We start from the raw sequence: 72,089 nt of genomic DNA on the forward strand, positions 1-72,089 counted from the left end.
CATGAGTGCACCTGGACACTGATGCTAATCTGTCATGCCTCAGAAGTCCATAGAAAATCTCTTCCTTCTTCATCATTCGCAATTTCTCCAAGAATCCAAGCCAACTGAATCCTCCAAGTGACTAGAACTGCTAGAAGAAGCATAGAAGCATGTAGAAAATATATGAGCATATGAACTTCTCCAATGCATGTAAGCTTTGAAGCTTCCATTTTAAGCTTGTAGCTTGTAGCTTCCATTCAGCTTGTCCAAAGACACTAGGAGAGCCTCAATTTAAAGGCCTCTAAGATGCATCTAGAGTGTCTCTAGAAATAGCTAGAAGATAAGCATGACCACCAAGCATGGGTCTTCTCCAACCTTCTAGATAAGTCTTTAAGGTTGTAGACACCATGTGCTCAAATAAAATGCTAACTTCTAAGTGTAGACAACTTATGCATTCTTAGAGTACAAACCCCTGTGTTGTCTACATGAAAACTCCCGAAAATTTGCCAACTCCTATGTGAAAAAATATTAAAATAATGCACATTAATTAATATAATATTTAATTTACTCTTTTCAATTTAATTTATTTATTTATTAAATCTTATGCACTAACTTTAATAATTCCACTTTTCAATCTTAATATATTTATATTTTAGTCACATTAAATCTAGAATCTTTTAATAATTTTAAATATATTTTCCACTTTTAAATTTCATTTTCCAAAACTTAATTGCTAAAATATTTATTAGCTTTAATAATAATATTATTTAGTCATTTATTTAAAAATGAACTCCAAATATATTATTATTAAAATAAATATTGTCACATTCCAAATTTAAACTTTTAACTTTTATTTTCAAATTTAATTAATTTTCCAATTAATTAAATAAAATATTAAAATATCATATTAATTTTCTATTAAATTAAACCATTAATTAAATCTTTTAATTAGGCTTAATTAATAGAAAATACATCAAAGACTTATAAGGTAAAAATATGAAAATCCATCATAGCCAAAATACATACAAAATCAAACCAAGAGTTTAAATCATAAATTATGTCATCTGACACATTCGAAGGGTACTCAACTTAGATACTTGTCATAATTTTCCAATTAGAACAAATGGCTTAAAGGATTGGGATTTGGACTTGAGAATTTATCTCCCCTCTCTTATCATTGAGATAGTGTGATAGGGTACGCTCATCCTGACAATTCAGGGAAGTCGATACCTGGTACCTGCAACCTGCATAAAAACTATGCATGTACAAGCACAATATATACTAAACTAAATAGGCAATGGTAGGAAGTGGTGCATCATGTAGATCCCGACTAGCAGGTGACTACGACTCCCTTCCTTAACCACATCACACGCCATACAAAAGAAAACACGCAAAGCAAACACTCACACTATACACATGCAAGTATGGGGTAAGTATCCATAAGAAAACACATATGATAATAAATCATCTTACTAATCATCATTAATAACTACAAACACTGAAAATAATCATTATGCATACATGAAATGCAAAATCTAAGTAATCTCATCACATATCAACTGAATCCATAGCACAATATTTGATAGTCTCAAAACAATGCTACTAATCAACAACATAAAACTAGCTCTAAAAGAGTTCAGCAATGAATACCAAATGTGAACTAGGGGCAGGCACTACAGAAAACAACTATTATTATTTTGTCACTGATGTCAAACCTGTTATTTTCTAGTAAGACAACTAATTATAAGATTCAAGTACTATTACTTAGTTCATTGATGAAGAGGATTTGATCAATAAGAGGTAACAATAGCACCTAGAGGAAAGGTTGAGTTATGATTATGTAATGAAGTACAAGGATTAGTTAAGATAGTGATGACATGATGTATTGATAATCTACTTAAGGTTATAAAATGTTGGCTACACTTAGAAAGTTTAGAAGAACAAGTTACACGAAGTTTGTCTGCCAAGCTTGACCAAATGGATAGTAGGTGCCAAGAAAAGTCAGTGCAAGCTGAGCAAAAAATCAATTGGAGCCAAGTGAAAGAAAATTCTAGTGGATGTTGAGCAAGACAATTGATGCCAAGTAAAGTTTAGTTGATGCCAAGCATCAATAAACTTTAGTTGATGCCGAGCAATGCAGTATGTGTCATGCATCAGAAGATTGATAATGCCAAGCTACTGTATTATATTAAAGATCGAAGATTCATCAAATCTAAGCCAAAAAGTTTGTTTTCTTGAAACTTGTGAACCAAAAGGAAGATAAGGTTGATGACCTAGTGGCAAAGAATTTGATGTAAACTATTTTTAGGTGAATTCAAATGGAATCTAGGAGAAGTTTCTAGAAAATACAAGATATGGGATAGATACATTGTATCCTACCTAATCCATCCAAAACCCTAATTTGGACAATGGAAAATGATCGAAAAAAATCCTAATTTCCTATTTATAGGAATGTCTAATCATGAAGCAAAAAAAATTTCATGTGTGAGAACCTAAGGAGGAGAAGGAGTTAAGGGTTTTGCTTCATCAAGTGAGCCAAGAGGAGAATCTGCAAATGACGTGTTAAGCAAGAAGGCTTAAGGAGATGAATGATTGAAGGTTGAACAAGCTATTAGAGTTGCATAGTATGAAGGCCAATTAGAATTGAGGACTGGACATAGATCTAAAATTTGCAAGAAAAGTTTTAAGTTGTATCAGATCAAAACTCTACTATTACTCTGTAATAATTGTATCAGTCTAGGGTAAATCCTTTCCAATTAAGGTTGACCTAATAGTCATTTGTAAATCCTTTAACCGGATGGCATTCCAAGTGAATAGCCTAAAGTCCTCTAAAAAGGCTCACTTTTAATAGGGTGATTGAAATCCCTTAAGAGGGTCATATTTAATAGTGTGTATTGTAACCTTTAATAGGGTTGGCCTTTCATAAGGCATCACTTTAGAAGAGTGAAAAGGAGTAGCATGTTACTAGCTGTTTTTCCCAAATTGGGTTTCTATGTAAATCATTGTCTGAAGTGTGCTGATGAATGTTTGTGTTTCATGCTTTACATTTTTGCAAGTTGATTTGATAGTAATATACAAGTTTTAGAAATTACATAATGGATGCATGCATGGATATGAATGTTTTATGGGTTCACTAAGTTGTGAAAATTTGTATTTATACATTTGGACCTTAGATAACTGATCCCCCCCCCTCTCAGTTATTCTGAAGTATTCTAACATTTCTAGGTTTCTCAACTCAAGGGCCTTTGAGCTAATAACAACCTTCTTTTTCTATTTTGATTCATGTGCCTTAGGAGCATTATAGTTCACAAATGAGTGACCTTTAAAGTTGCAATTTTTCAAGAATAAGGTAACATCCTCATATACTATGACATGGGTCCAACAACCCAACTTGGATTTGAGGGTAACAAAGATTAGTATGGCTTTGTTGATGGTTAAACTGACATAAAACCTAGTAAAGACCAAGTGCGATTTTGTCAAAGTGGCCATATCTATAGAGATGTAGTTGTCAAAAGAATCCCCCACCCACCGAAATACCTACTCATCCCAAAAATCAAGGAGGAGTCCCAAGAGGCATACAGAGACAAGAGCCATGTGACTAAGATTGGTTGATTAATTGAAGCCAGGATTCCACTTCATCATAGTGAGGACATGTTTTCCATATAACTAGGATTCCAAGAGCACCATGGAAAGGTCTTTCACTATGGTGAACCTAAAGAGAAATAATCCACCAAAAACTAATGAGGTAACCACACTCCCCTTAATTTTATACTATATTCCCACCCATATTTAGACCATGATGATAGTGGGTCTAAAATTGAAGAATCTCCCCACCAGAGCAAGATTCAAATCTACCATCGCTTTATCAATAATAGCATCTAGAAGGATGATTTTAGTCTAGTCCTTGTGAGTGGTAATAAATACCAAAAAGAGTCCAAGTGAACATTATCCCCCCTCACAAGCACATGATATTTTGTTAACATAAGATACCATAAAAAGTGATTAACCTACTACCAATTGATGAACTGCTAGAACCTTCAGTTTACTTTTCAAGATAATTTGGGTTCATTAGATGTTGTCAAATCTAATCAAATATTTTATTCTTGAGAATACATTGAATTTTATTAATAGCATTCAGGTTGAATAAAAATTTACAACTATGGAGTTTTCACCTAATTTAGAAGATATAGAGGCCATTGCATCTCACATAGTTTGCACACTTGAGAATATAATTAAGAGTCCTAATGAGTAATTTTAATAGAAGAGTATTGCATTAATCACAACTCAAAATTATCGCAACCTATTTATATTGATACAGCTCTTAGAGGGAAAATGATCCAACTTGTTTATATTGATCAAAGAGCCAAAAGTGGTGAATAATAAATTTCAAGCCATTTGCCACAATGCCTTGTAGACTGAAAGTTGCAAAGGAAATTTAAAGTGATTAGTTTGAGAAAGAAGGGCCAAGAAGGTAATGAATAACTATATAAAATATCTAATTCATTAATAAATTCACCTCAGAAATATTGTTCTATCTAGTTTATAAATTTATAGATATTTTAAAAAGCTAATTATCTAATTTAGTATTGGTGATTACAAAAAAAAAGTAAGGAAAAAACTCAAATTTGTTAGAAAAAACAACAAAAATAAACTAAGAAACAAAAAGAAACTTATATGTCATATTTTATTTTATGTGTTGTTGAGTGCATCACAATTGTTGTGGCCATAACCCTTAACATTTCCACTACCACCACAATAGCCACCATTGGCATAGTTGCACCCTCCACCACTATGGCTATTGTTGCTAATCTGGGCAATACATTCCACTAGAGCTTGTGAAATCAACAACCTTGGTATGACCATCACTACCTTTCTCTGCAACAAAATCTATGGATTGACCCTCAACCAAGCTCCTAATTTTGTGACTAATCTACAACAAAACTAAAATTTGGTCAATTATAACAGATTTCCACAATCCATGTTATTCAATATCTACACTTATCGGTGAGATTGTGTGTTAGTTTGACAGCATCAACGTTTTGGATCATACTTAATGATCCATCATTAGGATGAGAGAGCTAAGAGAAAAAACATAATAGGGTGTAGACTCAGGAAGAATAAAAAGAGAATAAAGCAGAATAAACAGATTTCTCTTTTTGTTCTTCCTGAATCTGCAACCTATTATGTTTTTTCTCTTAGCTATCTCATCCTGATGATGGATCATTGAGTATGATCTAAAACATTGATGCTATCAAACTTACACACAATCTCACCTAGAAGTATAAATATTGAATAAAATTTGGTCAATCGTCAGTGCCATCAACAATAAAGTGTTAGACAATCTCCCCTTTATATTCTAGTATATAGTAGTTCTCATCAACTTTTTCCAATTGGTTTCAAGAATAAGTATAATCTTCACATAATAATCATCATTATTGTAAACTTGCAAATGCTCAATTTATCTAATAAGAAACATCTTTACAACGATTTTTATTCCAAGATGTAAACATAAAAAAAAAAACTTAAAAGTAGTTATGTGCAAAGGCATGAAAATTTTGATTTATTTGAAACTAAAGCACAATTTATAGAATAAAGAATCGCAAAGTTTGAATCAATTATCTTTAGGGGTATCATATACTGATGTGGGCAATTTTTTTGTTTATTGGCATTACTAGAAATAATTCCTTATGTAATATCTTTTACACTCAATGGGTGATATCTACAAAAGAATATAATCTTTCTTGTATGCAAAAAAAAGTAATTATGACTTCAACATTTGCACCAAGGACCTAATTATCTTCATACAAATAATAAGAAACATGAAATTATATACATACCTTTGAGCTCCACCAATTTTTCATAGAGTTTCGTGCATACTTTTCATTCTTCTACAAACATTGATTGTAGTTCAACAAATTAAACTTTCAACTCTTCATGGTAATGAAACACAAAATAAAAAAAATATTTCAGTAGAAATTCCTTATAGGTTTGAGATGAAAATTTAAAAATAGCTCAGACATTTTAAAACTTATGTAGAACTTGCACACAAGAAATCATTGCACTCATATTAGCAAATGATGAAACACAAGAATCAACATTTTAAGATGCTTTAAAATAATCATTCATCAACATCTTCTATCTTTATAAATAATTCAAAATAATGTTATGATTGCAGAGCATATTGAGAAATAAATTATTTGAAGAGTAAAAATATGGTTCTAAGTTTCTACGTTGTGCTCATCATTCAACAAAAAAGTGGTAGTCAATACTGAGGATCATATTAAGTGGTTGGTTCAATTATTTTGTTAGAGTAATGACATATCCAATAGCATATCCAAATTGAATTTTCAAAGATAGGAACAAAGGAGAAGGAAGAAAAGCCTGCTAGAGAGCTACGAGTCAAGATAGATGCATGTGAATGAGAGGATAGTGGTTAGGATGTAGAGCTTGTAGCATACCTCCAATGTGATGCCTACCCCTAGTTTAGTTTCATCTTTCTTGTAGGCTTCCAAGAGTAAGCCTAAGTCTAGGGGGAGTGGATTTAATACCTATCCCAGGTTGAATTTTCTTGTTGTATTAACAGATTCTTTTAGGCCAATTTTCTAATTGTGTTTTATGATTATCGCTACTTGGTTAGCAGATTTGATTAGATGTGTTTTATACTCAATTGTTTATATGTGATGAGTTACTAGTTATTTAATGTTTTTATGATTATTCAATGATGATACATATATGCTCATATAGTGATTTTAGTTATTTTAGGATTATTTTTATTATGATATATGTATGTTCATACATCGATTTTAGTTTTTTTATAATGGTAGTTCGATTATTTATATGTGTTTTCTATAGTTACTTACCCCATACTTGCATGTGTATGGTGTACTTGTTTGTTTTACTTTATAATTGACATTCTTGATGTGGTTGAGGGAGGGAGTCATAGTCACCTACTAGTTGGGATCTACATGATATACCACTTCTTGCCATTTCCTATTTAGTTTAGAATATATGTGTTTGTACATGCATGGATTTTATGCAAATTGCAAGTACCTAAGACTTCTCTAAATTGCCAGGATGAGCGTACCCTATTGTAGTATTTCAATGGTATAAGAGGGGAGATAACTCTTGAGTCTGAATCCTAACCCTAAGCCAATTGTCCTAGAAAGTAGGACAAGTATCTGAGTTGTTTACCTTTCTGAATTCATCAAGTGATGCAAATTCGTGATTATAACCCTTGAGTTTGATTTAGTTTTATGTTTTGTATGATGGATTTTCATATTTGGTTTTGTGGGTCTATTTTGATTTTATGTTTTAATTAAATTAGGTTAAAAGATAATTTAATGACTTAATTTAATGGATATTTTATAAAGAAATTTGATATTTGATTATTAAGAAATTAATTAAATAAAAGAAATAATTTTAAAGATTTTATTAAAGTTCTAATTTAGGTGTACATATATTTATTTTATTTAATAATAATTATTTAGGAGTTTTGTTTTAATAATAAACTCTAAATAATATTATTAGTTGAATTAATAAATATATTATTAAAATGTCTCGTAATTAATAAGGGAGAGTAAGCAATTATTTAATAAAGTTTATTTTAATTAAATTGCATAAAGCATATGCATGAAATTAAAATATAATAAATTAAATAAAGAGAGGAAGCTAATTATTTAATAAAGATATTTTAAATTGCAAAAAGTTGTGCATGAAAATGTAAAAGATAATGATCATCGAGTTCCCTTGTGTGATTGCATAATCAAAGCCCCGAATTTAGGGGAGAACTCTTTATCAGAGATCTAGAGCTCATTTTTGGGGAAACTAGGTTTTGGAGAAGGGATTTTTCAAAGAGGAAGCTTTCTTGAAGGAAGGGGTTTTCTCACGTGCTTTGTGTGTTTTCATGTTAGCATCAGATTCAAGTAGAATCTTATGATTAATTTACATAAAAGATTTCCATTTTCCATTCTTTGAATCCCTATCTTCTTCGTGTCTAGATAAATTTGTTTTCAGAGTTTTTAAATGTGGTTGAAAACTTTTGTGTTGAAATCTTTTATGCCTTTTTCTTAATATATCTTTGAGTGAAGTAATTTGATTGAAACCCTTGTATATTTTAATTGTTCTTCGTTCAATTATTTGTATATGAGAAATAGAGATTTTGAACACTCATTCTTTTAAATTTTTAATTAGATGGGTCTTGGTTTAAAAATTGAATTCTAGAATGTAAAGTCGAATGCTTTTTCAGGGTTTCCCTATTAGAGTATTGTTCATAGTATATATATATATATATATATATATATATATATATATATATATATATATATATATATATATATATATATATATATATATATATATATATATATATAAGAAATTTATTTATGGAGGGGGGCATTTTATTTTGTTTCCATAAAAAAAATTCAATAAAATATATACATAATATTAAATTTGGTGGGCAAGGGCCACTAACCCCCCACCCACCCCTTACCTATCTCTCCCTCCCATGTTGATGGCAGGGACTACCGTAGCAGTCCTACAACAACAACAACAGGTACTGCTTATGTAGGACTTGCTACGATTATTGCAGGGCCTACTATGACGACCCTTTTTAGGCAGGCCGGTGAGCCTTTAAACACGTTAGCATTAATTTAAATTTACTTTTATTATTATTAAAAAAATTTAATTAAATTTTTTTAAATTATTAATTTTAATATTTAATTAGTAATTATTTATAAATTATTAAATATTTTATAATTTATTAAATGTTTTTAATCAAATTTATTTTTTAAATTTGAAATTAAATTAATTAATATCATTATTAATTAATTAATTGGTTATTGGATGTAAGTGAGAATTTTAAATAAATTTATATTATTATTATTAAATGGACATGGTTATTAGTAAATATCTATGGTTATTTTCTTAATAAATTGTCAATTATTATTTAATTATTTAATAATTATTATTTAATTATTTAATAATTATTATTTAATTCATTCTATAATCCTAAAAGAGATGTGATGTTGTGATTTAGTGATAATGAGTTGATCAAATTTAAAAGTGAATATGGGTTCTTTTATTTTGGAAATTTGTAAACTTTATCAAAACAAAATCTTACAACAAAATGTAAACGTGAAACCCTACTATTAAACTCAAGCTGTATGTTTTCAAAACCAAACTAATTATGAATTACACTGTTAGTTGTATGATTTCTTGTATGTCAAGTTTGGGGTTGACTTAGTACTTTGACCAAATCAAGATGTTTACCAGAGGCTCAAGAGTTTTGTTTTGTGATGTTATGATAATGTTTTGATCACGATCTTTTATACCTAACCATGGTGATGTGTTGTGTGTGTGCTATGATGAGTTTGATCGGATGTGTTGATGTGATTTCCAATTTCTTGTGTAGAACTAAGGTGAATGGTATGACTTTCCTGATATAACTTTTGAGTCTTTGATCAGTTATCTTTGGATTGCTTCCTCGTTGCTTGTATAGGACTAGGGTGATTATGTGATTTGTTCTTGGTGATGTCATGTTATGATGTGGATAGGTTTATGTGTACTTGATTTTTTATCAGTAGGATGATTGTAGTGGTGGAATGTGCAATTTCGATCAGTGATATTTCAATGCTTGTCAGTTGCTTTTTTAAGAACTGATGTATGGTATGCGGTCTTTTGTGATGCTTTTGCTTTATTGAACTTAGGGTAGGTTATCTGTATGTCATGTTGGGAAGTGGCTTGCAATGGAGGCCAAGGCCCTAAAGAGGCTGATAGGAACCCATTGTAGGTTATATTAATAAGTGATAACATTTCAATAAATTGGTTTAAAATGAATTAATAAGATATTGGTACCACAAAATGTCACTAGGGGGCTGGAGGATTAAAAGACTAGTTGGGTGACCTTAGAGCCGACTCATTAGTATGCCTTGTCAGTATGAAAGGATACTGGTGCCGCATAGAGTCACTAGTGGGCCAGAGGATTAAAGACTAGTCGGGTAACCTTAGAATTGGTTCATGCAATGACACTTGCCCACATGCATAATAGATTTCCTACATGTCTATGTTGCCTCTAGGATTAGTTGATACTTGTGTCTTGGTACCCTTGAGATAGTTTTCTTTTAGGTGATTCCTTGAACCTAGTTGTTGGTTTTAACTTTTGAGTTTGTTATCCTATTTGGGACTTGAGTTTATCTCCTTAGTGCAGTGGGAGTGGGCCTTTTTGGGTTCTACGAGGTCGGGTGGTAGTGCATTTTCTTATAGCGTTGAGATCTGACCGTTTGATGTTATGGTTGGAGTTCCCTGTTCTATACTCTCTTTCATTTGGTTCCTTATGTACTATGATGGATGGTTGTACTGTATTGTATTCTTTTTTATTTCATGGATCTTAAGAGATGATGTAATCTATTTTATGATGTATATTCTTTTAGCCTTTCATGCCCTGTGACTTGTATAGTGGATGATTGTGCATTCTGGTTTTGCCAAGTGGTATCCTATAATTGTATATTATTTATATAGATTCATACTTGTTGTTATCATATATTGGATTTTAGTATTAATTAAACTTAAATGTGATTCAATGTCATGGGACCCTTAAGGAGTGTAGTCTATTTTATGTTATGTGTTTGTGTATGATATTGCTTCTGCTATATTATTCTATTATTGTTAAGATATTATCTTTAAAAAAATGTTTGGAAAACTTAGTGGAACTTTAGGTTAACTTCTTTTGGGTGACATGGTGGGATGTTACATTCCATTTCATCTTTCCCTAGTTTATTTAGGTCTACAATGAAGGTGGAAGGAAGAATAAAGTAGTAGACATAGTAGCAAAGCCCCTAGTTGTTTACCTTGGTCCAATTGTTTAAGACTAGTATTTGCTTCTTTAATTAAGGCACATCTAGCCCTTGATCCATATATAGAGTTTGTTCAAGAGCCAAGATTATTCAATTTTCATGAAGGTGCATCATGCAATGGTCTTATGCCCTACCTTCTCATAATGTCTGACATCTAAACAAGTGTGTAGATGCATGGCTATTCTAAGCACTTGTTTTGGAATTGCATGCTAGCTAAAAAACACGACTGGCCACATGACATTCATCCCAAAATACCTAAATGCTAATAATTATCGCACCTTACCAAACAACTCTATATGTGTTATGATTGAAATTAGAATATGTGTCTTTTTAATATACAAGTGCTCTCTGAATCTAATGAAGATAAACTAGATAAGATGATAATGGATAACTACAATTGCTATTATATTATTATCAATGTTCATTGATGAAAATTTTATATTTTGAAAAATTGTTTATAAGAAATTTATTTTTTAAGATAACATTTCCAATAATTTAATATTCAATTTTTAAAATAAACAATAAATAAATTGATGATAATATCTAATTTTTAATATATATATATATATATATATATATATATATAAAGTAGTAATTAGTAATTAAAAATATATTTGATAAATTAATAGTATATTAAAAATTTATTTTGAAAACTTCATAAACTTAATATAATTTTAATGAATCTATTGTAAAACAAAAATTTTGTGAAAATTTATAAAAAACTATCAATTATTTTTAATAAGTGATTCAGAAAAAGTTTATTTATTTGTTATTTTAACTTATGAATAAGTACTATTTAGTTTCAACATTGAAAGTTTATGATGTAAACTTAATATATTCTAAACTAATATATTTTAATTAAAAATAATAATGTTAGAATAATAAATATAGTTTTTTTTTTAAAGTTTTATATATATATATATATAAAATTATTGTATAGTAATTATCTTTATAAATTCAATATTTTTTTGGTTACTACAATAATAATAATTTTTTAATAGAATTTAAAATTATATTTTTTATTTAAATATATCTTAATATCACCTATAAATATTTATACTTTTTAAAATCTTGATAGTTTTTACTTTTTACCTAGATCTCCAACTCCTCATATCATTATTATCATTATATTCCTGCACCTTTACTGGACCACTTTATATCTCTCTTTTCTCACCCTCTATATAATTATTAATTACATTTATTTCTATAACTTTTTACTCTATTTGAATTTCTCCTCTTATTCTTTATTTCAATTTCCATATACATTCCTTCCTTGCAACTCTGTACCTTTTAACTCTCTCTCCATATATCTAGTCTCCTTCATTTTTAACTTTTGACATGAAATTTGACCTCATGTTAAATTTACCTTACACTTCACTATTTATAAATGTCTTCTCTTATTCTTTATTCAATTTCCATCTACATTCCTTCCAACTCTTTCTCTATATCTTTGAACTCTCTCCATATATCTCTTGTCTGATTCCTTTCTAACTTCTGATATGAATTTTGACACACCGTGTCTCTTATTTAATTTACCTTATAGAATTAACTGATCTAATAACCCTCCCCTCAACTCTATGTTCCATCACAAACAAGAGACACAATGCATCAAGTTGTAGGCAAAAGAAAAAATATTTTAAAATAGGATGAAGTAGAAATGAACACAATGCATCAAGTTCTAGGCAAAAGAAAAAATATTTTAAAATAGGATGAAGTAGAAATGAACATAGAGAAGGGAGAGAAGAAGGAGCAAAATAATAGAGGATGATGAATCTTGAGATAGGAGATAAATACAGTGAAGAAATGTAACCTAGAGTATGAATGAAACACTTAACAATCATAAATGAAAGTCTTATGATTAATAGAAATATCAATATGGTGAGTGACAGGTGCAAGAAAAATGCAATGGTTTACCTCTGTCTCAAAGTTGTTGGAGCCACTTTGTATTGGGAACCTTATGTGGCTTGGGAGAATGCAAAGAAAGAACTTCCTGTGGAAAGAATATTTCTTAGACTTAGCCTCAAATTCACAGGACATTAAAATTTGTGGTAATGTACTACTAAACATTGGGGTTTTATCCAAAAGATGGAGTGGAAGGTTGCCCATGTTATGTTACTGGAACTTGCAAGATTAAATCTCCCGAATTTAATAAGCAATCGAGGGTAACTATCTTTCATTTGGATATAGACTCCCTCATGATCTCATATGGATGTGTTTCTAAAGTATTCTTTTCACAACATGTTGTGATGCGGGACATAGGCAGTTTCATGCTTAAATTGTCTCTATTTATAAGAGACAGATATTTTGCCCAAATGCTTATGTAGTAGCAAAATTTGTCAACCATGTGAACTATGAAAAATATTAAGATTCATTATGTTTTTGCCCTTCTTTTCTCATAAGGAATGAAGCAAAATACAATTACCTTTGATATCAAATGTAACATGAACTTTTAGTATATTTGGCCACTGAAAATTGTTCTAATTTAGTTGCATATGCGATTGACCTTATGTAGGTTCTATGCTTGAGAATGAGTGGAAGTGGAACAAGAAGCTCTATTTAATTTTTTTCTTTCTTCTAGTGAATACTTAAATGAAAATAGAGGAAAAGCTGAAAATAAATCTTTTGGGATCTATTTCAGTGAGCATTACAACATGCGAGAAGTTGGTAGCATTGTATTTGAAACATAATCAGCTCAAGGAAAGTATCCCATCTGAGCTTGCAGAAATACTGGCCTTGGCCACAACAAATATCTCCTACAACTCTCTCGCTGACACCTTTTCATTAAGCTTTGAAGACTGCAACACTGGAGATTTTCAATGTGTCTTACAACTACCTCTCTAGCACTATTCCAATAAATGAAGTTTTCAGAGCGGTGACAACTGATAACCTTGTGGGAAACAATGCACTTTGTTTGGGGGGATATTGGGCCCCTACCCAAGTGGTAGAAAACCAAGAATTTCTATAAGGGTCAGAGTGGAGTCTTAATTTTAATTTGTGTCCTAATTTTTAATAGCATTAGCCCATTTCTATACAAGAACTTCTCTAACTCTAGGGTCAAGTTCAAGGACACAGAAGAGTGGCCCTAGAGTATGATAGCCTTTCAGAGGTTGAACTTCACAACTAAAGACATATTGGACTATATAGAAGAAACCATCATTATAAGAATGGGTGCTAGGAGTACTGTCTACATGGAAGAATTACCAGGAGGAGAGGGAACTGTAGCTATCAAAAAGCCATGGTAAAACCACAAATATTTTGAAGTCTCATAGGCCGACATTAAAGTTGAAGTGGAAATTCTCTTAAAATCACAACCAATCCTGAAGGGATGTTGCAATTGTTGGACCCTTATGTTTTTGGTGTCTTGTGTGGTCATGTACATGAAGAAGTCATATTAATTTTGTAGATTACTCTCTTATGCATCACACAATTTTCCAAGGATCAACCCTCCATGAAAGATGTAGTAACCTTGTTGGAAGAAGCCAGGCTGTTAAACAAGTAGTGTTCTATTTCAAGCTTCAAGTTTGTTGTAAGAGTACAGAGAAACATAAACAATTAAGAGAAAAAGTCCTAAAGTAACAATTTAGGGTTATTGACAGAAGAAATACATACCATGGAATTTTTGGGAAAAAATCATAATTTGTGGGCTCTACTTTAGGATGAGGTAGTTACAACAAGGTATTATCCAGTCTTAGCTCAAAAGGAAGCGAAAGATGACATTCAAAAACAAATTCAAAACTGTAATGCGAAGTCAAAATTTATAGAGGAAACCCTCACTACGCTACAACGTCATATTATTGGATAAAAAAATAAGAAATACATAGTCAAAATTTACAAAAAAAAACCCTCACCACCAATGTCATATTACTAGATAACAAAATAAGAAATACATGTGTTGTCATACTACTGAATAACAAAATACAATGTCATACTAATGGATAACAAAGTTAAAAGAAATAGCCATCTCAAAAACCCTTGTTTGAATTTTGCAGAGATGTGAACCCATGTTTGAATTTTGTTTGAATTCTACATAGATGTGGACAAATTGTAAAGGTGGAAGTTCTACAGAGATTGTAAGAGACAAGAATGCTAGAGGAATGACTATCATGGCTTCATATTCTCCAGGAAAGTTCATGTCCAACCAAAAAGCTTCTAGATTAAAAATAATAACCAATATAATTGAAGGACTTATTGGAAGAGTTTAAATTTTATGTGTATTTATTTAAATGAAAATAAATTTTCTACTTGCTATTTTTCCTTTTAACCAATGAGAATAAAGATAATTGACATTTTCTATATTTGAAAAATATTTATAAATCTATAAACATAAAAAACATGCATCTATGTAAAAAAACAAAAAAAAACAAAAAGAAGAAAAAAAAATTAAATATGATTGGTTAATATTATTGGTCTACTTGCATCAAGCATCATAGCCATGCGAGGAACTTATAAATAAAAAGGAAATTATTTATGTCAAATAGCATTTAAAAACCTCTACATTTTTTATAATTGAATCTAGGCATGAGTAATTTAACCAATACCACATTACTTAATAGTAGGACTCCGTAATAGTGGAACAATGTTAAAATAGTCATTTGCCATAAAATGGAACTCACCTTGCAGCTTCCCTTGCCATGCACAACCTCATCATTAGCGTTGGAGCGTGAAAACTTCAAGGTAAAGGTTGTTCCTTTTCACTTCACTACTACTCTTTCAATTGGTTTTAGGTTTTGTCTGAATTGTCATGGCTGACCCTTTTCTTTGGATTTGGAGCAGTATGATGCCAAGAAGCTTCACGTTCACTTCATCAAAATTGGGAAGCACTCCGATGGCTTCCTCACAACTAAACTGGTTCAGATGTACAGGAAGTCTGGAGATATTGAGGTTGCGCTGTATATATTTGACGGAATGTCTCACCGAAATTTAGGGGCATGCAATGTCGTGATTGGAGTTTATGTCCGATGTGGAGAAGCAGATTGTGAGGCCTCGCCCCGACCCATCGTAGCATAGTGATACATTACTATTATTTTGATATTCACGACTCGAGATGTCGAGACATTCTCTGATGTTTAGAACATACTTTATTATTTTATGTTGTGTGATGTTACTTTCAGATATATTTGATGATTGTCTTTTAATGTTTCATGTATATGTATGTTGATGAAATCAGTAAATGTAGGATGGAGACTTTGATTTAAGAGATTTTAAATGTTTAAGAATTTAGCAGGATGAAGAAACACTTATTGATGTGTGTTTCAATTTATGTGAATTTTTTATTACATATATGTACATGTGATTTTTGCGGGACTACTGATGTGTGCAATGAGTGTGCAGATATTTTAGCCGAGAAACCCTATGGAGGAACAAAACTGATCTCTTTGTGCTAATTTTGGAAACCTTGTTGTTCGTAATTCATGTGTTTTATTGTGAGATATATGTATGTATCTTCTTTGTTCAGTGAATGTTAATGTTCGTAATTATGTTCTTTTAGTGTTGCTTGACACTCGTAAACTAGTTATGTTCTTCAGCATGCTGCTTAGGGTTAATTGTTTAACCTTTGGACCAAGTTGGTTTAAGTTAGTGTCAGTTTACTATTAGGTTCTTAATTGAGGTTAGTCATCCCTAATCTGGATTAGTGCTTAATTTGCATGTTAGAGTAGTTAGAAGGTCCTATTTTATTCCTAGATTTTATTTGGCTCCAAACCTCTTTCCTAAGGCTTAAAACTTGATATAATTATACCCAAAGGGTATGGGTATGGGTTAGGGGTCTTTTCCAACCCCTAAGCCCCTTTTATTGACTTTTGAGGTCACTCAAAAAGTCTCTTTTTGCCTTTGTGCGAAAATTGACCATGGTTATCTTGAGTTACCTCACCTCATCCCCACTTAGGGTTTAACCATAGTGTAGGTTGAGTTAGGAGTTTCTAGAATTGCTAGTGGGTGGAAGTAGTTATTGCTCCTTTTGGGTGGTTGAGTTGGAGGCTTATTTAGAGGCCCTTCTTGGACTTGTGGAGGTGGTTACCCAATCTCTACATTTAGAGAGGAGTTCTTGAAGATTGAAGGAAGGAAGGGGAAACTCTACTCAAACTTGTTCATTTTCCATTACCTCTTGTGAAGGTAGGAAATTCTCATCTTCCTTATTTAGTTTCCATGTTTGTTTCATGCTTATGCTACCTTGTTGTTGTTTCAATGTTTGTATGTTTGTGGGTATGTTGGAAAGTTTTAAAAACCATGTTATTTTGGATGTTTTCCTTTCATGTTTATGTTTTCAATTTTGAGATTTTTCTTGCATGGGTGTTTTGGTATTACTCACCCTTGGAGAGGGCAAAAGTGACCAATTTTGGGAAATGTCTATTTAGTTGGACTCCAACTAGTGTAGAGTCTGTTCTCAAGATGAGAAGAGGGAGAAAGGGTAGGGTGTTATGGCCCCCTACCCGTCAGCACAAACCTGGTATGAGTATGGCATGTTTAAATGACAGAACGGAAGTTCTTGGTTAATAGCCCCGATTGGGCATCTGATTTGGTGTTGTGCTTGAGTTCTCCTATTGGAAGAATCCACCTTTCCCTAGTGTTGATTCATTGTGGATCTTATTGTGAAAATCTTGTATGAATATGCATGTTTTGAATTGTTCTTGTTCATGCTTTTGGTCACCTGATCAGATTATGTTTCCTCCATGGTTCTAGAAATGAGTTGCAGAAAACATTATAAATCCCTTGATTATGATCATGAAGATAATTTGATTAAATTGTTGAAATTTGGGATTGAGATCCTATTGTAAATTGTATTTTAAACTTGATGTAAATGGCAACGAAGCTGAGTTTTCTTCCTAGTTCTTTCCCGGCTGAGCCTTTGAATCAGGTCGGCCAATAAAATTGGTGTTGAGTATAATTGCTTGTCATGTGATTTAATTGTAAATTTTAAATTTAGATGGATGAATTTTAAAATTTGGATGGAATTGATGATGTTTAAATTGGTAAAAATTTCAAGGTTTTCCTTTATGTTGAAAATGAAAATTATACCATGGATGTAGGTTCAGTTGATTTGAGCAAAATTTTCAAGTTCTTTATATGTTCATTATATGATTAAAATGAAATTTATGTTAAAGAAAGAAAAGAGGATTATAGTTAATAGTTCTATTCAGGATGTAAGGAGATCAAATTTAATCATGTACTTTTTTAGACATAAACTATTGTATCAATGTTTAAAGCTTTTCGAAAAAAAAATAAAATATATATATATATATATATATATATATATATATATACACACACCTTGAAAAAAATATATATGACTTTAAATCTACACTTAAAAAATTTCATCAAAAAAAAAAAATGTTGCAAGAGAGTAAAACTCTCTGCCTTTTGTATGGGAGAAAATTTAAATACCTCCTTGCAATAGAGAATATTCCCTAGAATATTCTTATTTTTAAAATTTTGAAATAATACAAAATAAAAAGAAAATATAGATATTAGTGTTCAAAAGTCACAAGGAAAATTCAAAAAATATATATATATACATATAGCTAAATATCTAAACTTACCTACAAAACTTTATAACATCAATGCTTACCTTGGACATCAGTTTTTGGAGAGGGCAGTTTTTAAAAAAAAATGTTTTATTCCTTGCAAAGTCAAATGTCATGATAGTGATGATGTCACCCTTATCACATCCACTATTGCTGCAGACCATGGAAAAGATTTTATTATGTTTTTGGAACTTTGGTTTATCACCTCCCTAGCAGCTTTGGGCGTCACTTATGTGCTGGCCTGCAAGTTTGGCCTTGGGCAAAGCGCTTACCCATGGCCAGCGCTTGGGAAGCGCTTGCCCAAGGACTAAGTAGGGCGTAGGGTGGTGTAAAGGGAGATAGGGGTAGTGTAGGGGGTTAGTAGGTAGGTTAGTAGGTAGGTTGTTTTATTATTATTATTTTTATTATAGTTTAGTTGTTCTTAAGTATTAGTTGTTAGTTTTATTGTGTTTAGTTATGTTATGTTGTTAGTATTAGTATTAAGTTTAGAGTTATGATATTTTATGTAATGATAGTTTTAAAGTTAATAAAGTTTTCTTTGTTGTTAGTTTTAGAACTAAGTTAGTTTAACATTAAAAATGTAATATAGTTTTAGATTTTAAATTAGTTAGCATTTTTTTTAAATATACATATATATATATATATATATATTGCAATATAATTTAGTTGCAATTATAGTTGTAATTTAGTTAGTTAGTTCTTAGATTTATTTAGTTGTTTTAATATTAATGTTAATTAGTCTTGGAATATTATTAGCTTCAATTTAGATATATGTAAAATTGATTTTAGTATTTTATTTACGTTAAATTTGTTTAGATTTTAGAGATGTTAGTATTGAATAGAATCTTGTTAATTTGGTTTTAATGAATTGATTTATTAAATTAACTTTGTTAAAGATAGTTAGTATTAGATGTGAATATTAATGGGTTTAATTAAAGATGGTTAGTCCCATGTATCAGATTTTAGTAGACTAATTAATAATTTGTTTAATTAATGATCGATATCAATCTTATAACAAAACTTTTAATATCTTAACGATGTATACCTCCACTAGAGTTTTAAACTTAAGATGTATTATAGTGAACCTTTACTTCTCTTGCAAGAATCAAATTAAACTCTAATTACTATAATAAAAATAAAAATAAAAATTTGTTGTGTGTTTTTGCCCTCGCAGCTTGGGCATGACATTTTGGTATCAGAGCCCGTGTTTCAACACTAGGAACCTTAAACCATTGTGCTTCCTAAACTTAAACTTTTAATTGTGTAGATGTCGCCTGTTACTTGTAGCTGGCGAGGCAGAGGTCGTAGGGCTAAGGGTGGTTGAGCGGGACAGGAGGATGGACCACCTCCACCACCACCAAACCCGAACCAAGACATTATAGATGCACTTCAGACTTTGATTGCTATAGTTCAGGAGAGATTAGTACCTGTAGTTCAGCCAGTTCAGCAAATTCTAGTAGTGGAAGCAGAGGGACCCGGAGGAGGTGGGCCTAGAGTCAGAGAGAGGACTAGGAGTCCCCTACCGAGGTAGTTAGAGGGTAAGGGTGAACACAAGGAAGAGTCCATACACTAGAGAGGAACCCCTTTTGACAAACCTCCTAGACATGTAGGAGATGACATCAGGGAATTGATTCGACTCAAACCACCATTGTTTACCGGTGCCACTGAGGGTTCAGTAGTAAAGGCATGGTTGTAGAGCCTACATAAGTGCTTTGGGTTACACCCTTATGGGAGTAATCTAAAAGCATGCCTAGCAGTTCATCAGTTGAGAGGGGATGCCTCCAACTGGTGGCATCAAGAGGAGATGATTGGTGGAGTGAGGATGGACACCCTCACATGGGAATCTTTCCTAGAAAGATTCCAAGAGAGGTACTTGTCGGAGCATTTTCGACAGAAACAGATTGAGGAGTTCCATTCTCTTTATCAGAGAGGCCTTACAGTGGCACAGTACGAGAGCAGGTTTCTCGAGCTCCTTCCTTATGTGTAATACATGAAGGACGAGAAACTTCGGGTGCATCGCTTTATCATGGGTCTAAATTTCTCACTTCAGGGCCTAGTTAGGATGGCATTCCCTACCACCATTAGATAGGCAATGGAGATAGCACTAGTTGCTAAGGATACTCGAGGTAGGCAGGAGTCACGGGATCGGTCTCAGAATCGAAACTCCTCCCAGCAGAAACCCCCTTGGAAAGGGAATCAAAACTATATAGCAGGGTCCTCTAAGGGCCAGCAGTCTCTGTAGCCAAAACCCAGCAGCAGTAGCAGCAGAAACCTTCTCAGGGTTATCAGGGCTCCAAGCCCAAGCAGTGGCAGTCATAGGGACCTAGGTAGGATCAGAAAGTACAAGCCCCATAGTCACAGTCAGTGAAGACTCAGTAGTCTTCTAGGGGTGGATACAGCGGATCTAGCAGGTCAGGAGGCCCACAGTAGTTTGGGTCACAGGGTGCACAATCTTATACTCACGGACCATGCTAGACTTGTGGTGGCATGGGTCATATAGCCAGGGAGTGTCCACAGGGACAGGCATCCAGTGGTCAGAGAAGGGCTTTTTTAGAGCCGACAGTTGGTGACATGGGTAGATCCCATAGGGTTTTTGCAGCGGTTGACAATCGCCAGGCTGAGCATTAGGCCACAGTTATCGAGGCTACAGGTATTATACAGGGCCGTATGGTTGCAGTTTTATTTGATTTCGGGGCTACTGACTCTTTTATATCTTCATTTGTGGTGGAGTGTTGCGGGCTAGTGGCAGTTAGACAGGATGTTAGTTGGAAAGTAGAGTTAGCCTCAGGAGCCAAAGTGTAAGTTAATTCCTTGGTCCGAAGTTGTCAGATGCAGATTGGAGACATGTCCACTAAGATTGATCTATGCATTACCCCTCTAGGCTCTTATGATGTTGTTCTTGGCATGGATTGGTTTTATGCCCACAGCGCCAAGATGGATTGTCGACAGAAGATGGTGGAATGTGTGGATGATGATGGTATCTCTAGGGAGATCTTCGGAGTGAAGAGGCCAGTGTCCCTTCGTATGATTTCTGATATGCAGCTTAGACGGTGCATGCGAAAGGGTTGTCAGTTGTTTGCTATCACTATTAGTGACAGAGAGAAAGATTCAGAGAGGGAGCCATCCCTTGATGATTTTCCAATCTTTCAGGAGTTTGCAGATGTGTTTCCTTCAGAGCTTCCTGGTATGCCTCCACCTCGAGCAGTGGATTTTCACATAGACCTAGTGCCAGGAGCTGAGCCAGTTTCGAGAGCACCATATAGGATGACTACTCATGAGCTTAGTGAGCTAAAGGCTCAGTTGGAGGAACTCTTAGAGAAGGGGCATATTCGACCTAGTGTGTCACCTTGGGGTGCACCAGTGATCTTCGTCAAGAAGAAGGATGGATCACTTAGGTTGTGTATTGATTATCGACAATTGAACAAGGTGACCATCAAGAACTGATATCCTCTTCCCAGAATCGATGACCTCTTTGATCAGTTGCAGGGTGCCCGAGCATTTTCAAAGATTGATCTGAAGTCGGGTTACCATCAGTTGAGGATTGTGGATAGTAATATCCCCAAGACATCTTTTCATACTAGGTATGGCCACTACGAGTTCACCATGGTACCTTTTGGCCTTACGAATGCTCCAGCTGTATTCATGAGCCTCATGAATGGAGTATTTTGTACATTTTTGGATAAGTTTGTGGTTGTGTTTCTTCATGACATTTTGATTTATTCTCATGATGAGAGAGCATGAAGAGCACCTGAGACAGGTATTGCAGAGACTGAGAGAGAATCAGTTGTTTGGCAGCTTGTCGAAGTGTGCATTCTTCAGACCTGAGATACATTATTTGGGTCATGTCATATCAGGTGATGGTGTCTCAGTAGACCCATCAAATATTAGGGCTATCATGGATTGGCCAGCACCCACCAGTGTTACTGAAGTGAGGGGCTTAATGGGGCTAACAAGATATTACCGACGCTTCATTTCAGGATTTTCTAGATTAGCACACCCCATCACATCTCTTCAGAGGAAGGGGAAGAAGTACGAGTGGACAGAGAAGTGTGGTAGAGCTTTTGAAGAGCTCAAAAGAGCCCTCATGAGTGCACCAATTCTTGCAGTACCAAATCCTGTTGCAGATTTTGTGGTGTGCACCAATGCATCTTTAGATGGTCTAGGGGCAGTCCTTATGCAGGAAGGGCGACATATTTCCTTTGAGTCTAGGAAGTTGAAGACTCATGAACTCAATTATCCTACTCATGACCTAGAACTAGCGGCAGTGGTTCATGCCTTGGTGAGATGGCGACATTTCCTTCTGGGTCATAGATTCGAGCTTCACTCTGATCACCAGAGCTTGCAGTACATATTTTCTCAGCCGAACCTTAATGCTAGGCAAAGAAGGTGGATGGAGTTCTTGTGTGAGTATGATTTTGATGTTCATTACATCAAGGGAAAGGAGAATGTGGTTGCAGATGCCTTAAGTAGAAGGCACCATGAGCTTTCATCTGTGACTACTTACACTGACTTGAGAGAGTGGATCTTGCAGCACTTACCAGCTGATGAGCTTTATGCAGAAGTTAGTCAGTTAGTACATTCTCAGAGACCCTTGGAAGGGAAGTTTGCAGAGTATTCTTTGGAGTCCGATGGACTTTTGCGTCATAGGGGATGTATGTATGTACCTTCCATTGGGGGTTTGCGCGAGCTCATTGTACTTGAGGCTCACAGAGCACCTTATGCAGCGCACCCCAATGTTAAGAAGTTACATGCAAATTTGAGGCAGTTGTATCATTGGTCAGGCATGAGAGTGCAAATTGCTAGCATAGTTGTGAGATGCCTTGAGTGCTAGAGGGTGAAGGCGGAGCACCGTCATCCTGGCGGGCTTCTCCAGCCGCATGAGATTGCAGTGTGGAAATGGGACACTAGATCTATGGATTTTATTGTTGGTCTTCCTATGTCATCTCGTCGCCATGATGCCATTTTGGTGACAATTGACACATTGACCAAGGTTGCCCATTTCTCACCCGTGCGTACTACATTCACAGCATGAGACATAGCTAAGGTGTTCTTGCGGGACATTGTTAGACTTCATGGTGTTCCCCGTAAGATCATCTCCGATAGAGACTCATTGTTCACTTCTTCATTTTGGAGAGAGTTGCAGTTGGCTTTGGGCACTAGGCTCAATTTTAGTACAGCGTACCATCTTCAGACCGATGGCCAGACTGAGCCAGTAAATCAAGTTTTGGAAGACATGCTACGTATGTACGTGATGGACCATCAGGTCAAATGGGAGGAATACCTACATCTGGTCAAGTTTGCAATTATAGTTGTAATTTAGCTAGTTAGTTCTTAGATTTATTTAGTTGTTTTAATATTAATGTTAATTAGTCTTGAAATATTATTAGCTTCAATTTAGATATATGTAAAATTGATTTTAGTATTTTATTTATGTTAAATTTGTTTAGATTTTAGAGATGTTAGTATTGAATAGAATCTTGTTAATTTGGTTTTAATAAATTGATTTATTAAATTAACTTTGTTAAAGATAGTTAGTATTAGATGTGAATATTAATGGGTTTAATTAAAGATGGTTAGTCTCATGTATCAAATTTTAGTAGACTAATTAATAATTTGTTTAATTAATGATGGATATCAATCTTATAACAAAAATTTTAATATCTTAACGATGTATTCCTCCACTAGAGTTTTAAACTTAAGATGTATTGTAGTGAACGCAGGAATCAAATTAAAACTTTGAGCACTCTAATTATTATAATTTAAAAATAAAATAAAATTTGTTGTGTGTTTTTGCCCTCGCAGCTTGGGCATGACACAGATGAGGCGTTAAAACTCTTCCGTCTAATGCAGATGAAGATGATAAAAAAGAGTCATTTTACTGCAAGCAGCGTTGTCAAGGCATGCACTGCCCTGTCAGTTTTTAAACATGGCAGAGAATTGCATGCCCACAATATAAGAAGTGGGTTTGAATTGGATATTGTTCTGTACACTACACTAATTGATATGTACTGGAAAGGCGTGAGCGAACTGGATGCATGTAAACTGTTTGACAAAATACCACTTTGAAATTTGATTCCATGGAATGTTATATCAGGTTTTGTACAGAACGGCTTCGAGGTGAAGGCAGTGGATCTTTTTCTAAAAATGCAGGAGATGGGTTTCAATCCCAATCAATACATCAATTCCAATATGATAAAGGTATGTGGAGGTTTGCTACTAGCAGAGATGGGTAAACAAGGTACATGCTCTTGTTTCTAAAGCTGGATTGGAGTCGGATGTCATTGTTGGGAGTGCATTAGTTGATGGTTATGTTAAATGTGGGAATATTGAAGCAGCACAGATTGTATTTGGGAGAATGTCTGGATGGGATGTAGTTTCATGGACCACTATGATTGTGGGCTCTATCCAGGTTGGGAGGGATGATGAGGCTCTTGAAATGTTTCTTTCAAATGCTGGAGCACAATCTCATGAAACCGAACCACTTCACATATTCAGGAGTCCTAAAGGCATGCTCCAATTTAGCTGACATGGAATCTGGTAAACAAATTCATGCACACCTTATGAAAATATTATTGGAATCAAATGTCTCCGTGGGCAATTCTCTTATTAGCATGTATGCCAGGTGTGGCAATATAGATGATTCGCGGAAAGTATTTGATCTGATGTTAAGGAGGAATGTGGTTTCATGGAATGCTATGATCACAGGGTATGCTTTGCATGGAAATTGTAAGGAGGGGATTAAATTCTTTACGCAAATGCAACTTGCTGGGATTAAACCAAACCATATCACATTTGTTGGTGTCCTCACTGCTTGCAGCCATGGAGGCCTTGTAGAGCAAGGTCGTAGCTTCTTTCATTCAATGACAGCAGATCTTGGCATTGAAGCAACAATGGAACAATATGCTTGTATGGTTGATCTACTTGGTCGGGCAGGTCTATTGGAGGAGGCCTTAGAGATGATAAGACAAGTCCCACAAGAACCTACAGCTCTTATATGGCGGACTCTGCTGGGTGCATGTAAAGTCCATGGTAATTTGGAACTAGGCTATTGTGCAGCACAGGCTCTCTTGAAATTGGAACCTAAGAATTCTGCTACATATGTGCTGTTGTCAGGTATGTATACTGCATATGGCAGATGGGATGATGTGGCAAATTTAAGAAAAATAATGAAAGACTATGGCGTGAAAAAAGGAGGATCCAGGGCACAGCTGGATTCAGATAAAGAATAGGGTATATGAATTTCTTGCAGAAGATAGATCAAACCAGCAAGTGGAGGAAGATTATCAAATTGACAAAGCCAATGAACGAGGTAGAAAATATAAACAGGACAGATCAAACCAATCAACAGAAGAAATATATCCAATTGATGATGCATAAGTTTCACAAAACAAATGGACAACGAAGGAAATATAGACAACAAGGTTGTGAAATATTGCTTTTGGGCCTATCAGCAGACCCCTTGAAGAATTTGGAAAAAGATATTTGACTCACATGCTACTCTGAATTTGCCTTGCAATATCATCCTAAACCGATGTTACACTTCTGGGTGGGGAAAGTCCTTGCATTTGTTGCTGACATCTATTAATTGAGCAGTGACTTTCATCTAGTACTGTTACATGGATGGCAGTACGTTTGATCATCTAAACACAACTTCACTGTACTCGTTAAACTACAAAGAAGTTATTTGAGCCCTTTCTCATCTTTTGCTTTCTTTATAAGAAGTTTCTAGGTCATATAGTAGGTTGACTTCTTTGGGAACTTATTAAGCACTTCAACACTCCACATAGAGCTGGTAAAGGAAGCAGAAATCTCACGGAAAAAAAAATGATCCATGCTATAAATGGTGGTCACCATCTTTTATAAGAAAGTCAATAAAGTTGAAACCATCTTGGAGAAGGTCAGGTAGTTGACTTTCTCTCATCAGAAATAATGCGAAATTGGTCCATGCTATAACTGTTGGTAGCACTATAGAATCTACATATTCCATCCCCAAATTCCACTGTGGAGGATACATTTCATCAGTAAACTTCTGATGAACTGTGACAAATTCATTACCCACTTTAGATTCTTCAATAGCAAGCAATTATGCAATGATCATAAACAGAGACTACAAAAACCTAGAATTGTTTGCCTTAGACATACGATTGAGCAAAGAAGGGTCAATGGAGGGAAAGCAGACATTATTATTAAAAGAGGTAACATCTCACCATAGTAGTGTGAATAGGAAACGTGAAAAACGAATACAGATTCACAATTGCCCAAACTTCTGTGGATTCTTAAATCATCGGTACGTATCTAATCAATCCGTGTATATATTTATAAGATTGCAGTGTGAAAATACAGATGTTTAATTCATGCAAAACGATTTCCTCCACAAATATTTTCTCAAAGGAATGGAGAGGTTCTGTGCCTTTGAACTGCAGTCTATGCTGAGACTATGCTGCCATAATATAATAGAGATCTTATGTATTTATTTTCTCTTTTCAATGGATGTTTATTAAGTTTTGTAATCTCTTTTTATATTTATTCTATTGCATTTTATTTTTAATTAAAAAAATAAAATTAGAAGTTGCAGAACAGAAATGTGCATAAAAGAGAAAAACTCCGAAATCATGGATGTTTTATTTTATTTGTAGATGAAAAAGAACGGTGAGATTTTTTTATAAACGATGAAAACGAAAATAAACAGAGATAAAACAACAAAACAATCTTCTGGTTTCTTCTTCGTCAAGTAAAAGCATCAATACAGATTATAACACAATGTAATTTAATAGCTGTTCCAGCAAACTTTTGCAAATTTAGGCATAGTTTCACAGTTAAGGAACTTAACAGCCAACTGGAACTGATAAACAACTCTGCAATTCTTTATTTATTCTGACACAATCTCTTCCAATTTCTATTACAGACGTATTTTAACTACGTAGGGTGACCCATTTAGGGTTCATATCTCTGTTGAGCTGTTGTGCTCACAGACTTGTACCTATGCTGATATTTTGTATTAGCCAATTTGAATGACTCAAAGTGTTCCGCTTGCCCATTACAACCAAAAAGGAAAGGAAAGAATAAGATACGACCGTGTAGAAGCTCATTCATTCATGATATTAATTTAACTCTTCCTTGGCCTTTCAATTGGTCCTGCAGGGGATGGCCTTCTGAAACCTAAAGTGACCTCATCTTCAACACAGCAATGAAAGGGAGCGGCTGAAATGTGCCTCCTTCTATTATCATCGCAAATTTTACACAAGATTTTCTGCTGACCCCCTTGTCTACAAAGATTGTGAGTCGGTAATGGGACGGGGACTTCCAGCTTAGACTTTTCAGCTTGGAATATGTGAGACTGCATTTGCATCCTCTGTAGATTGACGCCCATTGGAGCAAGTGGAAGAGATTGAACAACACCAGGGAATACTAATCTGGCAGAGAATGGTACCAAATTGCAGAATCTTGCATTGTATCTGCCAAGATCATGAGGTAGTCTAAACACTTGATGCCTGTGATTTTGATTCTGCAACATAAGAGACTGCACTCTTTGTAGATTCATGTCCATTATAGAGAATGGTACTGTGATAAGGAGCTTCTGCCAAATTTCCACACCTCCAAATGTCTTTATACAGATCAAAGGTGCTGAATACTGGTTGGCACTTGGCAGGCATCCCAAATTTCAAGCTCATCTGAATCTGAAAACGTTCCAATGTAAAAGGAGAATGCACATGTGCTAGAACCATCTCCATAATCAAATCCAGTATTATCACCTACAAATATCTCAAACCAAATTCCACAATTCTGCCTTCAGTGAATTGCTTTTACAGATTGAATCTTCTTGTACAAATGAAATCCTTTCATAAACTCAATTCCTTTGCTTTTACGGATTGATTCCCTTCTGTATGAATTACTTTTTCAAACTGAAACCCTTCTGCCCTATTTATTGGTAGTTCGTTTCATTCATCAACTTCAATCCCTGAGTCAAAAAACTATATTTAGGTACTTGAGTGGGAGTTGCTCTATTTATAGATTTTCATGCTTTTTTGCATGTAAGTCTTCAAGTCTTCAATTAGTGTAAAAAACATGTAAAATCTATTTCATATTTGTTTCTTACTTTGCCTCAAAACAATACAGACTTCAGTTAACTCTATTTTTTTATACAAAAGCATATTAAAAAGTAAATATATTTATTAATTTTAATTTTTGAAAATTTTATATTTATACTTGTTATATATTATATTTAGAGATGTTAAATATATTTTAAAACTATGTATAGAATATATATTATTAAAATTTTGAAGTCTTTAGTATAAAATACATGTAAAATCGCATATTTGTTCCTTACTCTTCCTTAAAGCAACTTAAAGCAATAAAGACTTTAGTTAACTATATTTTTAATAGAAAAGCATGTTAAAAAGAAAATATATTTATTAATATTGAGTTTTTAAAATTTCATATTTATACTTGTTTTATATTTAAATATATTTTAAAACTATATGTAAAATATATATTATTAAAATAGAACAATTTTTAGTTTGTATATTTATTGTATTCTATATTTCTTTATTGTTTAGTGAAGTTTTATGGTTTCTATTTTATATTAGAATTTTTTAATTTTTGTATTTACAAGTATCTCAAACTATTTAGTACTTAAGTACAAATAGTTATTTATTTTGTTTACTTTATTCTTAAATAATTAATTTATTGTGAAAATAAATTAATTCGAATATTAAAACATAAATTAAGAGTTACCTTATTGTGGTACTCTTTTATGGAGATTGTGCGATGTAGTCAATTTTTTATTTTTACTTTTGTTTATATGATCTTCTCAATAAGACATTTATATGAAATTAATTTGATCATAGTTAATTGATCTAGAAATGCTTTCCACAGAATTAGAATTTAATCATTTAAAATATTTTAAGTTGTACTTGATTTTTAAGTATATCATTATTAGAATAGAAATGTTTTTAAGATTACAATTTCTTAGAAGCAAATATATATTTATATAACAAAAATCCTATAAAAATAAATTTTAAATCATTATGCCGCTAATTTATGTAATCACTAGTTGAAAATTGCCGAAATGATTTCTAATATTTAGAATTTCTATTATCTTAAGCTAAGCAAGTGGTCGGCACATTTTTGTGTATTGTTGTGTAGCTATGGAAAACTACCTTAACCCTGGATTAATCTCTTTGCAAATGTAGATACTAGACAACAATTGAGATATATTTTATTTTGTTGGTAGTTGACCAATTTGACTATTTAAAGGCAACCCCTTAGTTTTTGGCTGCTTTTAATTAAAAAATAATTGAGATATTTTAAGAATAAAGTTAAGATAGCACTTTAGTTATTAAAAAGGTGACAAAACATGTCTAATATCTTTTATGATTTCTTATTAATTTCTTATTTTTAACTTAAAATAAGTGAGAATACATTTTTTAAATAACTTAATAATTTCTTTCTTTTTAACTTAAAATAAGTGAGAAAAATTAAATCATTAAATTTTAAATTATTTAAATAAAATATTATGAAAATTAAATTCACTTATACATAGATTTAAGTTTTGTAAATATTTTAAAAAATTATTCAAAACAATTATTAAATTATTAAAAAAAATTAATTTAAAAATTATATCAAAATGTAATTAACTTAAAATATTATTTTTAAAAATTCATAATATTTATTAAATTATTTACATCACAAAATAAAAATGTTAGTAATTCAAATAATGCATTTTGTAAATTTTTTTTTTTGGAAAAAAGGCTAGATAGCCACCCAATTCCAACAACCAAACAGACCCTTACAACAATTTGAAATTGATATATTGATTCTAAAAACCACAAAAATAAAATGTAGTTGTAATAAATTTGAAATTTTGAATGGAACCAAACACATCGAGTCCCTTATTTTTGGGGCCTTTGTGGATTGTGGATTGCAATTTGTATTCTCTGTACTTCATGTAGTTTGTTTCATGTTTGACAGTCTTTGAATATTTTCTCCATGAACTCTTGTATAGCCAGTTAGGTGTAAGGGATTTAATTGAGTTATATTTGATGTAAGGGATTTAATTTAGTTTGTAATGAGTTGGGTTGACTTGTGGCTTAGTTGGTTATAAGTAAGGGGTTTTATGGAGTCTTTAGGCAGTAGTTATCATTCTAGCTTTGAGAAGGGGATGAAGTGTAGATGTGAATTTTTGAAGAGCTAGGGCTATGGCTTAGGAACTAGAGGATTGCTTGGTGGACCTGAGGGTACAAGTGTGGATTCTTCTTGGTGTTCTTATCCAGATGTGTTTATGGACTAGTTGGGATTGGGTTTGTAAGTTGGATCTTGTTGGCTCTTGCACAACTGATTTTATAATTATTGTTTGTAGTTGGCCCTAACTCGGAAAGTCTTACAACCAAGCATATAATCAGTTATATTTATGAAAAAAGAGTTGTGATTTGGTATCAGATCTTGCATTATTGTTGCTTTGTTGTTGTATTTCCACTATGTGGTTATTTACTAGGGGTTTAGACACATCCTTTGGGGATTCTCCTGCCTTGCACTGCATCAAATGGTATCAGGGTGAAGGTTGTTCCTAAGTGTGTGGATGGATCACCAAAGTTGAGACAATTTGCATTAGGATTGGCAAAGAAGGTTGATCTAGTGGCTAATTGAGAAAGCACAACTAAAAAGCTTCAAGTGGGCTTCCCACTCTTAAAATCAACCACCCGGCTATCAAATCTTTAACCTTATTACAAGGTTTCAACACACTCCAATCCATACATTAATGCCCTCTAGACCTCAAAAATGAAGTGTGTGTGTGTGTGTGTGTATCTATATATGTATATATACATATATATATATATATATATATATATATATATATATGTATATATATATATATATATATATATGTATATATATATATATATATATATATATGTATATATATATATATATATATGTATACATATGTATATACATATATATAGATATAGATATATGTATACATATATATATATACATATATATGTATATACATATATATATATATATATACATATATATGTATATACATATATATACATATATATGTATATATGTATACATATACATATATGTATATATATATATATATATATGTATATACATATATATGTATATATATATATGTATACATATATCTATATCTATATATATGTATATACATATATATATATATATATATATATATATATATATACATATATATATATATATATATATATATATATATATATATATATACATATATCTATATCTATATACATGTATACACACACACACACACACACACACATCCTATGTCTATTTTAATGGTTACAACCAATATTTTAATAGTTGTAATCCTTTTTTCACAAAGTTGCAAATTTGAGCAACTTTTACAACTTTCAACAATGCAACTTTGCACAAAAAGTGCAATTTTTACATTTTTCATTTGATTCCACTTCTAAGACTTGGAAAAGGTTCCAACATACCTAAAATCAACTAAAAACCCCTAATCCTAAGCTTTCTTGACCAAAAATTTTTAAAAATCTGAATTTTCCTAATAAGCAAATTTTGCTTATAAATTGCATAAAGTGCCTTAAGCATACAAAATGGTGTCTTTCTTTGACAACCATGGACTTTTCATCCAAGGTTTGTTTTATTCTGGCCTAAGTAGGTGAAAAAAAATATGAAAACCAAAATATAAACCAAGTGCCTTGGTGCTCTGCACTACTGATTGATCTTCTGGCTTTGTGGATCTATTGCTTTGGGTTTACAATTTTTTTTGGAAGATGCCTCCAAGAAGATTGGACCCTAGGGAAATTGATGATATCAGTGATTTCATGGAAGAAAGGATCTCAGAGAAGATTAGAGAAGAGTTCAAATTTCAGATTGCATTGATGAAGAGTGACATGATCGCTGAAATTGTAAGTTCTTTAGGTGGTGTACCTAGGTATGTGGGTACTGAAGGTAGTTATGAGAAAGTTGTTGAAGACTTTGAAGCTACTAGATCTAGTGGTGAAGACATAAGTGATCATGTGGAGAGACCTATTGGAACTAGGGCTAGTTAGTTTGCTAGACCTGGATCTCATTTGAAGCTGAAGCATAAGATGGAGGTTTCTCATTTCTTAGGTACTTTGAGTCCTGAAGACTTGATTGATTGGATTGGTGAATTGGAAGACTACTTTGAGCTTGAGGATATTGAGGATCCACTTAGAGTGAGGTTGACACAAACTAAGTTGAAAGGACATGTTTCTCTTTGGTGGAAAGAATTGCAAAGAGACAGAGAAGAGGAAGGTGAAATGGAGATCACTAGATGGAGACTAAGTTGAAGGATAAGTTCATTCCTATTGATTATGAACTTGAGTTGTTTAAAAGATTGAAATTTTTGAAACAAAAGGATATGTCTATGAAAGATTATACCGAGGAGTTCTACAAGTTGACTATTTGGGCTGGTCATAGAAAATTGTTAAACGAAAAGGTAGCTCGGTATATTAATGGTTTGAGATACAATATTCAAGATGAGGTTGGTATGTTGAATATTTATTCAGTTGACAATACTTATCAGTATGCCCTGAAGATAGAAGATAAGTTGAAAAGGAAAAGTCAAGGTAATGCTAGAGGGAAGGAAAAGTAGGATGGCTTGGCACAAGCTAAACTGAGTGTTGAAGGTGAACCAAAATTTTCTAATTAGAAAAGGAGGACAAGTAGAGGTGAGTTCAGAGGTAATTGTTTCAGATGTGGGAAAGAAGGGCATAGATCTTTTGAATGTCCAATTGGTAGGACAGTTGCTATTTTGAATGAGGTTGAAGTATAGGATAGTCAGCCTGAGAAAGGAGAGAATTTGTTGGCTTGGCAAGTACTGGTGTGTCAGAGAACATGAGATTCTTGTTAGAGGACTAGTTTGTTCAGGACTTGTTGTAAGTCTGGTGGTAAAGTTTGCAAGGTAATTGTGGATGGTGGTAGTACTAATAACCTTGTTGCTGAAGAGATGGTTTAGAAACTTGGTTTGAAGAGAGTGAGACATCCTTATCCTTATAGGATTGGTTGGCTGCAAGGTGAACATGCTTTGTAAGTGAGGGAGCAATGCCTTATTGATTTCTAGATTGGGCAGTATAAGGATAAAGTGTTGTATGATATTGCGGACATGAATAGTTTTCATGTGTTGCTTGGTAGACATTGGCAGTATGATTGCACAACTATGGATGATTGTGTCAAAAATGTGTTTATTGTTGAGAAAGGTGGCAAGAACTTTTCCTTGATTCATTTTTAGAATGAAGAGCTCGGTAGGAGGAACCTGAGTATTGGCAGTTGAGTTAAGTTGGTAGATTCTAAGAAGGTTGGAGATCAGCATGAAAAGAAGAACTGTAGCACACCTAGGTTGGATGTGAAGAAGCAGAAGAAAACCAAGGGAAAGAGTGTACAAGTTGATGATTTGGAGGATATGTATGTAAAGAACTAGTTTGGGATAAATGTGTTGAATCCAAAAAGATGTTCTTCTAGTTCCTAGAACATCTTTTTGAACTTGGGGTATCTAATGCAGGAGCATCCTAGGCTTTCTTCCAATCCTGCATGTTGGAGCCAAGTGCAAGTGGTTTCCAATTTTATGTTGCTATCGAGCTGGTTAGTGTATGCAGAGTTACTATAGCTTTAGTACATGCCAATTCACTATAGCTATAATGAATGCTAAGTTATTGTAGCCCTAGTGGATATCGAGTAATTATTGCTCTAGTGGATGTCAAGTTACTATAACTCTAGTGGATGCCGAGTTACTATAGCTGTAGTGGATGTTGAGTTGCTGTAGCTCCTAGTGGATGCCGAGTTACTATAGCAATCTTGTGTTGACTGAGTGTTCCTTCATGTGTCGAGTGAACCTGTTGGTGCCAAGATTTCTAGTGGATGTTGATTTTTCATGTATGTGTTGAGTGCTAGTATTGGTTTTGGTTTTGTTCATGCTGAGTTGTTTGTGAGCCGACTTTTGGCATTTAATTTATGTATGGATATTTAATTTATGTTGTGACCGATTTGTGGCTTGACATATATTTAATGTAAGGGATTTAATTTAGTTTGTAATGAGTTGGGCTGACTTGTGGCTTAGTTGGGTATAAGTAAGGGGTTTGTGGAGTCTTTAGGTAATTGTTATCATTCCAGCTTTGAGAAGGGGATGAAGTGTAGATGCAAATTTTTGAAGAGCTAGTGCTATGACTTAGAAACTAGAGGATTGCTTGTTGGACCTGAGGGTTTCAAGTGTGAATTCTTCTTGGTGTTCTTCTCTAGTTGTGCATCTAGAATAGTTGGGATTGGGTTTGTAAGTTAGATCTTGTTGGGTCTTGCAGAACTAATTTTTTAATTTTTTTTTGTAGTTGGCCCTAACCTGAAAGGCCTTACAACTAGGCATATTTCATGTAATAAATTATATCTATGAATAAGGAGTTGTGATTTGGTATTAGATCTTGCATTATTGTTGCTTTTTTGTTGCATTTTTGTTGTGTGGTTATTTGTTGGGGGTTTGGACATCTCCTTTTGGGATTCTCCTGCTTTGCACTGCATCAATAATGTTCTTACCGAGTCTTTGTGAAGACTCATTATCAAAAAAATTTGTTTGCAGGTGTCCATTGTATTCAAGGTTAAAGGGAAGAAGTTCTAGCAAGCCAATGAAGAATGCTCAAGGATTATAAAATAGGAGGATCTAACATATGACATTCATGCGAAATGAGAAGATACATCAGAAGCGGATTGCACACTTCGTGAAATGCTAAATCAGATTAAGATGAAGAAGAGAGTTGAAGCTCAACAACAGGCTATATGGAATGACACATTTCTAAGGAAATGAGCTGACAACAGTAACAACTAATCCCATGTAGATATAACCATTTCAAGTCAGTACAGAAGGTAGTAACAAGAAACAAAATCCAACTACAATAGGTGAATTTTTGAACATGATAATCCCAAACAATGGAGTTGAGAAAACCATAATTATTGTCAATCAAGCCTCATAAATTAGAGTTAGAAGAAGGCCGATTATCACTGTTACTCCTGTTCCAAGACCTCCTTCCATCCTCCCACAACCATACTCAACAAACCCTTCAATATCATCAAGGAAGGGAATATGCATTTCAAATGGGCTCAGGGATACTTTGCCTAGGCTACCTGGATGAAAGAATGACACACTTTAGACCAAAATCATATAGAATTAGTTGATCTTTTTGTTGTTGACCAAATGTAAATGGTTGGACAAATTTGAACTAGTCTAGATCTTTGATACTATTCTCATACTAGGTTTGTAGTGTCTATCATGGTGAACTCCTTCATATGATGTTACTCTTTATTTTGGCTATCTTATACTTAAGAAAAAAAAGGTTTATGTTGAAAATGGTGCTATAAGTTAATTTGAGGATACATGACCTTTTGGTCCTCTTAATTCTATATTTTGAACAACTCTAACCCTATCCTTGTTTATAGGATTTCTTTGTTAGTAATAAAGCTCTGACTCTAAAAATTTTAAGATATGTTTTCTTTAAATTTATGAAACAAATTATTCTATATACAGGGGTGTTCATTGAATACTTTTCACTTTTGCAATTTCTAACAATGTTTGTTAGATGTACCGTGGTCATTTAAATAGTTCATCTAACTCTTTTTATTTAATATATTATCATTATATCGCATGTCAAAATTTTTGTTTGTTGAGTGGATTTTTTTCTTTTATAAGAACTTACAAGAATACATTATTAGGTGTCTAAATTTCTCCATAAATTTTAGTTTATCACCTAATGATTTTCTGCACACTTGGAGACAAAATTCCATTGTAGTTTGATGTTTTGTTGTACTAGTACTTGTATGGATATGCACTGAATAAGAATAAGGTCTATCTTATGGGAGGAACTATTTACAATTTTACAACTTTGTAAGATTTAAGTTACCTTCTGCATTAAAAATATTAACATACGACAAAGTCTAGAAAAATTGGAAGGTTGAAGCTGGTGTTACAGGTCTCAAACAATGTTTAGAGAGTATTGGTGGTGAAAATGGTCGATCAAAAGGACATTTTGTGGTTAAATTTTCCTTTGCGGGAACTAATATTCATGTATCTTTCTTTGATTTCTTCATAAATGATGAGCCTTTGGCTAGGGAAAATTTTATTGGTTTACCAGCTTAGCTTCTTTATAATCAAATTTTAATTTATTATTTAAAATTATTTATAAGCTAATAGACTTTGTGTCATTTTTTATTAATTAGTTCTATTGTGTAGTGGCCAATAATTTTGTTAGAATAGAGTATTTTATTGGTATATTTCAAATATTAATATCTTCATTATAATAAAACTTTAGAATATATTTTTTTATGTCATATTTCTATTATAATTATTTTTGAATATATTAATATGATTAGTATTCTAATTCTAATTATTAAATTTATAACTATTACAGATTTAAAAAAAAATTGATTTAATCACATTTAACAAAAAATGACATTGATATCAAAAAATGCGAAAGTGAAAGCAACGAAAGGTAGGGAACATGATCCCAAACTTGGTCATGATAGATACATTAATAATTGTGCTTCTTAATCTTCATGAAGAAACCCTAAAAAATAAAATGGAGCCTCCATAAAACCAATCAAATTGTAGAACCAATTTGAGATATTAGTAAGAAAGAATGAAGAATGCTCGAAGGAATTAGTGGCTCATTCTCAATGAGATGAAACAGAGAATCACATCCAACAAAACTCAAGATTGACTCAGAACCATTTCTACAAAGGGAACATTCAAAGTTTCCAAAAACAAATATCAAATGAAAAGGAAGGTTGGAAGCTAGTTCAACCCTACAAAAGGAACATTGCAAAGCTAAATTTTTTTGAGAGGGGACAACCAAGAATCATGAAGTTAATAGAGGAGAAAGGAAAAAAAATCAAGCCCTTTTCTTCAGAAAAACCAAGTATGCAAAAGAGAGTCAATATTTGAGATAAAATAGGGGAAGAACAACCTTAGGGAATCATCCCCCAAAATGGATCATTCATGCCCTAAACCCTCCATCATTTCTAAAGCTAATAGTGTTCTAGTGACATTCAATCCTAGAAATAGGGCTAAAATAACAAGAACTAATATCTTGGTGGAGAAAACCACAGAACCCTTTTACCCTAAATTTCAATTTGGGGACTTTTAGAATAGCATTATAGTCAACTGACAACAAAAAAACCACAAAACATAAATGAAGATGGAAAACACGATTATAATCAATAACAAAATTACAAAATAGAAATGTTGAGTGTGAAAGGAAAGTACTATATGGTATCTGGACTAGCCCATGATCAAAACGATAAAAAATGATGGATGCAAATCAGGTAAGTATTTCCTTCCTTTCAGATTTTTTAATCTATATAAATTGTAAAGATTTAAAATTTAGAGAAAATTTACTTACAAGTAAATTAAAATTCTTTAATGAGTTTAGTTTAAATTTTTTGAAATGGAAGCCTAATTTTAATGACACAAAAATTAGAAATCTCAATTTACCAAAATGGATAGAATTAAAAAATATCCCAGAAGAACTATGTGATTTAGAAATATTCATTAAAATCAAAGAAAATGTAGGAGATTTAAAGGGATATGAACCTCATCACTCGAAAATAACCTTTGTGAAACTAAAAATAAATCTAAAATAGGAAAGCATAGATCAAGATCAGGTCCAAATAATTACAAATATATCCATATACATAATTAAGTATATGATCTATATTGGGAAAATTAGCTTTGTGAATTATCTTAAAGAAGGAATGAAAAAGGCAACAAGCAGCAAAGATTTTAAGGAAGTAAAAGTGGAAGACCAAAATGAAGGGAAAAATTAAAAAAAGAAAAAACATAGTAGAATTATTAAAGGAAAAGGATTATATGGAAGGCAAAATACAGAGTAAAATAAACAACATAGTGATCACAAAGAATAAAGAGATTGAAGAAGGGGATATAACAGAACTTGAAATCATATAGAGTATGTTGAGAAGCATGGAAAAGAAATCCAAAATAGAAGAGAAAGAAGATATTAATCTAATGACTCAAAGGATATATAAAAAAGGAATCCAATTGCTCAATACATTAAGGGAAAAAGTTGATTTTAAAAAAAAGAAAGTTTCAGAGCATTCAAGGACAGAAATATTAGATATGGAGGAGAATACCAGAGAAATTTAAAAATGAATGAAGAAATAACACTAAAAATAAATGATGTCATAGATCAAATGGAAATTTTGAGGACATCAATAGGAGATAAAATAAACAATGCCACATCAAATTATAGAGAAGAAAAAAAGAATAGGAACCTATAGAATAAAAATAAAGAAACTTAGTTGACTGAACAAAATCAAACTCTGATAGGAATATTGCAATTTGAAGATAAGCAAAGACAAGAGAAAAATCAGAGTATAGAGGATAAGGAGAATTCTTGGCTATTCAAGACACCAATAAGACAAGACAAAAATGGAACTACACAACTTGAAGTTAAAATAGCAATGGAAGAGGTAATAGAAGTGACAAAAGGACCTTCTGGAGAATGGAACAGGCAATAAAATATTCCTCTAGCAACCTCAAATCAATGGTGCAATTTTACCATTAGAAAAATAGCAAAGAAAAGAAGCCATAAATTTTGGGAAACTCCAGAGAATGGAGTAGATCCTTTTGAAGTACAAAATTGAACAAGCTCAAACAAGGAAGAAACAAAAGTAGAGGAATCAAACAACCAGATTATAATAGAAAAAAGGAATTTTATAGAATAGAGAAAAGATCAAAACAAAGACAAAGAAATGGAGGAAAGCCTATGGCAGAAATGGGAAGAACAAGGAATACTTAAAGAAACAAAACAGAGAGAAATAGAGGAATTAGACAATGAAGAAAATGGACAAAATGAAGAAATAAGGATCCAAAATAAAGAACAATTGGATTTAGCAAAAAAAATTATCAAAGAACTAGAAAGTGAAAAAGATGAGGAGGAAGAGGAAAGAAAATAGACAGTATTAGCAATGCCTAAGAAAAGTTAGAACAACTAGGCATATCTATCAATCAAGAAGGTATAAAGACCCCCAGATGTGGTAAACAAAAGATGAAGTGAGGAAGAAAATCCCTTAAAGAACTGAGAGAGGCAGATGACCAGGCAAAAGAACAAAAAAAGATCAATTAGATTCTTAAGGTAGGGAAGGGGAAGAGCCTTTCTAGGTCAGTATGAGAATAACAACCTGAAATGCTAGGGGGCTTAATGCTCCTAGCAAAAAATAATAATAAAAAGAAACTTAACTAAATTTGAATAAGAAGTAACATTACTCAAGAAACCAAACTAAACAAAGAAGAAGGTTTAAATTAGAAAAGAAGCTAGGAAGTTGGAACATAGTTCTATAAGAATCTAGAGGTGCATCTTGAGGATTAGGAATAACATGGAACCCAAGGAAAATAAATCTAGATTTTATTAATTCAAATTAGAACTAGATGAGTTGTAAAATCAAAAGTGTTAAAAATGATTTACAAATAATTCTTATTAATATATATGGCCCTACTCAAACAACAAACAAAAAAAGAATATGGGAAGAATTAAGCCTTTTCATGAGGGATTTTAGTAATGAATTTGTAATATTAGGAGGAGACTTTAATGTAATCTTAAACCCAAGAGAAAAATATGGAGGCAAACAACATATTTTGCAAGCCTCCAATGATTTCAAAAATTGGATAGATACTAATGAATTATTAGATATTTCAACTAATAATGGAACATATACTTGGAATAAGAGAAGCATAAACTTCACTTATATTGTTGAAAAACTAGATAGATTCTTCCTTAAAGGAGAATTAAGAAGCATAGATAGGAATCTTCAATCTACCATCTTACCTATAGTTGGATTAGATCATTTTCCGGTAAGAATCAAAATAACTAAACCTATTAAACCTCATAGAAATCCATTCAAATATGAAAAAATGTGGTTCCTTAATAACAACTATATAGACTAGATAAAATTATGGTGGGCACAAGGCACATTTGAAGGATCCAAAATGTTTTTTTGTGTGGCGAAAATGAAAATGCTAAAAGAGAATATTCTTAAATGGAATAAAACACACTTTGACAACATATTTAAAGAAAAATTAGATAACAAAGATAATCTTAAAAAACTAAATGAAGAAATTATAAAAAAGGGAATGAATAATGAAGATTACATCAAAGAAAAAGACTTTCTAGCAAAACAAGAAGACATATTGGCAAAATAAGAAACATTTTGGAGACAAAAATTGTGAGAAACATGGCTTATAATAGGAGACTGAAATACAAAATTCTTTAATAATAGTACCATTTTCAATAGATCTAGGAACAAGATTAATAGATTCAATGCCTCAGCAGGGATTGAACACAAAAATCTATCAGATATTGCAAAAATATTTATACATTATTATAAAAACATTCTTAATAATAATGACATTTCAAATAGAGTCCATCCCAAAATTAGTAACTTTAGAAGATAACAGAATGTTAAACAAACCCTTCACCTTAGAAGAAGTTAAATCAACATTGTTTAGTATGAACCCAGATAAGTCTCCAGGGCTAGACAGATTCCAAGCATTGTTTTATAAAAAATGTTGGGATATTATCATGATAAACTTATGGAGAGATTTAGAAGGATTTAGGAATGAGGGATTCTTATTAACTAAAATCAACCATACTTTCTTAACACTCATACCCAAAAAATTGTAAACCACTTACCCTGGGGACTTGAGACCTATTGCTCTTTTAACACTATGTACAAAATTTTGTCAAAAATACTAGCTAGGAGACTTAAATGGATTTCTACCTATCAGATCTATTCTAGATGGAATCATAACTATACAGGAAATGATGCACTCAACTAACCAAAACAAAAAGGCTAGTACGTTTATGAAATTGGATATTTAGAAGGCATATGACATGGTGTATTGGAGATTCCTATGCAAAACACTACAAGCCTTTGGTTTTTCCCACCAATGGATCAATTTATATTTTGAAATGTATTTCGTCTCCCAAAATCTCACTTCTCATCAATGGGTCTCCTGAAGGTTTCTTTAACATCTCTAGAGATATTAGGCAAGGAGATCTATTATCTCCTTTTCTATTCATAATCATGGCAGAAGCTTTTGGGAGGTAAATTTAAAAAGCTCAAACTAAAGGAAATATTAAAGGAATAATAGTAACTAACAATATCCCAAACATCGCGCATCAACAATTTGGTGATGACACTATATTACCATGGGAAAGCATAATGGTAGAGGCTCAAAATTTTAAAAGTGTAATACAACTATACACAAAAGCATCATGTTAGAAAGTGAACTTAGAGAAATCAAATTTTTTCTTCCTCAACACCAAAACTGAAGTAGAAGATCAGATCTGCAATTTGATGGGTCATATAAAGGACAATTCCCTTGTAAATACCTTGGTATAGAACTACAAAAAGGCTCAGGTAACAATAAAGGCTGGAACAAAATGTCAAAAAGAATGTATAATAAAATAGGAAGCTGGAAGGGAAAGTGGTTAACAAAAGGGGGTAAATTAACAAAGATTAAAGTTGTACTTTCAACCCTTCCTACAGATCAACTATCTTGCCTACCCCTAAACCAAACTGCTAACAAAAAAAAGAAGCTAAACTTAGAAATTTCTTCTGGAATGATACAAAGAAACACAAGAAGTTGGCGTTAATAAAATAGGAAAACATAAGCAAACCCAAGGACCTAGGAGGCTTAGGAATCAAAAATTTGTATTGGCAAAATGAAGCATTAGGTGCCAAGTTGGTATGGAGAATTTACAATGAAAGATAGCAAAAATGGGCTAAGATCCTATATAATAAATATTTAAATATAATTGATCCTACTTCCCTCTTCAGGATGCAACATTTACCCAAAGGATCAATGTGCTAGAATTTCATTACTAAATGTAGAGCACTAATAAGTAAATATATTACTTGGGATATAGGAAGGGAAGATGAAGCCCTATTCTGGGAAGATTCATGGGATGGACATCCCCCCTTAGATAGCTTGGGTATATCAGAGAATGTCAAAAATGTATTAGTATAGTTATGGGGGAATAAAGTGAGTAATTACAAACATCTCATAGAGGAAAATAGCTTATAAATATGGAAATTGAAAAATCTAGAGGATTTAAATCTAGACCCTATAGAAAAGGAGGCTTTTAAAAAGATTGTCAAAGAGAGGAAAGTGAATCAAATAGAAAGAAGAGATAAACTAATATGGGGAGCCTTTAAGGATGGAAAATATAATGTTAAAAAACGTTACAATCTTACTATCCAATCATAGAGATGGGATGAGGTAGACATACCTTTAAAATTATGTTGGGACTTTGCTTGCCTCCCCAAAGTAGGGATCTTCCTCTGGGCTGTACTCCATAAGAGGATACTAACAACAAACTAGCTTAGAAAAATAGAATTCAAAGGGCCATCTAGATGTGTTTTATGTAAGAAAGAAAGTGAAACTATTGATCCCTTATTATTTTAGTCCAAGTTTTCTCAAGACTGCTAGGAATGGCTAAAATTAAGGTTTGATTGGTCTTCACCATTACCTAATAGCCTTGAGAGCTATTTGAAAAGTTGGCCTTCTGAAAATTTTCAACATATCTATAATAAACTTTGGAACATTTGCCCCTCGATCCTTTTGTGAGAAATCAAGAAAGAAAGAAATAGAAGGATATTCTGTGAAAAAGATTGACAAGCTCTATGCTACTCAATAAAATAGAAGCGTGTATAGTAGAAGTAATGAATACGCATCTAAGGAAGACTCCAAAAGGAGAAGGGGCATTTTCAAACTAGGATGGTATGATGAAAAGAAATTGGAATAATCTGATCAACCCACCATTAGTGTACAAAAAAAGGAGTCAAGAGGCAAGGGATAAATGTAAATGGGAACCTCCTCCCTTAGGTTGGTCAAAACTAGACTTTGACGAGGCATCTAGAGGCAACCTTAGGATTTCAAGGATAGGATGTATAATAAACAAGGACTCATGGAGATGGATTATCAAAAGAGCTAAATATATGGGTAACATGATGAACAATTTAGCTAAAGTTGAAGCCCTCCAAGAAGGACTTAGACTATGCTTTGATTTAGGTATCAAAAGACTTATTATTGAAGGAAACTCTTAGATTATTCTTAATGCTTTAAGAAAAAGAAACACCCCTAATTGGGTATTAAATACAAAATTAGAAGAAGTTTTAAAGATTTTTGATCTCTTTGAGGAAACCAAAATCCAACACATATTTAGAGAAGGAAATCGAGAAGTGGACCATTTAGCAAACAAAGGGGCAGATGGAGAAGAATTATTAGTTATTAATCAAGACTCTTAAAAAATTTTAAATGCAAAATTTTAAAATAATAATAAGGGGTTTTTTAATTTTAAAACTAAAAATAGTTAAGATAATAGTACTTCCATTTCAAAGTATGAAGGAAGGTAGAATTGGATTCCAATATCTATAGAATCTTGAAAAATGCTTTGTCCAGTTGTTTCTTAATGCTTTCAATCTAAAAAAGAGCTATCAGAATTACATTAAGATATATAAAATTTGAATGAAACATCTATGGAAACACACTAAGAAATTCAAGTAAGTAACCAATAAAAGAATATGGAAAAGTCTTATCACTCTTTAAACCTCCTCAGCTCTGTAAGCTAGGCTTATTTGCATATCAATATTGTCAAAGTAGAAATTATCAAAGAACATTAAAAATAAATCAGACAAATGGAATTAACTGGAACCTTAACAACTCTTAAGAATATATAGACATTTCAAATTTAAAAAACATGTGTTAAAGTATGATATAAAGAAGGTTTCTTAACTCTATTTCGTCTTTATCATACTCTCTTTTGAACTAATATTATTGACACCTTGTGGAAAGAAAGTCTTCTTTGTTCGGCAGGCAAGTTTTGAAACACTATCTTAGGAGCTACATTTGGCAATAGTGTGGATCATCAATATTTGTTAGCAATCGATTAATGCAGTGACAAACTCTTTGGTCAAGCAAGATCTGTTTAAACAAAAAAAATAAGATTTAATAAATATTAAGTATATTGGGTTATGCCCCTTTGAAAATCAATATAATATAGGACTTCGGTCTTGGGCAAGACTAGAGGTTTTCTTGCTCTGTTCTTTCCTACTAGTGCCCGTTTGAAAGGAGAACAATGTAACTTTTATTTTATCTAATACAATATAAAGGCTTCGCTCATTTATTGATAATTTTTTTATATATTAAATTTATGTAATTTTTTATTTTATCATAGTTTCACACTACTTTCTTGCTAATAACTTAAAAGTAAATTAAATTGAATAAATTTTTAAAATTGGGTTTCTATTTTTTGACCTTTGTAATGTTTGACAAAAATAAGTGTAATACTTAAAATTATTTAGATATTATTGAAGTATATATTGATTTTTAACAATTTATTTAATTTTTTAATTTTTATTTCAATTTTCTTTCAACTAAAAGACAAAAATTTTAATATATTTTTAGGTCAATTTAAGAAAAATATTTTTATAAATATTTTATGATTAAATAATATAAATGTGTGATTCAATAAATAAAAAAGAGTACTTAACTACAATAAAATTTAGCTAGAATTTTTTGATTCTATCAAATGTGAATAAAAAATAGGCATAAATTAGTAATACTCATAAACATCTCAAATTTATTTAACACATTTCTAAATTCACACATCAATAAAAAAATTCTAAATCAATATTCATATTTCCTAAAATATTCTAAAAGAAATATTTTCTAGATAAGAAATAAGTCATCAACATACAATAATAGTATGAGAAGTTCACCCTTCACCTGAACATAGTACATGTTTGAATCTACTTCACTTTTGATGAAGCCCACACTATGCAAGTGTCAATACATGAATACAATGCCCTATGAGCTTGCTTGAGTCCATATAGTGCTCTTTTCAACCTACAAACAGGAGAATTCCTCCCATGTGCTTCAAATCCTTCATGTTTCTCAATGTAAATTTCTTCCTCAATTACTCCATTGACAAATGTGGTTTTAACATCCATTTGGTAAATCTTCCACCCCATATGTGCGGTCACATAAATTATAGCTCTTATAGAAGAGTACCTAGCTACTAAAGAAAATGTCTTGTCATTGTCAATTCCCTCCTTTTGAGAAAACCCCTTAGCCAAAAAATGAGCTTTGAACTTTTCCACACTACCATTTGCTACATACTTAATCTTATACAACCATCTTGAGCACACCACAAACTTCTTTTTTGGTGGTGGTACTATCTCCCACATGTTATTCTTCATGATCGAAGAATACTCTTCCAACATAGCATCCTTCCAAACTTGGTGCTTGGATGCCTCTTTAAAGCTAGAAGGCTCTACTTCAATTAATTCATTCATAACTGCTACATAAGAAGAATAACATTTGGGGTCCTTTCTTTGTCTGATTGAATCTCGTGGATCACCCACATATCCATGAGCCTCTCTCAAATTTTTCTCAACTGCCTTATTGTTTCTCCTCTGTAATAGGGATATGAGGCTGAGGATTCCTTTGAGCCTCCTAATTATCCTATTCAATTTTCTTGTCTTTCTCTCTAGCTTGAGTGACTAAAGTTTGAGGAACTTATGCTACCTCAACTGTGGATGATTTCTCCTCCTCATTCATCAAGCTCCGAGACTTCTGAGGAGCTTTCTCCACCTCAAATCTTACATCTATGCAAACATTTATTTTCCTTAGGGAAGGAATGTAAACTTGACAAGTCTTAGAAGTTTCACTACACCCAACAAGGATACCCTTCTTTGTAGTTGGTTCTAACTTTGTTCTTTTCTCCACAGGAACATGACAATACACAAGGCATCCAAAATGCGAATATGGCACAAATCTGGTTTTTTACCACTAAATGCTTCTTCTGGAGTCAATTTTCCCAGCACTTTGTGAGGACTTCTATTATGAAAATATATAGCTATATTGCAAGCTTCTACCCATAAGAACCAAGGCAAGTCCTGATATGAAGCATGACCTTGGTTGCTCTAACTATAACCTTAGTTGCTCTAACTATAACCTTGTTCCTCTGCTCAACAACCCTGTATTGTTGAGGGTTGTATGGAATTGTCAACTCTTTCTTGATACCTTCCTGAGCACAAATATATTTGAAGATATTTAAGTTATACTCATCTCCATTATCAGACCTTAGTATCTTAATCTTTCTCCCTATTTGGTTTGTCACAAGAGCCTTAAACTCTTTGAATTTACCAAAGACCTCATCCTTTTTCTTCATAAAATATATCCATCTCTTCCGAGAGAAATCATCAATGAAAGTAACATAATACTCATACCCATTTAAGGATCCTGTTGACATAGGCCCACCCACAAGTCTCTTCAGATCTATTGTCACTACTTGGAAAATTGGTCTTGGCATATTTCCCAAGAGCATAACCCTTACAAACCTTGTGCTTTTCCATCTTCATCTTAGGAAACCCCATCACTATTTTCTTGAGAACATTAAGTGCTCCATGGTGAAGATGAGCCATCCTCCTATGTCACAATTCTCCTTTCTATTTACAACTGGTTACCAATACTTGTACAAGCTCAAACTGTGACCAAAACAAGTTGTCATGTCTAACTCCAATCACTTTTATAACTTTGGAATCCTTGGGATGGATATAAAATTTTCCCCTTTCAAAGGTTACATTGTATTCCTCATCTTCCATAGTAGAAATTGAAATTAAATTATTTTTCATGTCACAAACATACAACACATCCTCCACCAACAAGGGTTTTCTAAACTCCCTTTAAAGCTTGAAAGTGCCAATACTAGTTTCATGGTACTTGGCATTGTCACTGAGTTCAATAAAGAAATCCAACTTCTTCTCCTCCAACTTGGTGAAACAATCTCTAACTCCCCTCATGTGGTAAGAAGCCCCACTATCAATATACCAAACCTAGTTGGCAATTGATCTTGAGAGATAGGTGAAGAGTAAAAACTCATTCTCAAACCATGATACAAACCCCTCCACCTTGGCTATAGTAGCAACTAGGTTCTTCTAATTGTCCTTATTTTTCTTATTCCTATTCGCACATTGACTAGCATAATGACCCATTTGGTGGTAGCAAAAACATTTTACCCTACTTAGATCTTTCCTCTGTCCACTCTAGTTCCGAAGAACCTTTTGTTTTCCCTTTATTAGACTTCTTCTTACCCTTGCTTGCAAGAGAAATATTTTCATTGTCTTGACCCTTCTTTGTTTGGTCTCCTTGATGAGAACCTTCACGAATTTCCTTTTGAACAAAATTATCCCAAAGTCTTTCCCAATCAAGTAGTTGATCTCTATCAACCACACACTTGACAAGAACTTCCCAGTGCTTTGAAAAACCATTTAAGGCTATACATGCCAACTCATCTTCAATAATTATCTCTCCAATAGAAGAAAACTCATCTTTGACTTGTGTCATCTTGGACAAATAAGAGGTCACACTCTTGCCTTTGAACATCTTGGTATTATGCAATTTTTCCTTGAGCATCATCTTACAACTTTGGTAGTTGCTCTGATAGTATTGTGAGCATATCCCACATCTCCTTGGTAGTGTCTTTTCTTGATAGATGAGGTATTAAATGATCTCTTACTCCATTAAGAATGATTCTTTGAGCTTTGGCCTCTTTGACCTCATGCAAATCCACGCAATAGGATCATTCGTAGGTGGAGTCACTTCTATACTACAATAGATCTACAACCTATTTTCCTTGAGAACAAATGTAATTAGAACCTTCCACTGCAAAATGTTAGATGCATCCTCAAGTCTGTCCTTGTATCGAAGACTAGTTGCCATAGCCACCAAATATCTTGGAGACAAAACAAACTTTTTTTTTTCTCTTAAATCTGCATTACAAATCTTGGCTATGTATTCAAAGTTTAGAGCTCTGATACCAATTGTTATAAAAGCTAGGGTTCTCATTGCACAAAAAGATTGACTTGTTAATGCATGATACAACCAATAGTCTTATAGAACCATAGAAGACACTTAAGCCATGTCACAAGCCCTATGAGGGAAGTTGGCCCACTACCAATAATCTACCACCCACCATCACTCGTCATGGCCTGCTAGATTTGAACTTGTGACCAAGCTCTGATACCATGTCAATTTCTTATAACCTAGTTATAGATCAGTTGCACAATAAATTTATAGAAAGAAGCTCTATCTTATTTATAAAAAATAATACTCTAGGTTAATTAGCTAAAACTAAATAGTGGAAGCAAAGTAACAAAAGCCAAACACAATTAGACAATAACACAGATATACCTAGGAACCCTAGCTTGGGGAAAACCCTACAACTATTGGACCTTTTATTCAACCTAATAGAAAACTCTCTTCCAGAATACAATTAAGTTTTCTTAACAATTTTACATAAATAGAGTCTGGCTGCTTTACTTAGCTTGCAAGCAAAGAAACTTTCCTTGCTTTCATTGGCATTAAAATCACATAAAATCACTCTTGCTTTATGCAACCTCGTAGAGTCACAATTATCCTATTTAAAGAATAAAAACTAAAGTTGTTGCTAAACATCCAACTCAAGTAGCTTTAAAGAAACTCCACCTTCCAAGCTACACAAAAAAACAAAAAATCAACAGATACTTGCATTACAAATTGATGCAAGGTGAAGCCAATTATAAGATTTATTGGTTAAATTTGATGAATATTAAAATCCATCTTTTCAAAAGCAAGAGCCTAGAACACAATGGTAAATTGTAAGCCTCTTATTTGAGAGGTCTTGAGTTCAAATCTACTTGACCTTAATAAATATTGAATATTCAATTATTTAATATTGATGGAAAATTTTTAAAAATACATATAAGATAAAATTGTCAAATATTTGAATTAATTTCATTTATTTATTAGTCCAAGCAGAGACTTATGTTTTCATCTCATTTTCTACAATTAGTTTGGCCACCTTGTAAAAATATTACATTATATTTATAATGTTTTACAATTATCTTATTTTTATTTTTATTTTTGAAAGACTAATTCTTATTTATGATTGGTTCTTCATATTTTTGCTAGTGGTTTTTTTCATTTTTCTTCTAAAAAATTCAAAATATTCTAAGATTACACTTTACATATTCTCTCATAACTCTCAAGTAAAAGTATAGGCTGATGTCAAAATTTTACTTTTTATAAAAAATGATTTTAATATTTATATAATTCAACATTTACATGTTTAAATATTACACATCACAATATAATTATATTTTTCAAAATCTAATATTTTATTTCTTTACAATATATTTATTGATAATATATCTAAACTTTACATATTCTCTCATAACTCTCAAGTAAAATAAAAAATTATTTTAATATTTATATAATTCAACATATAATTATATTTATATATTCAACATTTTATTTCTTTACAAAATATTTATTAATAATATATCTAAACTTTAATTTATATACAATAATTATCTATAATCTATTGATAGAAAAATGCAAAAGTGTGTGTGTGTGTGTGTGTGTGTGTGTGTATATATATATATATATATATAATTTATTAACTTGTAATAAAATAACATTATAAATATTATGTATTATTTATAAATTCACAATACTAATTTATTCCAAATCAATTTAATCAAAGTCATCAAATATATTTCATTTCAATCTTAACTCATTTTTACATTAGGCGGGACTCCAGTTGTATCACAACTCTTGTTTTAAATGATTTCTAAATAAAGAATATTAAGACTATTGTGTAAATTGCAAGCGATTGAAACAATCAAAAGCTGAATAATTAAATATATGGTTTCAAAATAATTTTTGTAATAAAATAATAATATGTAATGTAGACTATCAAAACAAATTTATATTGCTGTAATTGTAATTATTACTTATTAGTAATGATCTTTTACAAAATATCTTATCCATAAATAAATATAACAATGTTTAACTTTAATTTTATTTTAAATTACTGTATAAAATATAAAGAGATGATTTTTTCTGAAAACAAATAACTATAAGATAATGTTTTATCTTGATAAAATCCAATAATCTGGAGAACCCTTGATTTTCAAGTTACCCTTGGTTATTAAATTGGATACAAATTTTATTTTCACCATCCTTAAATTGAGGAACGGCTTAAACATCACACACTAAGCTTAATTCGTAGACCAAAAGTGTTAAATAGTCAAAGTTGACTTTTTTTTCCCAAGCTTAATTCTTCCCTTAGTGTGTGATGTTTAAATTGACGGTAGCTAAAGTGGAACCCTGGTGGATGATATCGAAATACACACAACTAATTAGCAGGAAACGTCGTCTATGCAACCTTGTTTGCTATTTTAGTGGACAAAGAAATAACAAATTGCCCAAGATTTTAGGTGGAAATTCCGAAATGTATACGAATCACTCTTTCTAATGACAATATAATTGTCCAAAGTCAACAGGGCATTCAAATAGTAGCATTCTAATTTTAAATTAAATAATAAATAATGATAAAAGTTTAAACACAACTGTGTAGAAACCTATGTTGCCAGAAATGAGAAATGTAATGACAATGACAACGTAATGAGAAACACAATATATGAAAAGTTGCACATAAGAAACGCATATATATATAAAATAAGTTATTAGTATCTAAATAAAATATGACATGTAAGAAGTTATGAATTTACTAAATATTGAAATTGAAAATAAATTATTTAATCTTAATCTTATAACTAACTACTTTTAATAAAATTTAAAAATTAAATTAATAGCTAGTTAACTCATGCTTAAATATTATAAATTTATATAATTAACTCATACTTAAACATTTTAATTTAATATATAAATGAAACTATAGTTAACTGATTTAAACTATAACAAGTTAAAACTAAATGAAACTATAGTTAACTGATCCTAAGCTATAGCAATTTAAAACCATAAATGTTTAGTATTCGTTATTTCAGTCGATGTATGTAAGTTTCTACAGTAGTCAAAATTGATGAAGAATTAATATTTTTTTGAATTTTAGTGAAATAATTAAAAACTGAAATTATCGCTTGGAAATGACCGTTTCTTGACGGGAAACCCGTTTCTTTCGTTGAAACAGGAAATAGAGGGCTCCCGTCACGTTTCTGGTAACTATGATAGAAACTTTCGTTCAATTTCGAAATGGCTATATAGCCGACAGAATGGTTGTATATGGAAATTAATTAATTATTTAAAATTTGTAAAATTATGAAAATTCTTTCTCCAATAAACTCAACGCCAACACAAAACTTCACCCAGCATTAAGAATTGACAAAGACTTATTAAATATTCAATTATCAGTGAAACATTAATTGAATATTCCATCAGTGCAGAATACTTTTTTCAGGCCAAGGTTTCTTGGCGTAGCCACTATATTCTTGCTGATGAGATCCCTTTCCACCATCAATATATGCTTTTGGTGTGATGACAAAATCTACAAGATTTACAAACATCAAATCTTTATATATTCAAAACTTGTGCAATACACTGCATATGTGTTTGACAATATTGTTAACAAATGAAAGACATGATAATCCCAAGTCTGTCTTTCTATTGAGTGGTGCAGCTGATCTGCCATAGAATCTGCTCAAACTCGTCTACATTGCACGGAATGGTGATGACTCCTTGTTGAAATCCATATTCTTCTCTCGCCTTTTCAAGAAGATTTGTGAATAGTGGGAACACAATACTTGTTCCCTTCTTCTCCAACGCGGACTTTCTCCATGCAAACTTTTTCTCTTCTCTTCTCCACTGATTCGCGTATAACACTCATCATCACATTTATTCCACCGCCTTGCAATGCTTTCCTTCACCATTTTCATTGTCTTGCTGCACTTTTCCAGATTCATGGCTCAATTTCTTTCAATATACAACCACAAAATCGAGACGCTGCTTCTTTTGTGTCACGCGAATGACGTTTCCCCAGTATACTCGGTCACGCCACTTCCTATTTTGGAAATATTTTGTACTAACAGAACAGGCACTTTGATATTTTTAGAGCAATCTTGTTCGTTTATAATAAGTTATTTTTATTCTTTTTGCATGTCTTTAATATATTATATGATTTTTGTATTACATACAACCATTAGCTTGCTTAATGATTTTTAATTTATGTCTATTCTTCAAGTCACAGATCTCATGATTAGTATTTTTTATTTTTTGAAAATATATTTTCAGGTATGAGTGGGTCTGTATCGGGTCCTAAAAGTCTATGGCTTTGTGTCTCGTTGGTTTGCCTCGCTGGTCTGAACCCTCCATCAATTTTTATTTTTATTTTTAACATCTTACATTAAAAAAAATAGTTACAATATTTCAAAATATGATTTCAAATAGGCAAGTCTTAATCATTATGATTTATTTTATTTTATTATTATAACTGAAATTTCTTCACTAGTTTAAGATCTATATAATATCCTATATTTAAAAGAAAAAATTGTGAGAATATTACAAAATTTGATATAAAATACGTAAGTTCCAATCATCATGAATTCTTTATTTAATTATTATAAATGATATTTATTCATACTAGAATTTTAAAAACTAGCTTATATATATATATATATATATATATATATATATATATATATATATATATATATATATATATAAGGCGAGAGATATCCTTCTCGAGGCAACTATTGCACTGAGTGAGATTATGAAAATAGGTGTCTTGAGAAGGATATCTCTTGGCTTATATATATATATATATATATATATATATATATATATATATATATATATATATATATATATATATATAAGCTAGTAGCACTCGCAATGCAAAATGAAAGACATTATTTTTTAAATTATAATTCATTATAGTTAAATATGTTATTAAATTTTTGTATTAATCGATATTTAATATTATTATGATTTTAGTATATTTTTTATATATTCATTTTAAAAATTTGCATAGAGAAAAAATAATAATAGTAATTTAAAAAGATATTTTAAAATCATATAGATATTTATTTAATGTTATAAAAAGCGAAGAAATGTTATACATTGTATTGCTAAACAATTGAAGGACATTGAAACAATATAGAAATTTTTGTACAAATATGTGTAATAAAAAAATACTTAATAATCATTGAAAGAAATGATGACATAGTCCATCAAAAAACTTAATAATTAAACAGTTGAAGCATATTGAAGCAATATATAATTTTTTCTACAAACATGTGTAATAAAAAAATACTTAATAATCATTGAAAGAAATGATGACATAGTCCATCAGAAAACTTAATAATGTAATATTTAATAGCTATTATAAAATTGGGTATGATAAAAAATAGTATTGTTCAAAATGTTGACAATATATTGAGAAATAATATGCAGAATATTTTTACTTTCTCAACCATGGATGGACTGGCAATAACTCTACATTTCCATGAAGAATTTTTCGTACTTTAATTGATAGAGTAGACTTTATGTGAAATAATGTAGGTATGCCATAATTTGCATGCAACAACCTGAAAGATGGAATGACTTGATGTATTGTGAACGTGATTGTGTAACCAAAATTAAGAGTAGCTATCAACCATTCTTCGAGTGGACCCTTTTGATAGCTAATTTTAGATTCTCCTTTAAGAAATTTGATAAACTTTATATTGAGCTCATCAGAGAGAGTGTGCTTCCTGAAATTTACTATTGGGGCAATGATAATTTGATAAATACATCCTGCAAGATAAAGATAACGGATCTCATGATACAAAGCTTCTAGCCATCTGCAAAAGTCTACAACCTCGATCTGTAGGTGATGAAATTTGACATCTAAGTTCATCTTCACTTTTGTGGCATAGTGGAAGTTGAAGTACAAAGCATAGTTATAAAATTTTAATTGATTGTTCCTTGGTCCATTGTTTATAATTTGACTGGTCATTCTATCCCTTATCCAATGCCGAACACTCAACTCCTCTATACGAAGGATGACATTTTGTGGAAGTCTATGATGAAAGTCTCGTAACCACCAGTAAGCCCATTCCAAACGCAAGTTGTCTAACATCTTCGTAAGTTGCATGAAAATTATGAAAAAAAATTATATCATTAAAACATGATAAAGAATATATATTTTTTTTTCAAAAAGGAAAGAAATGTTGAATCAAGGATAGTAACCATAATATTTAAACTAAGGTACTTTACATGAAATAAACATAAAATATATTTGATCAAATTCATATTTTGACACACATTTTTTAAATGTTAGTATTTTTTGTCTTGGAAAAAATTATTTGACATAGTGTGATACAAACTTATAAAGGCATAAGAAAATAAGTGATCATTTTCTTTAATGTAAGGAAACTAAAAAAAAATTACAAGGGTATATTAAAAGTGTATTTATATATTTATGGATGTGAAAACATGTATTTGAAACATTTGAAATGTGATTTGTAGTAGTATACAAGTAAACGAAAATTTTATTTAAATACTACAATATACAATAGTATAGTAAATATAACAAAAATTACAAAATATTAAAGTGGCAAATCAAAATTGTAATTGCATTGGACAAAGTATTAAAAACAAAAATATTACATCAATTCTCTTCCAACAACTTAAGTCTATTTTCTTCATCCTTGCGCTTGGCAACTTGTCTACCTTTTTTCATTTTCTCATAGCGATCATATGTGAATGGAGGCATTATTCTTAGACATTGTAAAGATTTAACACAAGAAATTGACACAAATGTCAATCCTGTTCTTTCTCTTGGTCCTATATCAATTGTCGCTTTTGGAAGAGTAAAACCCTGAGATTTATGTATAGTCAATGCCCATGCCAATCTTAAAGGCAATTGAAGTGTTGTACCCTTCTGTATTGGTGTTCTTGAAATTGTTTTTGGATGATGGTCTTCAAATGGTAGTCCAGAATAGTTGTCAAACTCAACCATCACATATGTTGGAGGTTCAAGTGGAGTGCTTCCTTGTTTGTAGACTATATTTCGAACATACCCCAAAGATCCATTTACAAGACCTGCTTGTACCCATAGATTAGAAGTTAGCATGACCCTTGCATCCTTACAAAGTAGCAATTCTAGATCAAGCTCATCATTTGAATAATCTTCCAATGCATTACCATGTCGTGCTTTTGTCGCAACACTATGTGCAACAAGATACTTCAATGAATGCAACATTTTTTTATTATGACTACGAACATTTTCATTTGTTGAGAATAGATGGACAAAATTTTCAAACTATAAATTTGTTGGAAGATCTATGTTGATAGGGGTTCTTGTCATTAGCAACCTCCAATCATCAATCTGTGGTTTTGCATCTCTTACATTCATCAAAAGTTGGCAAAATCTTTGTTGATCCTGATTCTCCCCATCTTGTCTGAATATCTTGTCCAAAGTAACAAAAATCTTGAATTCTTGCCATAGCAACTTTTCCATTCTGTTACTGTCATATGTTGGTTTGTCACCAACCAAAAGAAGCTGGCCCAAATCTCCCACCAAAATAATAGATACACCTGAAATATAAGAATGAAAATATTTATCTCAGAATGATTAATTTGAAATTATATTTTAGTAACGTAATAGTCTATATTTTATACATGCTACACTTGTTAATGAGGAAAAGTGAAGCCTTTTACCTGCAAAGCTTATATTTGCATTTTGTGGGAATGCTTGTCGAAGTCGAGAGTCAATGTTCTCCAACATGTTTTGACCAATGAAGCTCATTTCATCAATCAAGATATACTTGATATGTGCCATTTCTTCTTGAAAATTGGCGAGTCTTATTCCTTCTAATTGACAAAAACCTTGTATTGGTATTTTTAATTTTGAATGAACTGTAGAAGCTCCTATGTTGAATGCTGCAACTCTTGTTGGTGCAAGTAATAGAAGGGGAGGTACAGAGGGCATTGCTACATTTTGAAGAGATTGACTAATGGCACCAATTAGATATGACTTTCCAGTGCCTATTGTTCCTTGAATTATTATGAACAATGGCTCCACATTCTGATTTTTGTGATAGTGTGTCATAATAATGTCAACTACCTTTTTATGTTTATCACCAAGGGTCATGTAGTTGATGCATTGGGGAATGTCATCATATATTAGACAACCATGATTCTTCACATTACTTATAAAATTGATTGCTGTAGTAGTGTACTCCTCTCCCTTATAATCAATAGACCAATTTGTATGTTTGTCAATGTCTCTTCTCCCCAACATGTCTATTTCTGAGCACTCTATGTTTTGACCACGATGCAACCTAGATATAATTTTCCATTCGTGTTCTGTTGTATTTTTTTGAACATTTTCATTGTCTTCAATGTAAAAATCACTTGGTTTTTCATCATTGTCTGTCACCAGAGTACGTTGAACATGCCAAGAAATGTAATTAAATGTCTCCCAATTTTGTATGATGGTGTCATCATTATGACCAATATCTTGTTCTATATCATGGAATGGCTTGTAGAGCAATAATTCTGATAAACAAAAGTTAACCCATTTAGATGATTCATGTGAAGGCATAGATACAAATCTAGGAAACACTCTGACTGTTTTTGCTTTGTCCCTTGGCTCCCATTTATTCTCTCTTCTTCTTTTAGGATTATATATCCATGATCTTGCAGCATCAATTAATGTGATAGCTTCCATACATAGGGGCCTTTTTTTGTACCCATCAATGAAAGATTTTGTTTGCTCTTCAATATTCTCTTCATCATTTCCATTTTCATTATTTATAGTTACAGGTTTGAAGACCTCATGGGAGACATTTAGATTAACAAATCTTCTACTACACTCTACCAATGGAAGCTCTAATAACATATGACATGTTTCTTGAGCACCAATGTCTCTTTCTATAATTGTCTCAGTTAGAAGTTTCCTATATGCATGTGCTGCTAAATCATCTAGGTTTTCCATGTTGGAAAGGCGCATCAACATTTGGTGGTATGTTTTTGAGCTTTTCTCAGCTTTTGCTGCATATTTGGCAATGTATTTCACCACAACATGTTTGGAAAGAATAGGTTGCCAATCTATATTCGCTCTCCATAGCTGTAGTATGTGGTGATTATGTGAGTTGACTCTTTCATCATTTCTAGCTGGTTCAAATTTCTTTTCACCTGTTTCTCTATCTTCATATAATTTTGATCCCTCTAGGTTTAATGGCCAAGGTGCATTATACCTATAATAAATATAAGAGAGATATGTAGTTAGTCATGTGACGCTAGTGACCAATTTCTAATTTTTGTTTAAATATCACAATGTAATGAAATGATTACCTGCAAACCATATGCCCCTTTTTTTTCTTCAAACATGCACCCTCCTTACAAATTGTGTGTTTTTCTACACAATTTAGGATCTCCTCATAGTCATGATCTAGATTGACCTATGCAAGTTGTCTCGTGTTTTTGAGACATGGGTGTTGTTGAAAATTCATGAAAGCCTACAATTCAAAATAAGTTGAATGAGTAAATAAGGTCATATCAAATTATACCATAGAATACATATTTATAAACATACCTGTATATTTCGCTGGTGAGGATCTTCTCTAGGGTTCCATGCATGAACGATAGAATGAAAATATCTTTCAGCACTTTTGCGTTCATCCTCATTTGACCAGTCAATGTTCTCTATATTAGGTGCCCCTTTGATCCATATGAATCCATGCACATGTGGGGACTCCCTATGTTTCCATTCATATCTACACCAAAAATCTTTGACATTCATTCCATTTTCTAGAATCTCTTTTCTAAACATATATCGTGTCTCAAGTGCATATAGGGTGCCACAATGTGAGGATAATCAATTATATTTTGCCTGGGCCAATTTTGAGCTTCACGTGGATTAGTTGGCATTGTTCCTGGCATTAGAGCATGTAAATCAGGGCAATACATATCTGCTGCACTCAATGTGAAAAATATTGTAGGACAACCAATTTGATGAAGCAAATCTGTCAATTTTGCATGAGATTTTGTCCAATATGACCTTGTTCCCCTTAGTGTTGTACCAAACTACATCAATTTATCTACCAATCTAGAGTGAGGTGTAGTTTCCATGTGTTGGCACAACTCATTGATGGTTACGAGACTTTCATCTTAGACTTCGACTGGGTATGATATAAATGAAATTAATAAATTGGGACAAACTTTAGAAATAAAGTCAAAATTAACAAGTAAAGTCAAACCTTTGAAACAAAATCAAGCATGTGTGAGAGAGAGATATAGGGAGAGGGAGAGGGAGGGGTGGTAGGAGATGTAGATATGTAGAAGGTGAGTAGGGAAAGATGAGCTAAATAAGAAAAAGAATAAATAAGGCCCAAAATAGATGTATACAATGGTGGGGAGAGCAAGAGTATGATGGACAATGATGGATAATGAGAGTAATTATGGAGGGAGAGATGTATTCATGTAGAGAGAGGGGGGGGAGGTGGGGGCTACATTATGAGGGTGAGACATGAATTAAACACTATGTGAGATATAGATATAGGAGACAAAGAGAGCATATAGTAATAATAAGATGGGATATGATAGAGGGTGTGTGTGTGGGGGGGCGGGGGCAGGGGGGTGGGTGGTTGTGGAGGGGGGTATGAGAGAAATGAGGTAAACATAGAAAGAATGTGAGAGATAAAGAGATATGAGGAGGGGACATGAGAGTGAGATAAGAGGAAATATGGTGAGAAACATGCGCAAGAGATATTGTGAGATAAAGATACATGAGTGAGAGATATGGAGTAGATATAGAGGGTAAATAGGGGGAAGAGATTGTGAGAGGGGGCAAAGGACATACTTAAAGAGATTAAGGATGTAGAGAAGGATTGAGATGAAGTAAAGATAAATGGTAATAAAGGATAGGATATGGTAAATAGGGGTGGAAATAGCAGAAAGGGAAAAACAAGGGAAGTTATAAGGTAGAAAGAGACAACATCGAAGGGGATAGAGATGAGGTAGAGAGAAAGAGAATAATTAGGGCATCAAATGGATGGAAATGATGAAGGGGGAGGAATTTTTGAGATAATGATGAGGGGAGGAATTTTAGAGAGAGAGAGAGAGAGAGAGAGAGAGAGAGAGAGAGAGAGAGAGAGAGAGAGATGTGGCAAGTAGGGATGGATGATAATTAGGGTCCAAAGGAGATGGAGATATGATGTGTGTGTGCAATAGAGAGGGCGGGGGGGGGGGGGGGGAGGTGATGAAAAAAGGGGTGGGGAAAGATGAGTTAACTAGATTCCAAAAAAAATAGATCTATATGTGATAAGGAGAGAAGAAGAGGGATGTGGGTGATACATGAAGTAGAAATTGTGAGAGAGGGTAAGATATAAAGATACATAATATAGATAGAGTAGACAATAGTAATATGAGGAGACATGAGAGAGAGGAGGGGGCATACATGTGAGAGAGTGAGAAAAGAGGATATAGGGCAAGAGACACAAGGTTGACATAAATAGATAAATTATGAGAGGTAAAGTGCCTTGTGAGTGAGAGAGGGTGAGTATGTTAGGGGGATGACATTGTGAGAGGAGTGAGGGGAGGGAGTTCAAGAGTGTAATTAGGGAGAAAGAGAGAGGGAGAGAAGAGGGAGAAGCTGAAAGACATGACATAGAGATAAATGATGATTGGGGGGATGAAATGGTTAGAGGGTGTGGGTAAAAAAGAGAAAGATGAAAGAGTGTGAAGAGCTGAGGTAGAAAGAGACAAAATAGCTATTGAGAGAGATGAGGTCAAGAAAAAGAGAGTACTTAAGGAATAAAATGGATGGATTTGATGATAATGGGAGGGAGAGAGAGAGAGAGAGGGTAACACTTGGTGAGAGGAAGGAGTGGAAAAGAGTAATTAGTGATTAGGGGGAAGAGATAAATAGAGAGAAGAGGGAGACTATTTGAGACATAGAGTATATATATAAGTATTGTAATTAGGGATAGGGTATAGTTAGAGGGGGGTGGATATGAGATAAAGGGATAAGGAGAGAGAAAGAAAGTGAGACATAAAGATACATGAGATAGGGATAGTAGGCAATGACAACACGAGGGGACATGTGTGTGTACTTGAGAGAGAGGGGGGGGGGGGGGAGGGAGGGAGGGAGGGAGGGAGGGGGGGAGAGAGAGAGGGGTTGGGATATAGTGTAGGAGACATGAGGTCAACATAGAGAGTGATTGTGAGACATAAAGAGACATGTGAGAAAGAGATGGTGTGTGTGTGTGTGTGTGTGTGTGTGAGAGAGAGAGAGAGAGAGAGAGAGAGGGGGAGGGGTATCACTTTGTGAGAGGAAGGAGTGGAAGAAAGTAATTAGTGATTGAGGGGAAGTGATAAAGAGAGAGAAGAGGGAGAGGGTTTGAGACGTAGAGTATATATAAGTATGGTAATTAGGGAGAGGATATAGTTAGAGGGGGATGGATATGAGAAAAAGGGAGAAGGAGAGAGATGAGGTAGAGAGAAAGAAAGTGAGACATAAAGATACATGAGATAGGGAGAGTAAGCAATGACAACACAAGGGGATGTGAGAGAGAGAGAGAGAGAGAGAGAGAGAGAGAGAGAGAGAGAGAGAGAGAGAGGGAGGGAGGGAGTTTATTAATATTGATATCTATAAGTCTATTAATATTGATATCTCTATTTTCATAATCTCACTTTATTATATCTAAGCCTAAAAAAAATTATTTGACATAGAGTGGTACAAACTTATAAAGGCATAAGAAAATAAGTGATCATTTTCTTTAATGTAACGATACTAAAAAAAAATTACAAGGGTATATTAAAAGTGTATTTATATATTTATGGATGTGAAAACATGTATTTGAAACATTTGAAATGTGATTTGTAGTAGTATACAAGTAAACGAAAATTTTATTTAAATACTACAATCATACAATAGTATAGTAAATATAATAAAAATTACAAAATATTAAAATGGCAAGCCAAAATTGTAATTGCATTGGACAAAGTATTAAAAATAAAAATATTACATCAATTCTCTTCCAACAACTTAAGTCTATTTTCTTCATCCTTGCGCTTGGCAACTTGTCTACCTTTTTTCATTTTCTCATAGCGATCATACACGAATGGAGGCATTATTCTTAGACACTATAAAGATTTAACATGAGAAATTGCCACAAATGTCAATCCTGTTCTTTCTCTTGGTCCTATATCAATTGTCGCTTTTGGAAGAGTTAAACCCTGAGATTTATGTATAGTCAATGCCCATGCCAATCTTAAAGGCAATTGAAGTGTTGTACCCTTCTGTATTGGTGTTATTGGAATTTTTTTTGGATGATGGTCTTCAAATGGTAGTCTAGAATAGTTGTCAAACTCAACCATCACATATGTTGGAGGTTCAGGTGGAGTGCTTCCTTGTTTGTAGACTATATTTCAAACATACCCCAAAGATCCATTTACAAGACCTGCTTGTACCCATAGATTAGAAGTTAGCATGACCCTTTCATCCTTACAAAGTAGCAATCCCAGATCAAGCTCATCATTTGAATAATCTTCCAATGCATTACCATGTCGTGCTTTTGTCGCAGCACTACGTGCAACAGGATACTTCAATGAATGCAACATTTTTTTATTATGACTATGAACATTTTCATTTGTTGAGAATAGATGGATAGAATTAAAAATAACTTGTATAACCAAAGGTCATTTATATGAAAAAGTCTCAACTTCGATCATGTTAAAATATAACGCTTTATTAAGATTTAAAATACCACTGTAATGGTTTGAATGTGTAACGTTTCCGTTTAAGTTCTTTCTTATTTTTGGTCTTCCACTTTCGGTAGTTTCTTAAATGTTTACATTAATTTTGCGTCTTTCAATATTCATTATGTCATTGATTTCTAGTGATTTCTTACCATTATTAATATGCTATCATCATATTAGCAGCTGCTTGTCATTTTTTTTAAAAAATTGCTCATTGTTTACATTGAAATTTGCTCATTGTTTACTGTAGAAATCATTGTAAGAAATATTCGTTAAGTCATTGATTTCTAGTGATTTATAGTATATAATAAGAGGAAAATTTCTTACACCAGTAAGCCATCCCCTTTAAACCCTGAGATTTATGCTAATTTCTTACTGACTGAGTGAGATTATATAGCTAAAAATGAATCATTCAGTGCAATAGCCCATTTTTGATATTTCTTATAATCATTGAAAGAAATCATGTCTCTTACTCTCTGTCCTTGTTGAGTATATAAGGATCCGACCTTGTAATAGGTTACAATGCACACTATTAAATGTGACCTTGATTTAACGATTTCAATCACCTTATTATGAGTGATCCTTGCTAGAGGACTTTAGAACATTCCATTAGAATGTCACCCTATTAAAGGATTTACTCATGAGTGTTAGGTCAACCTTAATTTAAAGGATTTATCCAAACTGATATAGGTTGTTAGAAAGTAACAATAGGACATGATCTGGTAACAAAACAACTCACTTGTAGATTATAGATCTCTTATTCAGCCCTCCATACTACTTGGCATTCATTCCTCTTTGTCTTTGATTGCTTGTTCACCCTTCAATTCTTCACCTCCTTAAGCCTTCTTGCGCATGCCAACTACAGGTTCATTACTTCAACCATCAAATGAAGCAACACCTTAAGACTCCTTGTCTATCTCTGGTTCACACTATGACACTTTTCTTCTAGCTTGTCATCTCCTTATATAGATAATTTAGATCTTTTTCCACTTCACCAAAATTGTCCATCTTAGGGTTAGGTCAAATTCATCGAATCTACCTTCTTTTCCATTTTGTTTGTAAGGAAACTTTCAACAAAGAATATAACCATTTCCACATAACTCATAACAGATCTAAAATAAATATGCAATTGAAATTCACATGCAAAAGAACAGAAAACATACCCAAAAAATTGTGACACAAGATATACCTTGGAAAATTTTCATTGAGGAAAAAACCTAGCCTCCAAAAGCAACAATCACCATGTATTTTTCAACAAAAATACCGTTGCAATACAACCATGGAAGCCTTCAAATCCATAGGAAAAACCAAGCAATCCATATCAACAAATATGAATCCACACATCACATGCCATGCTTCCAACCTTCACAAATGGTCCCTTGGCTAACCTATCAAGCCTTGTCCTACTTGACTCCCCTTTTTGCCTTCTTCTTGTCTCTTGACACCAACAACTACCATTGTGGCTGCTTATATAGTAGCAAGTCTAACAAAACCACCAAGTGGTATTACATAAACCATGTGCTACCTAACCCATTGAACCCACGTTTAATATTAAAAATTTAATTCTTTTCCCCAATGTTAAATAATTACATGAAATATTATCACAATGTTACAATACAACTCATCAAGTATATCCCATGGAAATTTGTACATGTTACATGTCCATCTAGGTGCAACATTACATAATAAAATAAAATAATACAATATAACAATATTATGCAATGTGTGCAACACCCATTATCTCAATAATCTCCCACTTGTTGTATACATTGCATAGGGTCAATTTGTAGCCACATAAATGAACAAGGGAACAATCCCTCATAGCATAGCCACCATCATGGATCAAAGTACACCACATGCTCCATCTTGGTACTCACAAAAAAATAAAAGCATCCAACATCTCAAACATGAATGATCTCACCTCCTATTATGCTACTACCACCAAACATACATAGAAGCCATCCAAAGAGAGCCACTCTAGCCGTCGCATTAGAAGATCATAAAATCTTGTACCAACTAAAATGACAAGGACAAAAAACTTGATCCAAAGGTAATCACATGTAACTGTAGCTATCAAAATATCCATAGCTTAAAAAGCACCCATAGCAAGTGTCAAAATCATTCAACTATCTATACCTCCAAAGGTATACCAAGTGAATTCACATCATCAACATATCCAATTTGTAACCTGCAATCAAAAGCCTCAAGAGCAATACCTACCACATATATACCAAGAAGCTCCCACTGCAAAAGATAATGTCAAATCTATAACCAATTCACTTACAACATCTCAAAGAAGTGAATCCATGTAGTCTAAAGGACATTCACAATACAAACCAATAACCTACAAGAACAACTCTCATAACTAGTCTCTAATAGTCTCCCAAGCTCTCCACAACCAATAGAGGAAAGAGATAAAGGAATAACCATGTCATCTCTCACATGACATACATGAGCACAAACCAATGATCACAATCTCTAACCAATCTCAAATCCAATGTAAGTAAAATTGAATATTGAGGAAGATAACCAAGACCAAAGAGAAATCATGTAAATCATACCATTATCACATCCTTCTACACACACCTCTAGATGTAAACTGTGCAAGTAACATATCCTCCATCAAACCCCAACAAGAAGCCACAACAACACCCAAACAATACCATATAACTAATCATGTGTGTAAGCCTCTCAAAAGAAGATTAAACTCATAAATCATTCCTAAACCAAGGAATACACCAATATAAAACCAGCTCCTAAACTCAATCAATGGAGATAACCAATGCTAAACTATCTCTCAAATGAACCCTCTAGAACTAACTCATATACCATAGCTCAGGATCCATATCCATGAAAGACAAGTATAAACATAATGTACCTAAGAGAAACAATGAGCTATACCTCTCAAGTAGTAAACCGTAGAGTAGACCAAGAGTGGAGAATGAGAATGCTCATCAAGATATCCAAGTCTCCAACCAAGACTCAACTAAGAACAATCTCCTCTCAAGTCCATATCAGGTTAATGCCCCTTAGACTTCTTGCTGAAACCATTAACTATCCCAAAAAATATTTCTCTAATCCAAGAGAAATTAGCATCACCACCTTTCTAAGAATCTATGAGCACCTGTAACCAATCAATCAATGCTAACTCCAAACACAACATAGCAATATGATGAAGTATCTAGCTTATGATCAATGTACTCAATACCAAGAAACTAAAGCAAGGTCAATGTCAAAGTTCCAAACATGGCCTGAGGAACATAAACATGACAACATGATCCAAACTATCTCGACCAAAGAGACATCATGCTCCATATGAATATAATATAACATGTCAAAACTCTAAATGTGTATTGAGAGTATACCATGACATAATAATGAAACCATCCTCACACCAAGGATAACATGTCAAATGAAAGCATAAACCACACCTTTACGAATAACCCTGCAAGTCCTCAAAATGCAACAATCTCTACACACCATGAAGAAAACCATCTCCACATACCATGAAGAACCATCTCCACACACCATAAAGATAACCAAGAACCCCACAAGTCCTCAAGATCTAACCATCTTCACATACCATGAAGATAACAAGTGCACCATGCAAATGTGAAAGGCACTTCTGCAACAATAAGATCTAAGACAAACCTCTAACATCTACAAACACTCAATAAATATATCAGTACCAACAACTCCCACTCAACCATGGTACAAAGGCATCATAAAGTCCATCTCCTACATGAAGATCCTCCAGGTCTATACACACAATCAAAATGTCAATACCAAGTGAAACCAAGATCTCCAAACCCAAGAAGATACAAACCTAACTAGGAACTAATCCTGCACTATCGCCCCATCACTATTACAAGCTCCCACTAAACCATGTATCCAAGCTATCCATGACATCATGATGAAAAACCATCATCTAACCATGAGAATTAACCAAGAAGATATGTACCACCATAACTAAATCAAGAATCCAAACTAAATAAACATCAAGGATGTACTTGTATATCCAATCATGTCATGCCAAAGTCTATGGCACCATGATCACATCCATGAACTAAGAAACTAACTCTCAATGTGTCCAACCTATTAGCATAAAATAATCAACCACAATCCTCCACCATGATTGTACCTAATAACAACATCTCATCCCTTCTACATGAAGAAAAAAACAACAAATAATATGACTTAGGGCATAGAAAACCCAAATCCAAGCCACCAATTTGAATATGCATCAGTAATGAAAGATCAGTGGGCAAAGACAACCCATAACCAAGCCATAAATGAAACCTATAAGTATAGACCACTTACAACATTTCACAACTTGTAGACCCAACAAGTCATCATACATTTCCAAACCAAACATTGATAACCATATCATCATGAGACCAATATGAACTGAGTATATGATGACATCAAATCTTAAATCTCCAAACATACAATGTCATAAACTCATAATGTTACCATAGTCAATATATACCATAAACTATTTAGATCAATATATCACCAAATAAACCAAACCAAACCTATAACACATTTGAATCAATATGTAGAGCTCTCCAAGAGCTTTCTGTTGACTACTCAAAGTCCAAAATTTGACTCCGTATGCCCAAGTTATGCCCTAATCTATACTCAAAATAAATAACATATGACTTTCAAGCTCTTAAACCTAACAAAATGTCAACATATCATAACAAAACCTACACAAAGTTGTAGTGCTCTGAATTATCTTTTCAATGCCTATAAGAAGTCTAAAATCTGATATCTTGAGAGAAAGTTATGGTCATTTTACTAAGACAATCTCTTTACCATTTTCATTGCAATTTTATTTTTGTGATGAAAATTCTGATGAGATTAAATTTGATAGCCATCACAGGTTGAAACTAAAAAACTCTTTCATTTCCTCTAAACATGGCCAAACTAGGGCATATTATATATCAAAATTTATGGAAACATCGACCTAGATCTAATGGTGAGGTTTTCTTTTACCCAAAAGGTCATTTCTACAAGCTCCCCCTAAAAACCCTCATTTAAATGGAACATCCAAAAAATCCGTTTGTCCAAAAATTTCACATGCCCAAAAAAACTACCAATATCCCATCATAACAACAAATCCAAAAACCCTCAGATCTGCAATAAACAACTCATATATCTTGCCCTTTCTTTTATCCTCTCGTGCATTCCCATGGATTTAATCTAGGATTACAATAATAAAACCATAGCTCTAATAAAATTTGTAAGGAAACTTTCAACAAAGAATATAACCATTTCCACATAACCATAATAGATATGAAATAAATATGCAATTAAAATCCACATGCAAGAGAATAGACAACATACCCACAAAATTGTAACACAAGATATAACTTGAGAAACTCTCATCGAGGGAAAAACCCAGCATCCAAAAACATCAATTACCATGTATTATCCAACAAAAATACCATTACAATACAACCATGGAAGCCTTCAAAGCCATAGCCACAACCAAGCAATCCATGTGAACAAGTATGAATCCACACATCGCATGCCATGCTTTCAACCTTCACAAATGGTCCCTTGGCTAACCTGTCAAGCCTTGTCCTACTAAACTCTTTCCCTTTTTGCCTTCTTCTTGTCTCCTCACACCAACAACTACCCTTGTGGTTGCTTATACAGTAGCAAGTCCCAAAAAACCACCAAGTGGTATTACATAAACTATGTGCTACCTAACCCATTGACCCCACATTTAATATTGGAAATTTAATTCTTTCCCCAATATTAAATAATTACATGAAATACTATTACAATGTTACAATACAACTCATCAAGCATATCCTATGGGAATCTTTACATGTTGCATGTCCATCTAAGTGTAACATTGCATAATAAAATAAAATAATACAATATAACAATATTATGCAATGTAAACAACACCCATTATCTCAATATTGTTCCCTTCTAAAAACTTCTCATACAATCCTCTTCAAATTCATCTCAAAATGGTTGATCTTGAATTCTATGCCACCAACTCATCATACTTATCTTCCACACATTTCACATAACTCAATAAACCAACTTTGTTAGCTCAGATTCATCAAATCTTCAATCAAACTCATTTTATTGGCACTTGGCAACAACATGTTGTTTTCTCGGCAATAAATGTCTTTCGATGCTTGGTCAACACTATGTTGCTCAGCGTACACTAAACCTTATTAGTGCTCAACACATTAAACTTCCTTTGCTCGACACCTACTATATTTCTCTTTGTTCATCACATATTAAATTTTCTTGATCGAAACTAACTTTCTGCTCAGCCTACACTGACTTGCTCAGCTCCCACTATTTGCTCGGTTAGCTTTGGTAGACACGTTTCTTCGCTTAGTCTTCTTCTTGTCTTTTCTCAAGTATGCTTTCAACTTAGCCTTAAGTAGATAAATAATACTCTATATAATCAAATTCTTACTTGGTCTTAGTGCTTCTTTTATACACCATATAACTCAACCTTTCTCTAGGTACTCTTATTATCCTTTCTTTTCAAATTCTCTTCATCAATCAATCAAATGATAACATTAAGACCAAATTAGCAATTATCTCACCAAAAAGTAGTAGGTTTGACATCAGTGACAAAATAATGATTGTTCCATGATAGGTTTCATCAATCTTCCTCATTTCTATACTTCAACAATCTTCTTCATTTCAACAATTTGGCATATGTTTGGTACTAATTTCTTTATTGAGAAAATTATTTATGGAAAAATCTATTGTAACAACAATAACCTTAATGTGTTTTTGAGTGTTCTCTCTTCATTTATTCTCTGGTGTCTATGGAATTTAATGAATAATTGTTGGCCATGTTTGTCCGCCATTCAGCCCATCATTGATAACTGATATGAGAGATCTTCAATGGGCTAGATTCTTTGATGTAGGTTGACACACTTTTTGGTTGGGTTAACATCTCATGTTAACTCAGTTTCTTTATGAGCTGAGTTGGCTCAGTTCCTTCATGTGTTGAGTTAGTTCAGTTTGTTCTTTGACTAAGTTGGCTAATTTTTTCATCATGTGCTGAGTTGTGGGTTAATGCACATTTTTTGCCAGGGTTAACATTTTGCATTGACCATTTTCATCATTTTGGAGAATGACTTTGTTGCTCTTTCCAAAATCACAAAATCGCTGCTTCCTTTTCAACTGAACATTTGAGAAATATGTTGACCAATAGATTTATGCCACGTGGTGGATCTTTCTTGTGTTGGGTTGTGAATCTTTGGATATTTTTTGGATGCATCTGAGCTGTCTATTCTTTTGAAGACAATCTTGATCTATGGTTGGGTTTTTTATCACTTGTTGAGGAGACATTTTGCAACATCTAAGTCATTCATTCCAAAATAAAAATCTACGTCAATGGTTCACACCTTTTAGGGAAAATCAGTTTTATTCCACGTGGGTCAATTTCATAATTTTCATGGTGGGTTAACTTGTGTGTTATCCCATCCCACATTTTTTGACAGCAGTGCAGATTTATTTGTTGTGGCCATGGCACATTACAAGGATTGTTCTTTAATGCTGAACAACATTCTTTGGCCTTGTTTGCATGATGTTAATGCATCTCCATGCCTCTTTATTACATTTAATGATCAAATCTCATGGGATTTGATCTCTTACAACTAGATGCATTAATTTTGGTTTCTTCCTGTCACTGTTGCATCTAGAGTTGTTCCATGATCAGATTTCTTTTGGATTTGTAGTAACTGCTAGGTGTAGTGGTTGAGTTTGGTTTAGGGCAGAAAATATCTCAGTTATGCTTGAGCTATAAAGGTAGATTTTGTAAATTTTGTTAAGGTCAGACCCTCTTTGTCTCTCTGGCATTTCTCTGGCATGCTACTACAAATCCCCTCTTTTCCTCTGAGTTTTATGACATTCTACCTTATCTCCTTCAGTCATTGATGTATTATGCAAGACCAATTTGCCTCTCATTGGTGTATTGTGGATATCTACAATTTTGCATGATTGTATGTCTCTGACCTATGAATGATATATAAGTGAATCTCATTTTCCTTGCATCATTTATTTTGGTTTTTTTATTTTCATGTGATTATTGGATTAAAACAAGTCTAGATGTGTATATCTTTTGGTGTCATGATGGTTTGAAAGTGCACATATGGGTAGAGATTAGTTTGAACATTCTATTTTGGTGCATCACCTCCTTAGAATATATTAGGTAGATTTTGTTTCTTGCATCTCCTTCTCCCTTTTCCTCTCAAGAGTAGTTAGGTGCATCCTAATAGCAAAGGAAGCTGACCTTCTCCAGAGATTTAACCTCATAGTTCAAGTCCCATAGTTTGGAGTTTGTTTCCATGTTTCATAAGGTTGTCCTTAGGTAAAAAATTTGGACAAGGGTGCAAACTTTTGTGATAATAGTTTTTGGTACACCAGGTGGGACATTCACATCAGAAGATTTCAAGTTCAATAGTGTCAAAAGGAAGATTTCAAGATTAATTCTGAGATGATAGTGTTGCAGGCTTTTAGCAGGCTCATTCCACAAAGGACTTGGCGACTCTACACCCTGCACATATGGTTTCAAACCAAGTTGTAGTGATTCATGCCCAAAGCTGAAACAAGGGCATCTTCTAGAGGTAAATTTCATTACCAGGAGCTTTCATTTGCAAAACCTAGAAGAAGAAGGACTAGAGTATCTTTATCACCAGTTAGAAGTGCATCAGTAACAAATACACCTGCAAGATCCATCTCTACTCCTCCTATTGTTAAATCTCAGCCTATGTTGTCATCTAATCATATAAATAGATCATTATTCCATATGGCACAACCTAGAGCTCATTCTTTTGCCACCTTTAATGGTGGAAGTCCTTTCCTATTGGCTCAAAGAAATGATATACTAGTATCAACCCTCAAAAGTATACCTAAATTTACTAGTGAAACTTCCATTTCTCCATTAGAACATATCTAAGAAATTTCAAATGTCTGCAATATACATGGTATTATAGAAGATGATGTTTTTATTAGGCTTCTAGCTTCATCCTTAAAAGGGAAGGCCTTGCAATGGTATAGAGGTTCAGCTCATAACTCTATTACTGATTGGGATGGGTTGGAAGATGGATTATGTAAGCACTTTGAAGATAAGAGTGATCAGCTATCACTCTTGGAGCAATTGACAACTATTAAGAGAGCCCCCCATTAATACATGATTGATTTCAATTATATATTCAAGAAGACATGTGATAGAATACCCACTACAGTTAAGCCTTCTCCTCGTAATGCTTTTTTGTATTACCTCAAAGCCTTTAACAATGATATTTCTACCACTCTATAATCTATGGGAGGAAACACCTTACTTGATGCCTATGAAATTGCTATCAAGATAGAGAATATATTGATACAAGGAGGAAAATTGGCCCCAAGGCCTCCTATGCTCTTCTTCCTAGATATTCCTAATCATAGGCCTCCAGTAGCCCCTAACCCTACTACTTCCATTAACCAACCTCTTGCTATAACCCGAGTGGCCTCCACATCTTCAAGTGAGTTGAGAGAAGTGAGGGATATGATGTAGGCCCTCATGTTGAGTAATCAAAAATTTCAAGATCAGGATTCTAAGATTGGTAAGAAGTTGCAGACCAAGAAAGGAAGCTAGAGGAAAATTTTTTAGTGGTCCAAAAAATGGGTAAAAAGGTGGTGACTATGGAAAGGCAACAAGCTCAAAATTTTAGGCCTCCCAAGCCTTATTCTCAAAACCCTACTTATAATAAGCCTATTGGAAATACCTTTGCAAAAAACCCAAACCCAAAATGTAGAAGCATACCTAGCATTGACCATACAAGATCCATACATTGGACAACAATATAATGACCCTCAATCTACAAGTACTACCCATCTGTAGCAACTGGGGGATTGTTCTTTCATGAATCATCAAGTGGAGGAACATTTTAATGTAAACCATGATTCCATTTCTCACAATACTAGGAGCAAGAGAAGAGCTATTGAAAATGCTACCCCTCCTCCTCCTAATTAGGCTTCAACATCAAATGCAATACCCCATGTATGAGTAGTAAATGATCAAGCCAATGCTCCTCAACAACAAAGGAAAAATAGTAATAGAGGAGATGTGAATAGTCCCTA

The 72,089-nt window shown here is 32.9% G+C and overlaps 1 protein-coding gene and 1 pseudogene across 1 annotated transcript; one reads left to right on the forward strand and one right to left on the reverse strand.

Annotated features, from left to right (window-relative positions):
* The first annotated feature begins 23,617 nt into the window (after positions 1-23,617).
* Positions 23,618-26,572, forward strand: LOC149530705 (pentatricopeptide repeat-containing protein At2g13600 pseudogene; annotated as a pseudogene).
* Positions 26,573-54,876: 28,304 nt separating this feature from the next.
* On the reverse strand, positions 54,877-56,199 carry LOC149530706 (uncharacterized). The gene is made up of 3 exons (XM_089808232.1): positions 55,929-56,199; positions 55,618-55,805; positions 54,877-55,452 (listed from the first exon to the last, which is right to left on the reverse strand). The coding sequence occupies exons 1-3, from the start codon at positions 56,197-56,199 to the stop codon at positions 54,877-54,879; spliced, it is 1,035 nt and encodes a 344-aa protein (XP_089664358.1).
* Between the last annotated feature and the right edge of the window lie 15,890 nt (positions 56,200-72,089).

Source organism: Cupressus sempervirens, chromosome 11 (assembly GCF_028749045.1).
Source record: "Cupressus sempervirens isolate cs-2001-9-10 chromosome 11, ASM2874904v1, whole genome shotgun sequence".
Taxonomy (NCBI): Eukaryota; Viridiplantae; Streptophyta; class Pinopsida; order Cupressales; family Cupressaceae; genus Cupressus; species Cupressus sempervirens.

What these genes read in the sequence shown, in the direction of transcription:
- LOC149530706 (XM_089808232.1), bottom strand. Translation starts at nt 56,199, where the DNA reads ATGCCCTCTGTACCTCCCCTTCTATTACTTGCACCAACAAGAGTTGCA. An exon ending in TGCAAATATAAGCTTTGCAG is followed by an intron (nt 55,806 to 55,928) that starts GTAAAAGGCTTC and finishes CTTATATTTCAG; the next exon opens with GTGTATCTATTATTTTGGTG. An exon ending in TTTGCCAACTTTTGATGAAT is followed by an intron (nt 55,453 to 55,617) that starts GTAAGAGATGCA and finishes CATTCATTGAAG; the next exon opens with TATCTTGTTGCACATAGTGT.